General features: G+C 39.8%; 1 protein-coding gene across 3 annotated transcripts; it reads left to right on the top strand.

Moving 5' to 3' along the window:
* Nucleotides 1-54,823: 54,823 nt before the first annotated feature.
* On the top strand, nucleotides 54,824-57,857 carry LOC147624315 (uncharacterized). Of its 3 annotated transcripts, none has more exons than XM_086819304.1 (4): nucleotides 54,824-55,057; nucleotides 55,244-55,362; nucleotides 55,479-55,915; nucleotides 57,011-57,857. In XM_086819304.1, exons 3-4 carry the CDS (start codon nucleotides 55,621-55,623, stop codon nucleotides 57,424-57,426), a joined length of 711 nt encoding a protein of 236 aa, XP_086675430.1. In that variant the 5' UTR covers nucleotides 54,824-55,057; nucleotides 55,244-55,362; nucleotides 55,479-55,620; the 3' UTR covers nucleotides 57,427-57,857. The 3 variants fall into 3 exon arrangements, with proteins under 3 accessions (XP_086675430.1, XP_086675428.1, XP_086675429.1); XM_086819302.1 differs by having other exon boundaries at nucleotides 55,175-55,362; XM_086819303.1 differs by having other exon boundaries at nucleotides 55,244-55,915.
* The last annotated feature ends 14,232 nt before the right edge of the window (nucleotides 57,858-72,089 follow it).

Genomic DNA, 72,089 nt, shown 5'->3' with positions numbered 1-72,089 from the left:
ATTGTCCATGGAATAATGGCCATTCTTGTAATCACAATGTGCTTGAAAGAATGGGTGTATAGCCATTCTAAAGTACACAATTCATGGTGTGCTTGGTAGAATGTACCTAGGCCCAATCTACCATCCATGGTGTGCTTTAGAATGGCGCTAGGGCCATTCTCTCAAGCTAGTTGTGCTTACAAGAATGGCCCTAGGGCCAGTCTTCCTCCATGGACAATCTTGTGGTATTTTGCATACATGGTGTGCTTGAAAGAATAGTTCTTCCATTCATGGTGTGCTTTAAAATGGCTTTGCCATTCTCCACTCCCTTGTGTAAACACCTCCCTAGGGCCATTCTACTTGTATGATGTGCTTGAAAGAAAGGCACTTGGGCCATTATACACTCCCTTGTGTCGATTCCCTAGGGCCAATATCTACACATGCATGTAAAATAAATCAAGATTGTCCATGGAATAATGACCCAATGGCCATTATTGTAAACACAATGATGTCTTAGGGCCATTCTAGCACATCATGGAGTGTAGAATGGCCCTAGGGCCAAACTCTTCATGTGCATGCATAAAATATCAAAACTGCACTTTAGAGTGGCTTGAATGGTTAGACCTAGGTTCATTCTACCATGCATGATGTTCTTTCAAGCACATTATGCATGCTGGAATGGCCTTAGGGCCATTCCAAAGCACATTCTGATTGCAAGAATAGTCGTAGGCCCATTCTGCACTCCCTTTTGTCAACTCCCTAGGGCAAATCTCTACATATGCATGCAATATACATCTAGATTGTCAATGGAAGAATGGTCCTAAGGCCATTCTTATAAGTAAAGTGTGCTTGAAATAATTTCCCTAGGGCCATTCTAAAGCACGCCATCCACTGTGTTCTTAAAAGAATGACCCTAGGACCATTCTTCCATCCATGATGTGCTTTGAATAGGCAACCTCTACACATGCATGTAAAGTACATCAACATTGTCCATGGAAGAATAGACCTAGGACCATTATTGTAAACAAATAATGCTTGAAATATTGGCTCTATGGCCATTCTAAAGCATACCATCCATGGTGTGCTTGGTAGAATGGCTTAGGGCCAATCTACCAACATTCTCTAAAATCAGATTGTGCATGTGGTAGAATGGCCATAGTAGATTGGCCCTATGGCCCCATCAAGATTTTCCATGAAAGAATGGCCCTCGGGCCATTCTTGTAAACAAATGTTTCTTGAAAGAATGGCCCTTTGGCAATTCTAAAGCACACCATCCATGGTGTGCTTGGTAGAATGGACTAGGGTGATTCTATCATCCGTGGTGTGTTTTAGAATGGACTTAGGGACATTATTTCAAATCACATTGTCCATGGTAGACTGGCGTCTTTTCCATTCTCTCTACGCATACATGCAAAATACATTAAGATTATCCATGGAAGAATGGCCCTAGGGCCATTCTAGTAATCACAAACCATGCTTGAAAGAATGGCCCTAGGGCCATTCTCTCAAATTACATTGTGCATGGTAGAATGCCCTCTAGTCACTCTTTCTACACATGCATGCAAAATACATCAAGATTTTCCATGGAATAATGGCCCTAGGGCCATTCTTGTAATCATAAATTGTGCTTAGAAGAATGGCCCTAGGGCCATTCTCTCAAATCACATTATGCATGGTAGAATAGCCTTCTGGCCATTCTCTACACATGCATAAAAAATACATCAAGATTGTACATGGAAGAATGGCACTAGGGCCATTCTTGTGATCATAATGTGCTTGAAAGAATGGTGCTTTGGCCATTCTAAAGCACATTATCCATGGTGTTCTTGGTAGAATGTCCCTTGGCCAATCTACCATGCATGGTGTGCTTTAGGATTACCCTAGGGCCAATATTTTAAGCTCATTGTTCTTACATGAATTTTCGTAGGGACATTCTTATTATATTTTGCATCCACAGTGTGCTTAAAAGGATGGCCCTAGGGCCATTCTACTATTCATGGTGTACTTTAGAATGGTTCTGCCATTCTCTACTCCCTTGTGTCAACTCTGTAGGACCATTCTACTTGCACAATATGCTTGAAATAATGGCCATTCTACATTCCCTTGTGTCAACTCCCTAGGGCCATTCTCTACATATACATACAAAATACATAATCAAGATTGTCCATTATAGAAGAATGGCCCAATGGCCATTATTGTAAAGCACAATGATGTTTTTGGGCCATTGTAGCACATGGAGTGTAGAATGGCCTAAGGGCCAAACTTCTTAAACTGGGCTTGAGAGTGGCTTGAATGATTAGGACCTAGGTCCATTCTACCATCTACGATGTTCTTTAGAATGCCTTTAGGACCATTCTTTCAAGCACATTGTGCATGGTGGAATGGCGTGAGGGCCATTCCAAAGCACATTGTGCTTGCAAGAATGGTCTTAGGGCCATTCTCCACTCCATTGTGTCAACTGCCTCAGAATAGCAAGTCATGAAAAACGACAACAAAATCATGCAAACGACAACTCAAGTCCATTTTGCCAAAAACAAAACGTCATAATTGTTTTTTAAATATTGCTATCCTTTTAGACATTTTAGAATGCATTTGATCACTTAAATCAAGAGAACTCTCAAAAAAAGACTTGATTTGGGCTAAACCAAAACCTTGACATTCCATGAAAATTTGAGAACAAAAAACATTACAATAATTGCAAAAAGTAAATACTCTCCTTAATAATAACTAAGAGAGATCTTTGACCTTTTGCTTCAATATATCTATGGTTGTCTTGTGCAAAAGCCCATATATTTTTAAATCAAACCTATACACAATGATTTATACATCCTCTAGGTTGATCATGTCCACCACAATAACTTCTTGCTTTCTTCCCCTTTTTGCTTTGTTTCAACATCTCAGGATCGTACTTGCCTTTCAATAGATCTTCTCTAGTTGCTCAACACCAATGCAGTTCAACAACATTCAATACATCCTTCTCTTTGAACACCTTTGTGACTTTTGCAAGCCAAAATGGATTATCATTTTCTTCATTGGTAGCAAGAACCGCGATCATTGTGCCCTCACTTAGCGCATTTATATTTCCTTCCCACATTTCTTTCTCTTTTTGTCGACGCTTTGTGCTCTTCCTGGGACCAACATACATTTCCCTTATTTCTCCATGAACAAGAGATAATAACTCCACCAAAATTGGCACATCGCTGACACCAACAACTACAACATTGTCACTCCTTTCACTAAGGCCACTCTCGTGCCACATAAATGCATAGCTGAAATGTGTCATCCTTGAACTCTTCAACCAGCTTCTCTTGCTTTACAAAAAAACTCTCCCACCATGCTAGAGAGCTCATTGGAAATACACATGTGCAACATGTATTGTCTCCTTGATCTTGTTCAAGCATTGCATAGAAAATCAACTCTTTCTCAGCTTTTTGTGTCTCGCGCATTTATAGAGAGAAGCATGTACTTTGCTCGTTTAATTTCATGACAAGGAGAAAACATTAAGAACAACCAATCTTCAGAGTTTGATTATTTTTTGCACCTGAGAGTATGTTCCTCCCCTTGTTTGAGTCTAAATTGATGCTGAAAACTATGATCATTGAGTTGTGCAAATGATGGCATGTTAGTGGCCTCACTGGTTGCAAAGCATCTAAAATCATATGTTTCTTCCATGATTTTGATGTCTAGGGCTTGGGAACATATGCATCCTCTAACAATGTGTATATCTGTGGAAGGTCAAATGCAGTTTTCTTTGCCAATTTGATTGAGAACCTACTAAACATCTGGTCAATCTGGTCATGTGTGTGTTCCACCAACAAAAACCCAAGCTTGAATTTCTTGAATATCTTCTTCTGTACTAGCATATTCAAGTACGTTGTTAAGTGGATTTTTGAGAACCCAAAATGGATAAAATAATACTCGTACTTAATGTAAATAGTTTTAGATTATAGTTAATGTCATGTGATTTTTATATAGGCAGCTAGTTACTATGAAGTTCTTATCTTGGATGCATTCTTTCACTATGTTGTCATCATCTTTGTACATATAGCATGGTGTGCCTGCATCATTAGGGACATGAAATAAAACATAGGATGGTATTTTGTAAATGTTATCTCTTGGAGAGTTTGGTATTGGCAGAAGATTTCTTCATCATTAAGACTCGAGGATGGGTTATTGGCTAAAAGGCTTGCAATAGTGCAATTAACACTAGTGGCATAATCGTGATTGCTACAATGGGAATATGTTAATGCTAGTAGGGGGGGATAATGTGTTAGCGGCGCTAATGTGTTAAGAATTTCTATTGTGAGGTACTTACATCATCAAGACAAGATGCCCAAACCATTGATAGCCATTTCTCTACATATATTGACGATGTGAACTAAGGCGCCTAATTATATGGGCGGTGTGAATACTCGCCACTATTTTTCAAAGGCTAGGAGATAAAGGATAGAGACTGATAGGGACAAGCTGGCCTGCGATGAATCAAAGGGCTGCCAAAATCCTCTCGTTGTGAGGGAGATTTCAGTTGTTGTTGTTGAGAGAATCTCTCTCATCTATATTCTCACGCTTCTTGAAAGAGATGAATCACAGGGCTGCCAGAATCCTCTCATGTGTGTTGTGAGGTATGGGCTATTGCTGCTCCTTTTTTTACCATTGAAATTCTAAGATTTGTTTATGAAGGAAGCCACTAAGTGTGCCGGGCCAATTCAAAGATTGCAGCTATTATTGGAGAGTCTCTCTATTACCTTTGATATACTCTTACATACTTTGAAGGTGGCTGTGCAATCAATGCATAACCATTTGCCACCAGGAGGATTTCCAAGCTATTTGAATTGTGTCATTCAACAGCATCTCTGTGTAGTTGACATCCCCTGTTTGCTCCCTTGTGTGCTGTGATTGCATCATGATTTTATCCTTAGTGTTTGGTCTTAAAATCACACAAGTCATATGTATTGGTTTCCCATTCTTGGTGGTGTTCTCATATCATACTAAATATGAGTGGTTTATCTTATTGCGTGTGCCTGATATCATACTAAATATGAGTGGTTTATCTTATTGCGTGTGCCTGATATAGTGCAATTCATCCAAATCGATACCAACTTACCCGAGGTCATTTGCCAGACAGAAATTTGTGATGAGGAGGATACCATCTGAATCCCTTTCTATTGTAATAATGTGATCTCGTAATCCATCTTTGTAATAAAATTGTCCCTTTAAAATCACTCCAATATTGTAGTTTTTTGTGCATGTGTTGTATTCAATACAATTAGGGTCTGGTTGAATCAAGTGGCTAGTGTCTTCAATCTTTTGGATTCACTCTTGAGAGAGGAGAGGCACGCTATAGAGAATCTTAGTGTTATCTCAATTTTTACAATATCTGTTTTGGTGCCCCCACTAAGGATTCTCCTTGGGAATTCCGGTGAGACTAGGGAAAGGTACTCAAGTCAAGTGTGCAATCATAATTATCCAATAAATGGCTCAAGATTTCCCAAAATTTGTTGGGTTGCCAAATGAAGATGCATCCCGGTTGGTTGAGGAGTTAGAATTTTCAGCTCTAATAAAGGACAGAGACACCCCATAAGTTTTGTTGAGGAGTTGGAATTTACAGCTCTAATAAAGGATAGAGACACCCCATAAGTTTTGTTGCAAATCTTGGCCTATTGTCTCAAAGGAGAGGCTAAGACATGGATGTAGGTATTTGTTCAAAATTTCTTAACTACTCATATTCCTCCTTGTGAGCCTAAATACAAGGATCTGCAGGCTTTTTTTTAAGCTCAGTATGCCATGGGAGAGATCCCAACGGGATTTGGAGGGATCTTTGTAACTATCAGCAAGCACCTAATCAAGAAGTAGATCAATATCTGATTCATTTTGCTGAATTGTGGAACAATTGGAGAGTTGCTTTGCATCCTGAAGTTCCATCAGAGATGATTAAGAAGGAGAGGTTTGTGGCCAGACTTAAGCTAGATCTCAGACTGAAAGTGGAGCTATAGAATCCTCTCCACTTTGATGAAGCTGTCCGATTTGCTTGAGAGAAAGAGTGGAAAATGAAGAGACTAGAGGAGTTAGGGTTCCCAAAGAATCCAAAGAAGAGGCCTGTCATCAATGAAGTTAATCCTATCCCCAAAGAAGAATCAGCTCCTCCTTAGTAAAAAGGGGATAGATGATTCCTTGAAAGAGGAATTACATGAAGTTGTTAAATTAATGAAAAGCATGAGTCTCAATATGGTTGGTGGTGTAGGTAGAGGATGAGGAAGGGGACCATTTGGTGGAAAAGGAGTTGGAGCTACATCCAATCAAAATGTGCAATCATTTTGGAGGTCATTCATAGGGCCTTGTAAGAAAATGGTCGATTCTTATTTTCTCTCTCTAGAAAAAATCTTGAAATATTAAAATAAAGAGAATGTAAAAGTCATAAAAGTGTAATCTCTGAGCTAGAGAGGTAAATTTTCTCCCAGGTGGCCGTCTTAAAGTTTGTTGGAACCTTCTTTGAGATGATACATTCAAAACTGCAAGAATAAGGTTAGTTCAAGAGGATATTATTGCACGGAAGATAGTTTGGAGGGAATTAGAACCTTCATCTCTAATTTCAAAAGACAAATACAAGCCTTCTCTCACCATAACTAGTCCTATTCTTTCACTCTGCATCATATAGTATACTTACTCATTCCTAGAGGACTCCAATAGACAGAAACCATGTACACACTCATGCTATTGAAGAGTCCAATCATGAAAGCATTAAGAAAAAGTACCATCTACACATTGATCTAGCCCATTCAAAAACACAGAAGTGGACAACTATTCCTCTCATTAGATGTTAAAGATCATATGAGGTTGTCAGGAAGCAACACATAGATCTTTGATGTGATGGCTCCATCTATCCTATTGACCCCTATACTGCTTCACATCCTCCCTTTTCAAATCCTATTGACCCCTATATATTGACCCCTATACTGCTTCACATCTATCCTATTGACCCCTATATATCGACCCCTATACTGCTTCACATCCTCCCTTTTCAAATCCCACAACTCTCTTACGTTTTGCAGGTGATGGCGCCACAGGCTTACTAGGATATTGTAAGTCAATTTCTTACATACAAAAAAGAGAAAGGAAATATTCACAATACTTAGCAAATAAGCTTCTTGGCTTGTCTGGTGAATGCAAGACATAGAAAGTTAGATTGGAAGAACAAGAATGTCAAATCAATAAACTAAGAAGTGACCTCTGCAAATATAGAGAAAAAGACACAATCATTGGACGGCGCATACGGAAAAGAAAGCTCAAAAACATCGAGAACTTGTGACTCGGTTCTGGAGGCTTGAAAAAGAGAATCCAAGACATAAGGTAAGATTGCACTGAATGCATTCCCATTCACATGTATTTTGTGTTAGCAATTAATATTATTTTATTTGCTGGTCTTCTTTGGGATTTACATGTTCTCTACATTAGTAATGAGTAGTGTTGTATTTGTAGGGTTGTCATACATCCTGACAAAGAGAATATTAATCCCAATCTCAATCTAGCAAAGCAACTAAAACCATTTGTGACATCAAGAATGGCAAGAGAAATGATAAAAGAGAAGAAGTTCAAGGTAGTTCAAGGTGGTTCAATGAGATATAGTTGATGAATTTGTAACCAACAATACAGTTTCAGATGCGGATATTCAATACGCCATGGATTCAAGTGGAGTCAATCATAAGGGTTATAGTGCCATCCAGAAGTTAGTGTCATCCCTCCTTGAGGCCAAAGGCATTAAAGCAAAGCTACTTCCAACACCTACAAAAGTTTGGAGACATATTAAACACAGAACAGCTTCACTATGTTGGTCACTCATACCACATTGTAGGAGAGTTTAAGGGAGAAGGTGGCAGCATATACTATAATGAACACAACAATATATTCATGGACTTGGAGCTCTTGCAAAAGAGAATGGTGGAGTTCTATGATATTACATTTGAGGAGGTAGGAGGTGTACTTCAGTTTGTCATAAAGCTTAATGAGTGCGAGATTGTCAAGGAGAAAAAGACGGAAAGGGTCACAATAACACTTATGAATAGGGCTCTTTGTAATTGCAGTAGGGATGATTCAAAGTATTTTAGTGTGCAATTCGAGACGAGCATCTGGTGGCTAGGTTCATTTGAGGTCAAGAAAGAGGACCATGAATCCTTGTTTTGGGTATTTCATCAGACACATATCCCCAATCTCATCAAAGAATAGATGAATGCAAACAGGATACTCCATGTAGAGAAAAGGGGGGAATTTTAAGTCCAATGATATCTTGCGGGTGATTTGAAGACTCTCAAGTGATTTAATTGCAGCAAAGGGGCCAATGCAAAGTCTCCATGCCTTTATTGCATGGACTCCGCAAGGGTGATGGACTCTAAGTGGTGGAGATGACCACCCAATAGACAAATTTTGGATAAGAACTTTAAACCAGTGTTTGAGATTCCTCTTTCCAATGTGCATATATGCACGCTTCATGCTTTGTGTCGTATCATAGAGAAATTGGTATATCTCCACATTGGTTTTGCTTGGAAGATAAAGAATGTAGCAAAGAGGAAAGAAGCCATCAGTGCATTGGAGAAGGTGCTATCAAAAATTGGACTACATGGAGGTAATGTCTAGATTCTGAAGGACACTAAAAGTCTTCAAATGAAAAGGAAATTCCAATGAAGCCCTCCACTGGAGGTGTTAAGGCAAGAAGATTTCTTTCCAAGCCAATGAATAATCAGCAACACAAACTTACAAAGTTAGGAAAGCAATATACAACAACCTACACAAGTCAAATCAAATACCAACAATGGAAAAAGCTTCATAATATAGTGAAAGACCATGAAGGTGCTTCAAGGAATGTCAAAGCAGATGTTTGGCGTTCAATTGATACTCTATTCCAAATGTGTGAGAAAGTCAACTACTCCCAGCAAGACAAAAAGAGCTTTTAAGACAACTTACAAGCGTTCAAAAAAGCATTTAGAGCTGCTTGGACTGACACCAACATTACACACTACATGGTATGTTTCTAGCTTACTCTTGTTTCCCAGCCATTGATACTAACTTGCATTGTATGTTTTCTTATGTAGCATATTCTCTACAACCACATGCCTTACTTACTTTATCAACAGGTACAGATATCCTAGCATTTGGAACACACAAGGACTCAAGAAATCACACTATATGGCCCAAAATGCATATTTCAGGCACACACAACATGGTGGTGGAAAAAGTAAGGCAAACAGCCTACAAGAAGTGTTCCAATGATTCTATAGAATGATACTCAACAACTACATAAAAAAGAAACCTTGAGGTCATCCAAACTGATGTAGACAATCATACATATGGAAAGGAAGAGATTGAAGCGTTCCAAATTATTTAAAAACTCAGATGCCATAGAAGCACAAAACAAATGGAGAGAACAAAAGATTTTTATTAATCATCGTTGGACTGATAGATATAACACATAACTCTTCTACAATGTATCTTTCCATTCTAATGACTTTGGCAATTCCAGTGAATTTGGCTTTCATTTATACCTTAGCAAAATGGTGTTTTCCATACTCTTCTAGTTCCTCTGGGTTCTCTATGCCTAGAGACAATGCTATTGTAGAGCATATGTATGAAAGTAACCCCTTCGGTTCCGGCATAACGACCAGGGTAGCATTCAAAAATTTCTAAGGCAGTAGACTTCTCCATCAAAATAATCTTCTTATAACTCTTAGGAATAATCATTGCATCTAGGAACAGTGACAATGTCTTGAATACAAACTTTGCAACTTTTCCTTCCTAGCTCATGGCATTGTGGTAGACTATAATCTTTGCCTTAGACAATCTGCTTAGATAGTGAGAGAGCTACGTCTCGGCCATAATACTCCCTTTTATGCCGCTGCAAGAATTTGTCTTTGACTTCAAATGTACTCTGCAAAACAAAATAATTAAGGAAACATAAGTCTACATATCAAATTCACACACACACGTACACACACACACACACGTACACACACACACACACGTACAACACACACACACGCACAAACAACACACATACATAAAGAGAGAGAGAGAGAGAGAGAGAGAGAGAGAGAGAGAGAGAGAGAGAACCTGAGTCTCATTTGTCACGAATAGTTGGTCTTGCCAAAGGTTAATAGAACTTTTAGTATCTTCTCCTACTTTGTTCATAAACTCCTTTGTGGAGTCATTCAACTTATCAAAGCCATATTTGGCCTGTAGCTCCATGAAGGTTTTATCATTTGGCACAAATCCATCATCTTTGAATTTGTGTGCTTTGCCCAAACAAATACTGAGACACTCTTTACTATTATAATTTTCCTCCAATGCTAAGTCATCTGCATCATCTTTTTCGAGACAAAACCACTACCCTCTTCTAGAAAATTGGCAATAGCAGATAAAGAAAAATATTCCCTCAGGCTGAAAATATTCTGAATGTCAGCCAATAGTACATAATGATTGTTATCAATAACGAATTCTAGCAGCACTAGCAATACTAGACCACACTGCTCCACTTTGAAGAGATCTACATCCAGTGGTCTCTATATTGTTGACTTCTTTAGAGCAACAATATCCATCGACTTTGAATCCTCTTACTCCTTTACTAACTCAATATCTTCCTCAAGTTCTGCCTCCTCAGAGGGTAATCTATCTTCTGGTGGAATTTTATCTTGGATGGTACCTTCATACAGTAGTTCTTCACCCATTTCAGGAAGGTCTTTATAGAGGCACTGCACGTAGCAGAGGAATCCAAATGGCTCATATAACAGCTTACAACAACTTAAGTGCAAGGTACACCAAGAAGGCTCGTAGGAAGATGGTAGTTCCTGGTACTTCTTGTATAGAAAACTATTTGCCTTTCTGCTTAGTGCACAATCCAGCAAGTGCACGTAAGCCTAATTGTTTACCAGCATAGCCTTCCCTTGGATACTAATTTTTTGAAATCTTCCCTGTGTTTCGACACGTACTCTACATGCTGATGTAAAATGGACTCCACTTGCAAAGGCTTATTAAACATCTCTGCAATAATGTGAAAGTCTTCAGCAGCTCCCGTGTTACAGACAAAATCAAAGAGTTTCTCATCGATCAGAGCTAGATCATTTCTCTCAAAAAATTCTTCCTTCACGTCAGTGCTAAGACATTGCTCCTTCTTCTTCTGCTTTTCTTCCTCTTCGGCATCTCTTCAATAGCCTCCGTTTGAGAAAGCGAAATCCCTCTTTGCAGAGAGACTCTAGCAAGCAGGTCACTTAGAAAGGGAAACTAGACTAAGAACACCTACTTTCTCCTATTCATCTGTCTCCGCATCTTGGTCTTCTAAATGGGGTTCTTCATCACTATGACCTTTTACAAAGTAAGCGGGGTAACTTGATTCTCCCGGCTCCACAGTTGGAAACCCTTGATCTTCTGTCTATCCTCTCACAAGCTGTGGCTCATCTATCCTTGCCATAACTTCTACAAGGTCGTCAGTTGGTGAAGTCAATAGATCTTTTCTTTGTGCTCATTTGTAGCTTTGTAGACTTCATTCGTATGTCGCTCCTACCCGCAGCACTAAACTCAAGATCCAGCGCAGTGACTCCCCACTTAAGCTTTCTTTTTTCTGAGAGGTAAGACACTGGCATGAATTAGAAAAGGGGAGTCACCACTTATTGTATTTGTGCAATTTGGCACGATAAAGAAAATCCATTAGCCCTACAAGGGCTATATCACGCCAAACTTTACAAATTCTCTCTCTCTCTCTCTCTCTCTCTCTCTCTCTCTCTCTCTCTCTCTCTCTCTCTCTCTCTCTCTGTGGGTGTACTGTATGTGTGTGTGTGTGTGTGTGTGTGTGTGTGTGTGTGTGTGTGTGTGTGTGTGATATAAGTGTATATGTATGTGGATGTATGTGTGTGTAATTTGGCGCGATAAAGCACCTCCATTACCATTACAGGAGCCATATCGTGCCAAAATGCACAAATTGCATAGACTCTTTCACTAACTCTTTCTCTAACTCTTTCTAAATTACTTTCTCTAACACTTTATCTCTATCTCTCACTCTTTCTCTCTCTGACTAACTCCCTAAATCTTTATCTATCTCTCTCTAACTACCTCTCTCTCTCTCTCTCTCTCTCTCTCTCTCTCTCTCATTGTGGGTGTACTGTGTATGTGTGTGTCTGTGTTGTATATGGTTCTGTGTGTGTGTGTGTGTGTGGATGTGATATAAGTGTGTATGTATGTGTTTTTATGTGTGTGCAATTTGGCGCGATAAAGCACCTCCATTACCTTACAAGAGCCATATCATGCGCAACTGCACAAACTTCTCTCTCTCTCTCTCTCTCTCTCTCTCTCTCTCTCTCTCTCTCTCTCTCTCTCTCTCTCTCTTTGTGAGTGTACTGTATGTGTGTGTCTGTGTTGTATACGGTTCGCTCTATGTGTGTGTGTGTGTGTGAAAGATTGTGTCTATCTGTGCCTGCATGTCTGTGTGTCTACGTATCTGAGTGTGTGTGTGTGTGTGTGTGTGTGTGTGTGTGTGTGTGTGAGAGAGAGAGAGAGAGGAGCAAGCAAACTTATCTGTTGCCATTTGCTTTCTGGTTACGTGGGCATGCTGGACTCTCTTTCTGTCTGCTGTCGCTCGTTGGAATCTCTCTCTGTCTGTGGGTTCCTGAAAAATCGGGATGCTCTCTCTCTCTCTCTCTCTCTCTCTCTCTCTCTCAAATACGAGAACCGTTAATAGTGGTGTGAGGATTAAATAACTTTAAACGAGCCCACGTGTGTATTAATAATGGACACATGTGATGTTGACAATTGACACATGGGGTTTGTGAATATTAAAAATGATTCTTTTTTTATTCTATTTGTAACAGTGCGCCTGAGAGAGAGAGAGAGAGAGAGAGAGAGAGAGAGAGAGAGAGAGAGACAAATCCATCGAGCACGACAACGATCCATCGACCAACGACAACAATCCATCAAGCCAACGAGACAGCTTTGGTATGTGTTTCTTTTGCAAACCTCTTGCACGCACAAACACACACACACACACACACACACACACTCATGTAGGAACACACAAAGACACACACACACACACACTCATGTAGGAACACACAAAGACACACACACACACTCACGCATGCACACAATGGGACACACACACACACAAGGAGAAACACACACAACACATCCAATAATGCTAGAGAGAGAGAGAGAGAGAGAGAGAGAGAGAGAGGTATTTTGCGGTTTGGCGTGATATGGCGCTTGCATGTCTAACGCTTGTTTGATATAGCACCAAATCACACTGGACATACAGAAACACACACACACACACACACACACACACACAAAGAGAGAGAGAGAGAGAGAGAGAGAGAGAGAGAGAGGTATTTTGCGGTTTGGCGCGATATTGCGCTTGCACGTCTCACGCTTGTTTGATATCATGCCAAATCGCACTAGACATACAAAAACACACACACACACACACACACACACACACACACATGTAAACACTCACACACACTTACACAGAGAGAGAGAGAGAGAGAGAGAGAGAGAGAGAGAGAGAGAGAGAGAGAGAGAGAGAGAGAGAGAGAGATAGATATATATATATATATGTAGAGAGAGAGAGAGAGATATAGATAGATATATAGATAGATAGATAGATAGAGAGAGAGAGAGAGAGAGAGAGAGAGGTTAATTTATGTGTCTTTCTACCAGGCTAATTGGTAGATCATGGCGAGAACAAAGGTCACTGCTGCAAGGAGATAGGGTAAGGGGCCTGGATTGGAAGCAAAGGCTACCTCTCAAAAGAAGCCAAGGAAAGGAAAACCTATTCATATTCTGAAGCAGGCCAAAATAAGGAGATTCTCATAGAGCTTCTACATCTTGAAGGAGATCAGGAAGGCACAGAATTGTGTGGAGTTATGTGTAGCAGGTGTGTAGGTCTATATGTAAGAACTGGAGCCTATCCCTAAGGTGGAAGAGGACAGCCTTGCTCTATCTACAGGAGGCTACTGAAGACTTTCTCGTAGAGTACTTGAATGACCTCTGTGTTATGTGTGCCCATGCACATAGGATGACTATAAAGCCCAAGGATAGTGAGACATTGAAGAGGCTTAGGTGGAGGTATGAGAAGCTTCTACACCCTGCAGAGATTACCGACCCAAAAATGAAAAACATCCTCATGATTCCACCAGCAACTCCTCAAGATAAAATAAAAATTGTAGATATTACACATGATATTAACATAAGAGCCAGGGCAGAACAGGACGCGAGACGAGAGGAAGAGCAGAAGGCAAGAAAAGACAAGGATCAACAAGTAAAATCGAACCCAAAGAATCTCCACGAACATTACATCAAAGAAACGGAAGAGTTGGAGTTAGTCAACCTGGAGATACTAAGGAGCTTGCAGAGGGGCATTTTTGTCTTCGTGTGAATATGGAAGATGGTGAGCGACAGCTCTCCCTTGACATCATGGATGTCAGAACTTTGATGGAGAGGATATCACAGATCATAGGTACTATCCTATACTTATGTTTAAAGTAGGTATCCAAACTGCATTTTCTGATGATATGGTAGTTCTGTCTTTATTTCTTCCCTTTTTCCTCAATGATTTACCCTTGTTTTTGCAGTTTAAAAAAGTACAGGCTTCCATGTGAGAGCCACTTTTTTGAGGTGTTTATTCTCAACTCTCAGCTGGCACCACTGCTATACAAAGAAAGAGTACTTCCCAGAGCAAGAGATTCAAAACTGGGTCACTTGTTTGAACATGCTAGAGGTTATCGTATTAAATTTTCCATACGAATCAGGGTATGTTACTCCTCTATCTTATTAGTTATATACATCTAATAGATGGCCTAGATGCCTTAGTTTTAGATATTTCTGCTTTTGCAGGAACCATTGGAGCCTTGCCATTATAGAATTGGATAAGAGAATCATATGGACTCTTAATTCAGTGTACCAAGATCACATCTTGAGTTAGGCCTGTAAGTAAACATTCAAAGCACCTTTCTCTAGTATCTATGGCTCCTTGAAGTTGCCAATGTATCTTATTGTGAAAGCTTATTTATTATGCAGGTGTATAAGAAGGCTTCTTCATGTTCTTGGTTCCCTATATGGAGATAATGAACTAAACAAATCAGAGGTCAAGCCTATTCAAGTGCCCAAGCAAGGAGACTCACACTCCTGTGGATGGAGATCGATGATACATGTAGAATATATTCTCCAGAGTCTCTTTTCCTCCATGAATCCCTTCATGTCCAAGGTAAGTGGAAGAATCATTGGGTGGACATTGATTTACCTAGATTTGCGGTCTGACATTGTGAATTTTATTTTTTTAGACTGCATTACAGAATTATGATAGTAACTATGTGGAGCGGTACAGAGTGACCATGATATAATTAATACTAAATAATAGCACAAAGATGTCTGAGGAGAACCAACCAGAATTCCCCGATCCTGCAGACGTCGAGGTGCTCCTTCAAGTTGTAGGGGATGAGGCAAAACCCTCTGAGCACATAGAGGTAGAGCCAAGGTCCAATGTGGAGGTTAACATTGAACATCCCAAGGCTGATGAGGTAGAGCAAGCTGAAGAGACAGAGCCGAAGCTGAAGAGAAAACAGACAAGAAGAAAACTATAGAGGCTAAGGCGGGACCTAGTAAGGAGGCAAACAATGAAGAACCTAAGTCTGATGAGGATGCCAAGGCTAGTGAGGATTCCAAGCTTGATGATGATCCCAAGCCTAATTTACCTGATGTAATGTAACCAACTCAATTTTTAAGAATTGTTTCTATTAGCTTTTTTTGTCCCTTACCAATGATTATAAGCTTCAGTCATATTCAAACTGATTAGAATCATGTCAATAATGGTTCGAGACACCAAGGAGTCTTATTATCTTGGATGTTAATGGATTGCTGCTGCTCAAAAGACAGCCCAAGAGCTTTGGACCAAGTGCTACAGGAGGGAATTACAGAGTCGAAGAAATGCATGTCATGCTAAGGCCCAAAATGTATCACTTTATCAACTTTGTAACTAAGCACTTTAGATTGGCCATATGGTCCTCAATGATGGCGCATAATTTGAGGCCTCTTGTCATGCTAGTTTTGAGAGAATCTAAGATTGAGAAAATAGAATTGTATTTTGTATATGACCAAAGGTACTATTACATTGACCCATGTGTTTTTCATCCCAACAAACCTGGGGTGCCCTTACTTATGAAGTGCTATGTGGATATCCAACACCCATATAATCCCACAAATACATTATTAATTGATGATACCCCTAAGAAGGCTATGTACAATCCCATGGGAACATGGATATCACCCTTTTCTTTCGAAGGTAATGCAGATGATGTTTATCTGGAAGAACAATTGATTCCATATTTAGATGGATTGTACAAATCAAAAGACTCTATACAAGATTATATAATGAGAAATCCTTTTTGGTAATGTAATGTTTTCAACTGTTCTTTCTATTCTCACTCAAGTAATGTCTTGAAAAATAGTATACATTGTATTGTTTTTTGAAAGTATTGTATCGAACAAAAGGCTCTTGATTAATTATGTTAAAAAGAGTACATTGAAATTTGTAATGTCAAGTAGGAGTGTCATTAACAAGATAGATTTGAGTAATTATGTCAGAAGAGTACATTGGAGTGGGTATTGTCAAGTAGGAATGATCTTGACTGTGTTACCCAATTCTTCACATTGTATTAGTCGCTCCCTTCTAAGGAGGACCTTTCTTCCATTGTGAATGAAATTAAAGTGTGCCGGCATGTCTTGCAAGGATTCTTTGACAATATCGTTCTGTAGCTGTTGTAAATTATATTTTCCGTGTATAGAAATAATTGTCACCAGTGTTGAAGATTCATCAATCACTTCAATGTCTATGACTTTGTCATCCATTGCACTTGCGACTATCTGATCCATTGGTACCAACTCTCCATTGATGTAACGGGACCTGCTACACTAGAAGGACAAGATAAAAGTTTGAGTTACAATCATGTACTTCGCTACTGTCTCTAGTGCAATGTTACAATGGATATGGTCAAAAACTTTACTCGGTCATCCCTCATCAAGAAGTCTTGCTAAGAGGAATGTGTCCAAATCTTTGTAGACAAGCATGGTTCTTGCTATCTTCACCTGAAATAAGCTAAAAAGTTCCACAAACACAATAATTAGTAGGTAAACAATAATTTTTACTACACGAGTTGGAATGCTCCCTCATAGGGAGCATTGCACATCCTTGAAGAGCTTTCTCTTTGCTGACTCCTATATTGAGGGGTCTGGGATAGGCCAATCCATGTAGTTCCGCTCAGCTTGCAAAGGTAACTCTTCCAAGCAGCCACAATTGTGTTTTTTGTTTAGCAGATGGTAGAAATGATCATAGAAAAAGATTCATGTATCTACAAGGCTTTTGTTGCTCCTTCCCTCATACTGTAGCCAACCAATGTGTGCGTGAACCACATTCATAATTCCAATGATGCACTGAACTGGCTTCCACTCCTCATATGATGAGGGGTACACATCTGCGACCATAGACGTGGACAATTTACACAGTTCATTAGACCATTATGAGAAAATGAAAGATTGACAACAAGCGATAGATTTACTTAAAGTTTTGTCTATGCGAGGGCAATTTTATGTCATCTGGATTCTCAAGCACAAGCTCATTATGCATATATATATGCTGCACTAGGTCCTCCTTGATGGTTGTCCTTCCAGTCTCTATCTTGAAGTCTTTTACTCTTCCTTTCCATGACGCCCTAAATGTATTCTTGTTGCTTGTCTTTCTTTTCTTCCTTGACTGCATAAGGACCCATGTGCCCTTGGTGATTAGCACTTCAGTCCACTGATTTTGCGCATTGAGAGAGTTGGATACAAGTATAGCAAACACTGATGATCTTGGTCTCCTTGCCCTAGGAATTGAATAATCTATGATGGCATTAGTGGGGCAAAATCAGGATGATATAAAACGAGATTTGCTACCCATCTTTTCAAGAAGGAATGGAGTACAAAAGCCTGAAGCTTTAGAAAATGGAGTGCAACAGAAGGTAGAGGAAATGAAAAGAGCGTGAGATATTGTTTAAGGCCAAGAGGAAGTTTGAGAGGGGGGGATTTTCCCTCCTTTGCAAAAAGGTGTATTTAATACATGGATTCGAATAGAAGTTTCCCTTTCTACAAAAGTGTAGGTGTGTTTAATGCATTCAGGTGTGAAAAGTGACTATATCAAGTGTAAGTAGAGTACATTTTGATGTGAGAAAGAAGAGTTTTTGGATTTAGAAAAAAGAAATAACCTTATTTTTAACATAACGTTGCCTTCTTCCTGATTGGATGCGCTCGTTTTTCTCTCTCTACTAAAAGGCCCTACGAATGACCTCCAAAATGTCCTAATGAGGTTCCTTGCACTACAAGTAGTAGAGTTGGACAAGACACATGATTTGGAAAAGACTCAAGAGCAAAATCAACGGAGGGCCAATGAGAAAATCAAAGACAAAGGCAATGGTAAGGGTGATCTTATGCTTTAATATAATAGCAAACTGGATAACACTTTCCAAACTAAGTTCCAAATAAGATGGTAAGGTCCTTTTAAAGTACAACAACGATTCTCCAATGGCTCACACAAGCCTAAGGATTTGGATGGAACCTTGCACCAGAGAAGAGTAAATGGGTATCGACTAAAGAAGTATATAGCAAGGATGATGGTGATTACAATGAGTTAAGCAAACAAGGAGAAGGGTGGAGCAAGTTAATGTGAAGGAAACCAAGAAGAGGATGATTCCATGTATTCAATACATCAGCTATTTGAAGACTATAGGTGATGAATGTCTGCGAGCTAAGGGGTGGGAAAAATATGTTAGGTGGATTTTTGAGAACCCAAAATGGATAAAATAATTTTGGTACTTAATGTAAATAGTTTTAGAGTATAGTTAATGTCATGCATTTTTTATATAAGTAGCCAGTTTTACTTTGAGGTTCTTAGCTTGGATGCATTCTTTTGCTATGTTGTCATCATCTTTTTACATATAGCATGGTGTGACTGCATTATTAGGGACATGAAATAAAACACAGGATGGTACTTTTTGAATGGAATATCTTGGAGAGTTTGGTGCTAGCTCAAGATTTCTTTATCATTAAGACTCAAGGATGGGTTATTGCTAAAACGCTTGCAGTAGTCCAATTAACACTAGTGGCATAATAATGATTGATACAATGGGGCGATACGCTAATTCTAGTAGTGGCTAATGTGTTAAGAATTTCTACTGTGAGGCACTTACATTATCAAGACAAGATGCCCAAATCGTTGATAGCCATTTCTCTACATATATAGATGATGTGGACTAAGGCACCAAATTATATGGGCTATGTGAATACTCGCCACTATTTTTTCAAAGGCTTTAAGCTTTGGATTTAATTTTTAAAGTCAGGAGATAAGGATAGAGACCGATGGGTGGTGAAGTTGGCGTATGCAAAAAGTACATCACTAGATGGAGGAGATTGTTTAGAACTGTGTGGGTACTGCAAAGATTTAACAAGCTGTCGTCAATAGAAAGAAGTGGTAGGAAGGCGACTGCATGGTGATACATAGTGTTGGATGGAAAGAAGAGATTCAATTGTGGTAGGCGTGATCACGCCTACCACAAATGTGGTTGAATACCCGTAGAAGAAGGGAGAAGCTGGCATGCAGTGATAAAGTTGATGTTTGTGAGGCCACGAAGAGTCGACATACTAGGGAAAGAAGCGGTAAGAAACTAACGAGGACTGCAACCGATTAAAGCTATAAAAGGAGCTCTTGTGATAAGCCGTCTTGGAGCGTGTGTTGTGAAAATCTTCTTGTATATTTGTGAGTGAGGAACTGTGTATGTTGGGTCAATTCACAGTGTGGTTGAGAGAATCTATCTCTCTCAACCACAGAGAGAATCTATCTCTCTCATCTTTGAGAGATTCTCATTGTTGTTGAGGTTTATCACTACCCCAATCAACCTACTGAGTGTCTCTAGTTATGTGTGCAGCAATACACTAGTCTGATATGGGACATGCACAAGACAACACAAAAATAGCTTATCAGTTTCAAGCGATTACCCAAGCGGATACGGTTACTTAAGATTGGTCGTCTTGTGCGTATAATCCGAATTGTAACAGAAGATATAGAAGACTTAATAGACAGATTCATAGGAAATAATAGACAAGACAAATATACAGAAAAGACAAATAGACACGATGAATACTTAGAGATGATATAGAACGATCTCCTTTTATTTACAAAGAGAAATAATATAGTAATTAGCCTTGTACAGAGTTATGATTACATCTTTTATATTGTTTAACGTGCATTCTTAGAGTGGTACAAAGATACCCTCGTGCTCTAAGCATGACTGATTTATAGGACTAATGAACTAATTAACTAGTGTTAAGTGCACCAGCTCTCATGTCCCGGTGGAATTCTAGCTTGGCAGTTGTCCGATCTAGCGGTCATCTAGCCTACCGCCCAACACCCAGCATGCCTGGTGGAATTAGCTTGGCAGTTGTCCGACCTACCAGTCGTCTAGCCTACCGCCCAACACCCAGCATGCCCGATGGGTCAGATTCGCAATCAGACGACTCGAACCCTCCTTCTTCCAGTCTTCCTTGGTGTTATCAATCACCCAAACATAGGGACCATGTTAGATGCTCCTTAGCATCTGCCTTAGCTTGGGGGAGTTCTAATTGCAGACAGCATGAAACCTTAATGTGCAGACTCCTGAACCCAATGTGACAAGAACATTTGCGATAGTGACATAGGAGTACAGGTCCTTGTTGGCATCTTCCTCCATATTAATGTTTTATTTTTGTGAGGATAATCTGCTCCTAATCATCAAGCAAAGTCAAATCACTGACCATGCCCTTTATGGTAGAGGTAAACTGGCCTCCACATTGTTGTTATGGGTTGTAAGGTCCCCCCTTCCTAAATAGGGGAAACCTTCTAATAGTCTACTAAGTCTAACTTGGGATAATTTCATACTCGTCGACACCTTGACCATGTAAGATACAAGGATACGAGTAGTAGGTAAGACCTAGTTCTATCGCGCAACAAGGGGGAGTGTGGTCTTTCTAAAGGATTCCTAAAATCAAACCACTATAGAGTGATCAACCTTAACTTGGACAACCTCTATTCTTGACTTCTAGAAACAACGCTTTTTTCCTCATGGATGTAAGGCTTAGCTGTTGACCTAGTCCTCTAGAGTAGGGTTGCCCAAGGACCTATTTATCTAACATAGAAGCTTCAATTAATTTGTTGGAAATTTACCCGACGACTACTTCGGTCCACCTGTCCATAGAATGTTACCATCAGGGCATTCCATCCTCCCACTTTCTACCCAACTCATGCGTCAATTTATTTTCTAATTAATCCTACCACACTGTTTGACATAAATAAACAAGTTCCTTAATTAATGGCCTTACACATTGTTCATTTAAACAGTCTTATCAATGATATAACAATGCTTACAAACAAAGGATTTAAATAAAAAAATTAGATACAATGTTCAAAATTATTCATAGCCAAATCCAATCTCTTTATTCTACAATGATCTCGAATTCGACCTTCTAGCCTCTATAGTCTAGGCAATCCCTACGGGACCATACACCTCATCGTGGGCAACAGAGCTGGCGAGGACTTAAGCCAGCCTCTGGCCCTCTTAGGGTCCATCGCTTGATCCTTCTGCTCCTCAGAGGGATGTCTATGTGCTAGGGAGGGCTTATTCATCGGTATAAAGAAAATTGGCATCTTCTTTCTTATTTTCTTAAAGTTAACATTAAAGATTAATCAAAAACCTCTTTTTAAACGATGACCAAGCTAACCTGGCCATTAATTCCTTCTAGGACTCCCAAGGGGAGAGTTGGGATCGCATTTGGAGCAACCTCTCTAGGCTTGTTGTTGTACGCATCTCTCGAGGTGATATTTTGGCGCTTTTGTCATGGAGTCATTTTGTCTACCTTCTTGTAGCCCACATTTCCGGGGCGAATCCAACGCTTTAGTTGGATCATAAATCGGATCTCGTTTGCTGCTCAAGTTATAAGCAAAAACTCCTAGGTGTGAACCACCTCTAAGAGCCAAAGAGCCCTTACTAAGGTCACCCGCTATACCCACAAGGGTGAGATGAGGCAAAAAATAATAATCTACAAAGGGCTTACTTGGAGATAGGTGAAAAGGGCTTGCTGGAAGAGGGGTGCAGAGGGCTGTCGGGTACAGTCCCACACAGAGTGTCGGGTACGGACTGTCGGGTACAATCACTGTGCAGAATCACTATGCAGAGTGTCGGGCACGGGCAGAACAGGGTGTTGGGTGTCTCGACCACACGGGGTGCTGGGGGGGTTATATAGGTACAAGTGTAGGAAAAGGAAGAGCAACGTGTGGGTGCAAAGGACAATGTACGAGGAAAGTACATCGACCTCTAGCTTGCATGAGCCTGTGGAGAGGGATGGTGCCTATGGACGAGCAAAAGCTGAGGTACACATGTACCTTCCAGTTTAGTGGCAGCATGGCATCCACGTGGCGGTTTGTGTGGACCGTATGTTGGGCGGTCAATGTTTGGTCGTTGCACAGGTGTTGTACGGATGCTCGGGTGTGTGTACGACATCTTTTTAGGACGGGGATCCCTTATTTGGGATGATGACCTCAATATGCGTGTCGATGCGCCCAACGACGTGTTTTTTTTTATAGCAAAAATGTCCGGGGTGTCTCCCTGGTCGTAGGGATGCAGACCATCTGTCAATTGGGCACCCAATCATGCATTTATTAAGCTTTAGGTTTACCGTATTTTAATTGAAAATAACTAAAAATTTATGTATAGTCTCGATCCGTTGGATGCTGTAAAATCCTATATTATGGTAAAATTACATGCAGATTCTAAATTTGGACTCATAATTTTGAGATTCTAAGTGGAAACAGCTCATTTATTAAAATTGTTGATTTTTATACCACACGAGACCATAAATTCATCTATTAAATGGGCATATATTATTATTGAAGATGGGCATGTTACATCCTTCCCTCCTTAAATAAATCGAGATGTCCTCATCTCATCATGAATTTTGGGTAATCCTTTAAGAGTGTAGCCTCATCTTCCCAAGTTGCATCCTCTTTAGCGTAATCTTTCCACTATACTAAATGTTCTACAAGAGTTCTATTACGGAGTTGCCTTTCTCTAGAATCTATGATCCCACTAGGTTGCAACTCAAGGACTCCTTGAGTTGGGAGTACAACTTTCTCATCATCAAGAATATGATCGAGACTGGGTACATAAGGCTTTAACAAACTTACATGAAATACATTGTGAACTTTGATATGGGCTGGGAGGAGCTGGAGCTTATAGGCACTTCTACCCAAACACTTGATAACTGTATAGGGCCCACAATATCTTGGATTGAGTTTCTTATATTTTTCAAGTGACAAAGAGCTATGCTTGGGTCGCACACTCGTAGAAGAACTTTGCCTCCTTCCTTGAAGATCCTTTCAGACCTCCTTGTGTTAGGATAATGCTTTTGCCGATCTTGAGCAGCTTTAATATCTTTTTGGATCGCCTTGGTTTGTTCCTCCATCTCTTCCAGCATTTTTATGGATGCCTCAACTCTTATGGTTGGATCAATGAAATTTAGAGGAGATAAGAATTATTGCCCATAGAGTGCTTTGAATGGTGACAATCCTATGCTCTGATGATAAGATATATTATAAGCAAATTCTACTAGAGGAAAGTATTGAATCCATCTTCTTGGTTCCCGTCCACAATATGCTCTTAGAATGTCTTCAATTACTTGGTTGACTGTCTCAATCTAGCCATTGGTCTCTGGATGATAAGTTGTACTAAAGCAAAGTTGAGTTTTCAAGGCCTGAAATAAGGATTGCTAGAACTTTGAAGTGAAATCAAAACCCCGATCATGGACTCTCTCAATCTAGCCACCATCGGTCTCTGGATGATAAGCTGTACTAAAGAAAAGTTGAGTTCCCAAGGCCTGCATATTAGGGAAAATTTGGGCTCATTTTTGGGCCCTCTAAGGGATTTTTGGCACTCTTTGCCTTGAAAATGGAGGCCGGTGAACATTTCTTACCTTATTTTAAAACCCCATGATATGACATATCATTAGAAAGATCATGAAAAGTAGATCTTATAATTTCAAACTCCGAAACATTTGGAGTTGCTAAGCTCAAGATATACCATTTTCCTCAAAATCAAGTCTAAAGGCTAGTTAAACGGTCCACATCATCACTTTTGAACCTACTTTTTGTACATCTTCCATGGGTCTTGTCTAAACCCCATCATATTATATATCAATGGAAAGATCTTGAAGAGTAGATTCTATATATGCAACCTCCAAAAAAAATTGGAGTTGATTTACAAAAAAATTACCATGGCCCCATTTTGATGATGTGGCATTCCTTAGAGGGCCCAAAAATGAGACCAAATTTTCCCTAATGAAATAAGGATTTCCAAAACTTTGAAGTGAAATCAAAATCCCGATCACTGACTATCCTCTTCGGGAGACCATCATGAAGCTTGAAGACCTCCTTGATGAATAACCGAGAAACATTAGAAGCTTTCAAGGTTTTCTTTGCTAGTATAAGATGATGAGCTACTTTGGTAAGCAAGTCCACCACCACTAAAATGGAATCATATCCTCCTTGTACAGTGGGGAGACTTGTGACAAAATCCATACTAATGCATTCCCACTTCATTTGGGGGATATCCAAGGGTTGAAGCTTCCCAAGCATCTTGACTCTTTCAGCTTTGACCCTTTGACATGAGAGACATTGCTTCAAGTACCGAAGGACATCATTTTTCAAGCCCGCCCAATGATAGCTCCTCCTTATAGAATTCAATGCTTTTTCATAGCCTGGATGCCCTGCAAGCAGGGGTATCATGAGCTTCATGGATGATTAGCTTCTTTAGAGCAGGATCCTTAGAAATACATAGCCTGTGATTGAAGTAAAAGCTCCTATCATGGATGAAGTACCCCTTGATTAGATTTTTCTCTTTCTCTCAAGTTCCCCCTTCTTCTACTAACTTCACCATCCTCTGGTAATCATGATCATGAGTTGAGACTTCTTTGACCTTGTCCAGTCTGGGATCATTTGGCATCAAAATTGCACTAAAAAAGGATTTACAGTTGAGTGCATCCGATACCACATTATCCTTCCTAGGGCGGAATTTGATGTCAAGGTCATAGTCTTGTAGGATTTAAATCCATCTTCTCTGCCTCTCATGTTGAGATTAGGCTAGGTGAATATCCACTTTAGACTCTTGTGGTTAATTACAAGCTAGAATTTCCTTGTCAAGAGATAATGTCTCCATAATTTGAGGCAATGAACAACTGCTAAGAGCTCCAAATCATGGGTGGCATAATTTGCTTCATATTGCTTCAACTTGCAAGAAGTATAAGCCATTGGTCTTCCTTCTTTTCCTAAGACACCACAAAGTGCTAGAGTATTGGCATCAGTAACCACCTCAAATTCTCTGCTGAAATTAGGAAATTTTAGGATTGGTGCTGAGGTAATGATAGCTTTGAGCTGATCAAAGCTAACTTGATGGATTGGCAACCACACTATTTTGCAATCCTTCTTAAGAAGATTCATCAAGGGTGTAGCTACCAGGGCATAATCTTGATGAAAATCATGTACCATCTTGTGATTCCCAACAAAAATCCACGAACTTTGCAAACTGATTTAGGGGATGGCCATTCCAGTATATCCTTGACCTTGGTGGTGAGATCTACTAAGATACCATCTTGGGAGAAAATGAATCCAAGATACTCAATATAATGGGTAAAGAAGGTACATTTTCTCTTCTTGGCATAGAGTTTATGTATGTGTAGCAATCTGTTTCCTTACTAAGTTCAACAGCTTTGTTAAGCTTAACTAGGAAAACTTTTTTCCCTTACATGCTCCTTTGAGAAGATGCTTTGCCTTGACTAACCTAGACTTAGGTTTACCTATCTTCCCTTGAACTAATACTACTTGGCCATGCCCATTTTTAAAAGTGATACTCCCTTGGTTAGAGTGAATAATAGCATTGTTTGCAATTAACTAGTCCATCCCAAGGATCCCATCATAAATTCCTAATGGCAAGACTCTAAAATGGCCATGAGTTTTCTTACTACCAAATTCCAAATTAAGGTTTCCTACAGAATATTAAGACACTACTTTCTTCCCACTAGCTAGTTCTACAACCATTTTTCTAGCTGTTTTTTGACCCAAGTTTAATCTTTGTGGGAGAAAGAAATGAATGGGTACTCCCACAATCAATCAGAAGTTGGAATGTCTTACCGTGATGATGAGTGGCTGTCTGGGGTTTGAATAACACCAAATTGTTCGTATAAGAGCATCTTGCAATGTGCTTGGCCTCATTGCTTCGAGGCGGGAATCCAAGGGTTCATTCAAGCCCTGGAAGAAACAAGCCACTTGCTAGGAAGTAGTCATGGCTAGGGCATACTTCCGGAGAGTGATGAATAGTAGTCATGGCTAGGGCATACTTCCGGAGAGTGACAAGCCACTTGTTAGGAAGTAGTCATGGCTAGGGCATACTTCCGGAGAGTGATGAATTTAGAATAATATTTTTCCAAGATTAACTAAGCTTCTTAAGACTAAAAAATTAATTCAGCTTGATGGATTCATAAGGAGATGGCAAGAGATATTGTTCCTTCATAGCTTGCTTGATGTCCTCCCATGTTTGGGATTGTTCAGTGACTCCCTTGTCTCATGGCACCATTGCTTCCACCAGAGTTTAGTGTCTCCAGTGAGGCGAAATTGTGCAAGCATGGACTGATTTGCCACTCCAGTATCGAAAGCTAAGAAATAATCATCCATTACGTTGATTTAAACCTCGGCATCCTTCTCAATCTTTGATCCTTCTCCCTTAAAGGAGGAATGTTACATTTCTTTGAGTAGGAGCTTCTTCTCCTCAACATCTGTATATAGTGCATTGGGGAGTGGAGGCTGATCGTCCTGGGTGGCCATCATCGTAAGAGGATTACGAGATGCATACTTTAAATTACACTCATGCTTTTAAAATTAAAACTTTGAAATCATTTTATTTCTCAAATATTTACAAGGACAAGTTTTATTACAAATATTTTGAGACTAATATAATTAGTTTTATTCATCATAAAAGAAAATCCTAGTCTTAAATAAGATATGAGACTAGAGCGGTCCACATAGGTGAAATATGGGGGTTCCTCCATAGTTTCTAAGACATGGAAGACTGGTGGTAAGGGTGGTAGACTCTAGATTGGGTTGTGTCTCTATGGGTAAGACCTGCATTACTTGGTCATATACCCAGTGGTCCTATGGTATGCGATTCCCATCTATGGTCATGGAGTTGTCGGGTCTAAAATCAAACCACTCATAAAGTGATCAACCTTAACTCGAGCAACCTCTATTCCTTGACTTCTAAAAATAACTCTTATTTTCCTCGTCTATGCTCTAGTCCTCTAGAGTAGGATTTCCCATGGACCTATTTATCTAACGTAGAAGCTTCAGTTAATTTGTTGGAAAGCTACCTAACTAATCGGGTCCACCCATCCATAGGATGTTGCCATTAGGGCATTACATCCTCCCACTTTCCACCCAACTCACACGTCAAATTTATTTTCTAATTAATCCTACCACACAGTTTGCCATAAATAAACAAGTTTCTTAATTAATGGCCTTAAACATTGTTCGTTTAAACATTCTTTATCAATGATACAACAATGCTTACAAGTGTTTAATTAAAAAAATAGATACAATGTTTAAAATGATTCATAACCAAATCCAGTCTCTTTACTTTATTATGCCGATGATCTAGAATTTGGCCTTCCAGCCTCTATAGACTAGGCAATCTCCCTACGGGACCATACACCTCATCGTCGACACAGCTGGCGCGGACTCAAGCCGGCTTGTGGCCCTCTTAGGCTCCATCGGTTGATCCTCTCGCCCCTTAGAGGGATGTCTACACGCTAGGGAGGGCTTATTCACTGCACTAGCCTGGTCCCGCATAACTAGGCAGCATCACAATACTCGCCTCAATCGGTGAACCTCATTCTTTGAATGGTATGAGGGATACCTTGGGTCGACTCTCTCCGGGCCTTGCTAACATCGCCGCGCCTGGTTACACAAGCATGGAAATGGGGTTAGCATTGAGGTAGGGAGAAGATATATATGTTCTTCTTAACTTAATCAAGATAACAATTTCTAAACTAAACCATAGAATATGATAGATAACATCACTTTCTCAAGAAAATAATAATTTCATATAATTTTTGGTATAAAGGAAAGTGGCATCTTCTTTCTTAATTTCTTAATAAACTGGATTTTCAAGGAAGACGTTTCACCTAAAGGGAGAGAAGGGGGAGTCCTCCCTTAAGTCTATTCACATGGGGGGAGAGCAGCTATGGACACTTTACCCACAAGGGTGAGATGAGGCAGAAACAATTTGTGCAAAGGGCTTACTTGAAGATGGGCAAAAAGGACTTGCTGGAAGAGGGGTGTAGAGGGTTGTCAAGTACAGCCCCGCATAGAGTGTCGGGTACACTCACTGTGCAGAGAGTCGGGCATGGGCAAAACAGGGTGTTGGGTGTCTCGACCACGGGGTGCTCGGGGGTTTATATAGGTATGAGTATGGGTATGGGTGAAAGGAAAGCAAGAGTAAAGCGTCGGTGCAAAGACTGGTGTACGGGGAAAGTACACTGACATGTGGCTTGCATGAGCCTGTGGTGGAAAGGGATGGTTCCTGCACGAGCAAAAGTTGAGGTACCTTCCACTTCAATGGACAGCATGGGTGTCCACGTGGCAGTCTGTGGATCGTACACTAGGACGGTTGGCCTTTGGTCCTTGCGTGGATGTTGTATGGGTGCCTGGGTGTGTGTATAACATCTTTTTGGGGCGGGGACCCCTAATTTAGGACGTTGGCTCTCGATATGCACGTCAAGCGCCCGACGGTATGAATTTTGTTTATAGCGAAAATATCCGGGGTGTCTCTCTGGTCGTAGTGGTGTAAACCGTCCATCAATAGAGCACCCGGTTGTGCATTTATTAAGGTTTAAGTTTACCTTACTTTATCTGAAAATAAAATTCACATATAGGCTCAATCTGGTTTCCGTTTTGGATGATATAAAATACTATATTAGGGTAAAATTACACATAGACTCCAAATTTGGACTTAGAATTTTAAGATTCTAAGTGAAAACAGCTCATTTTTTAAAATTGTTGATTTTTATATCACAAAAGATCATAAATTTATCTATTAAATGGCCATATATTATTATTAAAGATGGGCATGCTACATGAGCAATCCCTAACTCACTTGGGCACATTCCTGATCCCTCAGGTCCAAAAGCTTCAGTCTTTGACTCTGCCCATCTCATCATCATTGTTTGCTAGCAAGTGGCTTTGGATTGTTTAGGTTGGGTGGAGTAGAGACGAGGTTGGGTAGGCACTACGGGTTGAGGGCATGCTGCTCTCACAAAGGTGTCCATCCTTCTCTAGGCTCGGGGTTCGGGTAGGTTGGCTACCACAATGGCCGCCTACGAGGATCTCCATGTAGTAACGGGCCTGGTGGATTATTTGGTTGGTCCAGTTGCCCTGTTGGATTGCTTCTCTTGCTACCGTGATGTGTGTTTGGGTAGAGGAAAGTTGAGCATAGAGGGTCACATTCTTCGATGCTAGTGATGGCCAACTGGATGTCTTCGTGGGTCTCGTTGGGATTCCTTCACCGAGTGATAGGCCTCTTCTCGGTGACTTTGGTTTTGAGTTCATCGATGTGAACTTGCATCTTCTCCCTGTCGTTTGTGTACCATTGGTGCTGGTCTTCGTAGGGCATCTTCATGGCAGCCATGTGGTCGTGCAACTCACCGGAAGTTCTTCTAGAGGGTGCCCTATTCTCTTCTAGCAGGTTCATGGAGGTCTCATGGGGATCTCACACTAGTATTAGATCAAGGTTCTTCCACATCTTCCGCTTTCTCTGTGAAATCTCATAGAAGGCGCGCGTAGCCAGCCATAATCGTGGAAGTCCATCTTCTCTCTCTTTGCATTTTCATCAGGAAGGAGGAGAGCAACTATTCTCTATTTTTTGCAACTATTCTTTGTTCTGTTAACTGTACGTGCTAGAGGGAGGAAGGAGCATCAAGACTTGCGGCGCACAGCAGCAGCCCACGCATAAGCCCCACATAACAACAACAGCGCTGCTTTCAGTCATTGAATTGCCGGCGCATAAGCCCCACGACTGGCGTGTAAAAAAGCCAACAACCGACATATAAGACACAGTCAACACCACCCACAAGGAGAGTATAGTCAAACGGGGGCCAAGATATATTTTAGAAAAAGCACTTATAGCCGGCCACGAAAGCAGCAACCGTGCTAAGTCTGCAGTAGTCGCCAGAGTAACATGTTGCGTCTGCCGGTTTTGTTTCACAGTTGCACCATTGTCGTGAATAAGCAGGCGTATAACAGCCCTATCAACAGCCGACAGGAACAAAAGGGCATACAATCACCATACATAGCAACAGCCGTGCTCACGTCAGCAGCCAGCCAAGATTTTTTTGGGAATATATATATATATATATATATATAACAAAAAAAAAACAAAGGACTGTTGTATCCAGCCATGGAGAAAAACAACAGAGAAGGAGCAAAAAAACTTAAACAAAGGACTGTTGTATCCAGCCATGGAGAAAAACAACAGAGAAGGAGCATATCTCTCTCTCTCTCTCTCTCTTATCGGAAGGAGAGAAGAAACACCTCTCTCTCTCTCTCTCATTGGTGGAAGGAGAGAAGCATATCTCTTGTATTGGCGGAAGGAGACAAGTAACATCACAACTCCAGCACCGAGGGGTGTCCACAAGAGCGACGAGCAATCAAGATCAAGTCAAGCTCGTTTTGGTCAGGTATTCATCTTCATCTTGCACTTGAATTTGATTTATTATCATGCCCTCAGAAGATTCCAGGCACTCCAAAGGGTCAGTAGCATGGCGGTCATCCATCTTTGGATACCAATATGGCTGATCTAGATGTGAGTGATCATGGATTTATGGATTTACATGCACATACTTTATTAAAATTACGAACACAGCGTATTAAGCAAAGTTTACTTGTTCTTTCTCAAAGTTTACAGTCCATGCAAAAGACTCTTAAGCAGTTGGTCACTATTTCAGGATTTTGGAGTGTCCCAGTTGATACTACAGGTGCAAGGGGGTCAACTCAAGACACCAAAATGCCCGGGAATTAGGAAGTGGTAGCTATGCTCAAGAGCATGAACCCTCTTGTGTTCCATGGGGAAGAGAAGGAGCATAATCCTCAAGCTTGAAGGTTTGGATGATTTCCAGAAAGTACAAGGTTTTCTACGTGGTCTATATAATGAATATAAAACTAAGGTTAAAACTCAAAATCCTAAAACTTTGAAAGAGGCCATAAAAAGTGCGTAGATCTTCGATGATATTATTGAGAAGAAACACACGACCAAGACACCTTGGTTGGGGCATCCGACTTCCGTAGTTCTAATGGGAATAAATGAAAGGAGACCAAACAAGGTAATGATGCAGTTAAGAAGGCCAAGGAGCCAAGGGGTACCTTGTCACACCGCAAGATTATGAGCAAGCTAAAAAGGAAAAAACTATGTTTTATTTGCATGGATGGTGATCATGATAGATAGAATTGTCCAAAGAATTATGGCAAAGATGTCGATAAGTGCGGTAGTAAGGTAGTGCGCATGGTGGAAGTCTTGCCACTTGAAGCTTCTCAAAAGTTTTCTAAAGTTCAAGTATGCCATAATGATGCCACGCATGAGTGTTGTGTAACCTCTATGATGTGGGTACCCTCTTTTAGGACTTATGATTTGGTTTGGATCCATGGACACATCAACAGACGAAGAGTTCATGTCATGATTGACGATGGGGCTACACATAACTTTTTGAATTATCATTTGGCAAAAAAATTAAAAATTACCACAAAGCCCTAGTGATCATAAATACATGGTATCTCTTGCGAATGGGCATAATAAGCAAGTATAGGACACAGTGACTAAGCAAGGACCACTCAGTATTCAGGGACATGAAATGCACTTAGATTTTTAGGTTATGCATATTACAAGAGCTAATGTTATTTTGGGTCGTGAATGGTTGTTTCATTTAGGACCTTCTTTTTCATATTTATCTAGATAATACTTTTGATTTTGAGGTCAATGGTAAACAAGTTTATTTGCAAGGTGAATGTGATGTACCACCATCTCCACTCATTTGCTATGCTGAAGTGGGACCGCCTTGTATATGCTCATGAAATAGAAAATCTCTTTTTGTGTTGCATGTCTCCTTTAGTTTTGTCTCATGATGATGCTAGTGGTGGTGATTTTAATTCTAGTTTGAGTGTTGAATCTCTCAATTCTGTCATATGTGAACAACATGTTAGTGCTATGCATAATAATGAACAAACTAAACTTTTTCTCCTGAGCTCACTCAACAAGTTTCTAATTCTTTGCAAAGTCTTTTGCATGAATTTCATGATGTATTTCGAAGCAACTTGCCATCTAGTTTGCCTCCTAAGTGCAATGTCCAGCATGCCATTAAAGTGCTCCAGGATTCAAAGCCAGTCTGCAATCCTCGGTATAGGCTTAGCGCTAGTGAATCTAGTGAGGTAGAGCGTCAGCTTGCTGACTACCTTGCCAGGGGCTTCATTAGGCTTAGCAATTTTCCATGGGCATCCCTAAATTTTTTTTGAACAAGAAATATGGGTCTATGCGCTTATGCGTGGACTATTATGGTTTGAATGCAATCATGATAAAGAATAAGTATTTGTTTGCGAGTTGATAAGCTTTTTGATCAACTACAACGTGTGCGATACTTTAGTAAAATTGACTTAAGGTCAGGATATCATCAAGTTTGCATCCACATAGAGGATGTGCCTAAGATAGCTTTTCATACCAAATTTGGACATTATGAGTTTTTAGTTATGCTGTTCGGTCTAACTAATGCTCCAGCTACGTTTATGACGCCTATGGATAGTGTGTTATGCCCATATCTTGGTCGTTTTATTGTAGTATTTCTTGATAGTATTTCTTGATGATATTTTGATCTTTAGTCGCACGGAGTAAGAGAATTTGCAATACTTAATATTAGTGTTCGAATTACTAAGGAAAAATGCATTTTATGCTAAAGAAAGCAAGTGTGAGTTTTTTTCCTTAGAGATCCATTATTTGGGTCACATAATTTCGGTAGAGGAAATTCAGATGGATCTTGTGAAAGCAGAGGCAATCCTGAAGTGGCCTTATCTAACCAATTTGGAGGAATTACAAATATTCCATGGGTTGGCAGGGTTCTATCATGAATTCATCCAAGATTATGCGGATGGACCAACTAAAGGCTAAAGGTTACAACTTTGTTTGGGGTGCTGACTAACAACAAAGTTTCTATTTTCTTAAGGTTGCCATAGCTATTGCACCTATGTTGGCAATAGTAGATCCAAATCAACCGTTTTTGGTTGAAACAGATTCTAGTGACCATGTAGTTGGTGATGTGCTTCTTTAGGGAGGAAGACCAGTAACTTTTGAAAGCAAGAAGTTGGATAGAGCTCAGTGGAATTATTCTGCGTATGAGTGTGAGCTTTATGCCATCATTCATGCTCTAGGAAAGTGGAGACATTATCTCTACGGTGCTAAGTTTTATATTTTCTTTGATCATGAGAGTTTCAAATGGTTGACAACTTGAAAGGTTGTAAAGCTCGAGTAGCTTATTGTATCAAGTCATGTAACACCATTTTGAGCAGTGTTCATGATCGAGAGACAAAGTATGTAATGGATGTTTACTTGTCAAGAAACACAAAGATGCTTGAGGGAGATTTGTATATATACATAAGGACTATACTTCCGTCATGATTATCTATAATTGTGTGCTCATTTTAGGCCATGTATATCTTTGGACATATTCTAACATTTTGGGTGAGTGATGATCATATTCGACATGTCTTGTTTGCTAGCATTATAGAATGGTCCTAGGGCACTTCAACACACCTTGTGCTTCACTAGAACATAGTGCCCATGGTAGAATGGCCCTATGGCCATTCTATAATCCCTTGCACTTTAAAGAAAAATAATGTGTATGGTAGAGTGGCCCTAGGGCCATTTTTCTACATTGGATATAGAATGGCCATAGATCCATTCCATGTCCTCTTTATGCTACATTCAAGAAAGAGTGTGCATGATAGAATGGAATGGCCATAGAGCTATTCCATGTCCTCTTTATGCTACATTCAAGAAAGAGTGTGCATGATAGAATGTCCCTAGGGTTATTCAATAATCTGGCAATGCATGGTAGATGTAGAATGGCCCTAGTAGCCCTAGTAGAGATACTATTAACATCCTATTATTATAATTATGTCGACAATCTTTGATTTTTTAAGTGCTTGTCCCCTTACTAGCCTAAGAGACAAGTTCTATAAAAATATTTTTGTTTTGAACATTTTTTTATTACATGATTCTATAGATTGAGCGGCCTTATTTCCAATTTCTTATTGGAAAAGAAGAAAAACCTTTAAAAACTCAAAATATGGGTCAATCTAGGAATGAGTTTTTTCCCATTTTATCTAATATGGAGTTTTTTGCAAGGACCTTTAATTCACAAAATTGTGCATGCTTCCACAATCAAAAATCACATGTGCCACTCTTCCATCAATGCTTCTCTTGAGATGCATAGTTTTATCAATGTTGCATCTCGTAATTGCTTTCATAGGACAAGGCACATAACTTGGCAGCTTCATTTGACCCTAGTACTTCTAAATTGGTAACCACAATTTACGCACTTAGGTGATATACAAATTTTGTTAAGTGATAGAAAGAAAAGGCTGCAATGGGCATCATAGCCATTTTGGCCTTCAGGTGAAGGCTACCACTAAAAAGAAGCCTCGGGGGGTGCACCTCAAAATATGTAAGTCTACCACGTGCGATCATTAGGTGGAGTTTTTTTAATCCAAAATATTGGATAAATTTACAGAAATACAATTACAAGTGGGTCATTTTAATTGTACTTTGGAAAAAAACCGTAAGTTTATAAAGAAAAAGGGGTAGTTTTATTAGCTCAAAATTCACAGATAAGGGGATTTTTAAATACCGCTTGAACGCACGTCGTAGGAGGGGCTTCCATATAGTGGACCCCCAAGAAAGAAGCTTGGAAAATAAGGGCCATAAAAGCAAATTTTCCTTAATTATATAGGGTTTCAAATGAAGGCCAAGATAACACCTAGGCCTTCATATTTTGAAGTTTAGGGCAGGGTTGCGCCTGGGTATTATTATATGGCCTTACATTTCAGCTCTGCACGAGTGGATGGTGAACCGTGAAGGTTATATAAACAGGCGCACACTCATGAAATCTTTATATATATCGTTTGAAGCAAGTTGTGTGCGTATGGTACCACACTCAAGACTTGTGATTAAGGAGACACGCAAACAATCTTGTGCATGGGAATAAGGAAGGACATTTAAGATGATGATGATCACGGTAGAGCCTCTGGGATGATGACCTCCTCCTTATATGAAATCAATGACAAATAAGTAATGGTGGTGTGCACTGTGTGTAATGGAGGTGAGGACGCCTATCATAAAGAAGCTGGCACGGACTCCGATGAGAGATTACACTATCCTCCCTTCACCTTAGGTTTTCCTTGTTTTAATTGCATTTAAAGCGCAGCTGCGTCCTTGCTCCCATGAGGTCTAAACGTGCTTCTTCTTGTGGGGGGACAATACCTGTGGCTTGCACAAATTGGCTATGGCAAGCAGGCAGCTGAGAATGATCCCCTAATCCTGATGCGTAATTAGGAATAACCCTTCATTTAATCTTTGCTTCTATGTCAAAAAGAAAACATTCTGAGGCTTAATTGCCACTTGCCTCCCATATATTTTAACAAACTTTTCGCACCGTCCATTAACTTGGGCATAATTAAATCAAAATCTTTAGTCAATCCCTGGAGTATATATGGTAAATCATGATGTGGATGTTTTGAACCTTCAAAATGAATCGGGGGGCAAAACATTCAAGGTAATTGATCTCTAATTTGATGTTGCTCATTTGTACAATTAACTTGGCATTGATGCTTAGCAAGCGATTAACTAAGATAGAAAAGGGATAATCAGCTTATATTGCTAGGGGTTGAAGAACATGTTCCCACATGTGCATTTCCAATCTTCAGGCTTGTAGTTGGAGTTGGGCTGAGCTGTGAGGTTGGCTAGTTTGGAGTAATTAGGGCCAACGGGGACTTTGCCTTGGGGTGTGGTTGGCATCTGAACAGCTTCACAAGGCTTGCATTTGTTGCACTTGCTATCGCATATGGGTGGCCTTGATCCCATCTGTGCGTCTTCTTCTCCTCCTCCATTGATCAACAACCTTGATTCCTGCAGCAAACAGAATGGCATGCATATTATTAATTCATCAACAAGTAATTATGTAAAGAAGCATGCACGATTATAGTTATAAAGTAAAGAAGCTATTGCACAGCAATAGACTGGATTATGATCTAGATACAGTGCTTAAATTAATCATCATGTCATAATACAGTTTAACAATCCAAATTATTAATTGCATCTTATGCTACCTGATCCATCATGTTTTCATCGTTCTCATGAGCTGGTACTGCATGGTGGGCAACACCACTATCACTCCAGCTATGTCTGCGTTTGCCTGGAATCAAAAGCATGCATGTTAGATGGAGATAACGTTGCTTCGAGGCAATCAGGCTGACAGGCGGTAGGGTTAAGGGAAGGTACCGGATCTAGCTTGGAGAGAAGGTGATAAGAGCTGAAGCAAGAGAAAGGCAGTGAATAGTAAGCTGAAGGAGCAACCGTTCATTCTTTTCAAAATTTGCGATGCCGGTGGTTAAAGCTTACTGCAGCAGTGAAAAGAAAGAAAGAAGAGACCCGGCTAATAGAATACAGGCGCAGCGTACTAAAAGAAAGAGAGAGATTGTAGGTTGGCGTGTAAATAATCATCAAATACGGCAAAGATACAAGGAGAGAGAATCTGGGTCACTTGCTTAAAGGTGCTTTGTCAACCGCAAGATCGTACGTACTTGTATGGTGTTATATATGCTACGTTGCGTATTGTCGCATGTCTTCCGTAGGCTTGTGATCCCGCATTGGGTTTAGCCCTTATTTCTACGTCTTTGATCAGCTTGCTTGCCGTGAGGTTTCTTGTAATATAACTTGCCTGCGCGCGCGTGCGGTTGTTTGGTGTTTCCAGCGCGTGTGTGAGCACTCAGCACACCTTAGAAAACAAAACTAGAATGCTCTGTACAAGTGTGCTCGAACAAACATGAAGTTGAATTCATACTATTAGCAGCCGATGAATGTAATCTGGAAGTACTGACACTATACTTTCTTGCTTAGTCAGATTCTTTTTGTAGTTGTAGCAAGCACACTTTTTCTCGAGATGTTGTTCTTGGAGTGCACTGATTATAAGATATGTACAATATCACCAAGTGTGGTGCTTTGGCGAGAGCACTACTCTTGGCATATATATCAAGCATAGTCTTTCCAAGCACCATATCCTTTCCAAACAACCCTTGTTTTGTTTCTCTTTGTGAGCTGCCCTTATGCTACCACAAGCTTTCTTGATGCAAGCAAAGGTCATTTCATCCAGAGAGAGTGGCCCTCATGGCGTGCACCAACTTTTTTCACCATGTTGTGCGCTTGCACTTTTTTCTACCTTCACAGCTTCACTGTTTAATAAAGCATGCTCTTTATTTTTTGCTATATTTAGTGCCATGGGGCTTATATATATGAGCCTTGGTAGCCTAGCATGTGGCATGCTGTAGTCACTTGCTTTTCTGCAAGTAGCTTAGGCTACCCAAAGTAACAATTTGACCTCCAAACAAATGAATGTCAACTATAGAGGAAGTGGAGCTCATGAGAGAAGACTCGGAAAGGATCAGCAATCTTGACAAGGGAGACAAGGAGGTAACCTCGGGCTCCTCAAGATTTGCCAATGCCACCCATGGCCACCTCGATCATGTTGGAGACTTGGACTTGGCCCTAGATCTAAATGGTGCCATTGTAGAGGCTGTCGTACTCGATGAAGGCCACCTCTAGCCCATGTGTCTCTGTAGCAACATAGCCGAACTTTATGGTGAAGCCCCTTGTGAACCCAACTTGAAGGTTCTTGGAGGTGTGAGAAGTCCCCTGGCCTACTGGTCACATTGAATGCGAAGAGCATCCCGGCTCTGAAGTTGCCACCAAATCTAATGTTGGGGGTGGCAACCAAGTCTAGACACCTAGCTCTAGCTACACATAGAGCCCCAAGTGCATGAAGAGAGAATTTTGATGCCCAAGTGTCATAGGGTGAAGAAACATGCCTCCTAAATTAACACACAATCATGGGAATCAAACCAACCCCGGCCCAAAAGAAATCAAGGCGTTGAGCACTCTTCTCACCCGTGCAGCCACCACATCCATGTGTTGGCACCTGTATTGGCTATCACAGTTCCTTCCTCTGGTGGTTCCCATGGTGGCGCTAAGCCTTCTTCCCTAACAAAGTGAGCAGCTTCATCAAATGTAGTACGGTAATGTCTCAGGTTATCATCATGATCGGTAGCAAGGGTAAGAGCAGCACAAGAGCACCGGGGTAGGGTATGATGATATCAAGGCAATTGTTGAACTTGAGGCGGAACTGGTTAGCAGTGTTCACGATGACCCATGGATGTTGCGAGATTTTCTTTAGGGTGAGCCTCCGCACAGGGTCCTTGCAGATCATACCTGCTGTGAGGATGTTATAGGCTCCGGGAGAGAGGATGAATTAAGTCGAGGTGGAGGTCATTATGGAGGATGGCCTTGAAGACGTCGGCTTTCGTGGCAGTTTTGTCCAACATGTGGCACGAAGGGTAGCAAGCCGGTGAGAAGGGCCGCACCGAGGCTCCAGATGTTGCCACGTTGTGGTTGTAGTGACCGAGGATGACCTTGGGGGCCTTGTAGTAGGGGTCACTGCCTGGAAGGATGTACGCGGCCTCGCCTTGCCCACCCACACCAAGCTCTCTCACTGTTTCATAGCTCTCCTCCATCACACTGTAGCAGTAGTCCGAGCCCCTTCTTTTCTTCTCCCAGAAGGTGTATTCCTCTCTCTCACCTTCCCCACCTTTCAAATTTGCGTTGGGAACGACAAGGACAAGAGGGGAAGCCTCGTCTGTCTTTTTTATACTTAACACTTTTTTACCAAGCGTCCGTTTTTTTCCCATGCCACGTGCTCTTCTCTCAATGCTTGCTTTTGTGCAAGCGTCTTAGGCTACCCAAGATAAACACAAGCCTTTACTAGGAAATGACAAATAGTGAAATTTCATCATAGTGGAACATAAAGAGTAGTGCATGAATGTTTGGCACTTAGGGTAAAAAAACTTTTCACGTGTCTTATATGAAGAGAGCTCAATGTTATTGAGATGATGCAAGACATAAAAATTGAGAAGAAATCATTAACCACATCGTGTTCGGTTATGTAGTCTTCGATCAAATAAAGAATAACGAGTTGTTTTTAACATGACTTCTACATCCCAACTTCAAAGAGCATCATCTAGGTACTCAAATCATTTGAAACAATTTTGATCTATAACCTAGCATGGTTATAGGAGTTTAAAAAGCTGGTAAGTTCAATTGTCCGCAAGCTCTAGGCTTCATTGAAATAACCACAACCCTTCCCAATTCTATCTAAAGCAGAGGCCCACAAGATAAAAGCCTAACCTAAGGAGGTGAAGCCAAAGCTCAAACCAAGGTGGAACAACATAAGAAACATAAAAACAATGAGGGACACTCCAATCCTGTGGCTACCTCCACTTTTCTACTAGTATGCAAAAGTACATTTTGCAAGTATTGGTACCAAAAGTCTAACTTATTATTCTAGATACCGTACCCTATAATTATCCTAAAACCCACATTAAAAGACCAAAAGAGGCATGGATCCCAATAGCCAATATACCAAGCTTATAGAAATTGCATGTATGGATCCCAAAGAGAGAGAAACACCAACATGAGGAATGATCCAACCCCACATATAACTATAGAAATCTCCTTAAAATCCCAAGGACACTACCAAGAACAAAGGTTAATTTGGGTGCCAAAGATAAATCCAAGTGCAAAGTTACCACTAATAACAAAGAATGGAAACTAAAGCACATCTAAAATCATCATCGTGATCAAAGAAAATACATCAACTAGCTAATCCAAAGCCAGTATGGGTACCTAAACACACTAACAAAGGCAAGGCCAAGGTAAAGGAGATATGGACCAAGGGAGAAAGGGAATACATCTAAAGATAAATTAAAGGCCTCCCTTTTAGCCCCCATCTTGAAGATGATCCCTCACATCCCCGCAAAAGTGCTGGTAAACAAACCTCACCTTTGAGTGGCCCTAAGGCACTTGAGTCTTTAATTATTACATGGGAGGAAACCTTGTTTATGAAAAGGATGTTGTCAAATACATGCCAAATCATAGTCCACAGAAGACGTTGTTGCTAACCCAATAGCAACACAAAGTAGAAAGAAAAGACTGAGGGATAACTCGTTGAAATGTCAAGTTATCAGAGGCCAAAACATGCCAGTGGAATAAGAGGGGTTGCAAAAGGCCAAAACTTTTCCATCCTAAGCACATAGCATGATATGTCATTCACAATATCTTTGTAGTGATCACAAGTCTCTTGTGTTAGAGAGGCAAGCATAATTGTCAAGTCGAGTTGCTTATGCAAGAAATGGTAGGCATAAAAGTTAAGTCCAAGTTAGGATTGCAGAAGTGGTGAAGATGGTCCACTCATGCACTAATCACAGAGACAACACTTAAGTAATACCCTTGACCCAAGAGCAACTCATGTATATTCCTAGATGAGGGGGAACTCTATTAAGAGGATGGAAGGGAAACCTTTCTCTAGATGGCCTAGTGTATGACCCATCACCTTTCCTTGATAAAATCCTTTCTTCCACCTTAGTGGAGTTCCTAGAATAAATTTCTTACCATCAAACAACCCTTAGACCCTCATTGAGCGTTCTTTCACTGTATGTTTTATGCATCCCTAGTTGTGCCTATATCATACAAACTCATGCATTAGGCACCTTAGAATTATTGAGACCCTTGCACGAACACCATAACTAGGGCTTTAAAAAAACCAAAAAGGAAAACCTGTTATGGGAATATATTTTAAGTCCTCTTAAAAATATTATTCTACTCTCTTAGATAATTTGGGGATGCTTGGATTATCTTTGTGTCATGCTAAATTATGTTAATATCATGGGTGATACCATTATAAATATTAATATGTTTGGTGGATATTGACGTATGCTTGGGATCTCCAATGTTTGTTTCAGTTGGTTCGTATGTAGGGGTGATTCCCGGGCTACTTACGCCTGGCAAACATGTGTGTGATGATGGTTTGTATGCTTATGGAATATTTATTTCACCAATTTATTTTTGGTTATTTTATAGGTGAAGAGGATTCCGAGGACTGAGGAGAAGTCGCATCAATTTATTACTTGGCACACCATTTTTGTAAACAAGCTTGTAAATGCACATTTTGATTTATTTTGTAAAAGCCATAGTTTATCAAGCATAGACTTGATCTTTAATATTTGGTAAAGCATAATATGCTTTAAACCCAAGCCTCAATTTATGGGCACTCTATTTTTGAAGATAAGAGAGTGGTGTGCAAGAAAATCACCCCTTTTTGTATTTTTGGAGGCTATGGCCTAATTTGGAAAAAAATATCTTGTAAATACTCATGTGTGTGGGAGAATAGGCCATACACACATGAGGAGGGATGATTACACCCAATCTTGGAGTCGCATCTTTGTGAGCTAAGGACTTATTTTCAATTGTTTTTGAATATTTTAATCATGGTCATGTGATGTTTGATGAATTCTTGAATTTAAATCAATTTCTTGCAAATTATTTGATTTCTATCTCCTTAGAAATTTAGATCCCGTGACAAAACCAGTGGTGACATGTTTGAATCAATGATCCAAATCCATACCAATGATCCCAAATTTCGGATCATCATCAACTTCTAGATTGTCGATCTTAATTTTGAGTGATTCGAATTTTTAGATCATTCGATGCTCAGGTTGCCATGGCAACTCCGATTTGCCGATCACAAACTTTACCACTTGAATCAACAAGCACAAGCAATTGTAATTCGACTATCATAATCCACAGCAGCACTCTACATCTAGCTTGGAGTGCTAATCGAAATTGCAATCATTGTGTGCTTGGATTTTAAATCGTTTGAGAGTTATTTCACATTTTTCTTTTCAAAGTTCCTACTTTGGCATGCCTCCCAGGAATAGCATGATTAAAGATTTTTGCGATAGGCCTAGGTCTTGTGTGTAGGCCTTCGTTGCTCCTTGTAGGGTTGAAAAGGGGTAAGCCATGTAACCAAAACTCTGCCAAAATTTGGGTAGAAGACCTACCGCAAAAACCAAAGGAAAGGTCTACCTGTTGCATTTCCAAGCCTTTTTTGAGTGCAATGATTGTCACGGCACATCATCACACCATGCATTGCAAGAAATTGGCACAATGCCAAACATGATTGCTGCATAGTAGGGTCGTGCATGATTGCAAAGGTAGTAACACTCAAGAAGAGAATTCCTCCTTATATACCATACAAAGTCACAGAACTGAGAGTTGTCTACTTCTGTTCCTTGAGGAGTTAGAAAGCGTTGGAGGATACATGTTTTTCATATCAAAGATGGGCATACATGCAAAGCGTATTATGCCATGGTCTCGAGTGTAGTAGACTCATTTTGGAGGATATAGACACTAGCTAGCTCCCAAGAAAGTAGGGATTCTAAATTTCTTCAGACTGTCGGCTACTATTGGGCATGGATTACTTGAGATTTTTCCAAGAAATGAGATCTTATGACCGCACCACCAAATTAAGTAGATCCAATCTAGGGCCAGGGAGGGTAGATGGTCATTCTTATATTAACCATGGAGGTAACCATGGAGATAGTGCAAAACTCCCTGGCCCTAGATCCAATCTAGGGCCAGGGAGGGTAGATGGTCATTCTTATATTAACCATGGAGGTAACCATGGAGATAGTGCAAAACTCCCTAAGACTACCTAGAGTCGGTAGCCCACCATGGGTGAAGCCATGTTTGGCCAAACAAAGATCACAAAGCCCAATCATGATAAACTGCAAGCAAGAGTGGAATATGGATGGATCAAATGCAAGAATCAACATGTTATAGCAAGTGATTAGATGATGATTAAGATGATATTAGTGAACAATTAATATAATAGGATAATGTACGCATGGATACTCAAAAACCAGCAATTTCTCGTTAGGCCAATGCCTGAATTTATAGGTTATACATCCACAAGATGCCAAGCATCTAATCCCATTGATTTCTCCTTGATTTGTGCCACCTCCTCTACATCTAGTGGCACCTTTTACTAGAATATTTCCACACCCCTATGTTCACTCATGCTACCCTTGATTCTCTCATCAATAGAGATACCTCACACCTTTTCACTGCTACCCACTCAATTACAGACTCCCTTTTATAGTCTCTTGCTAAGGGCTTGTTCTTGCACACACCCATTCACTTACATATTTCAACACCTCCCCTCAAGTGAATAACTCTAGCATACCTGGGCCCTATACCAAGTTTCCCTCTTGGTAGCTCGCGGGACCAATGCCTCAAGTCCCTAACTCATAGTCCTTGCAACTCTCTCTCTACGTGTCCAAGGCTACTACAAGTGCCTGTGACCTTGACTAAAGTGCTCACACATACATCTACCACATGGCCTACATCATCGGTGGCTCAGAGGTGGTTTTACTCTATTGGGGTAGGTTACATTAGGTTGTGGGTTTCTCTCTATTTCTCTCTCAGAAAAGATGTCATGACTCCCCTTCCTTAGGAGTCTCCATGAAGTTTGCCGATGTCAATCCTTCTTCATTGGGTTTGTTGCAGTAGTCTCTAGCCATATATCCTGGCTTCCCATAGTTGTGGCAAGTGAAGGTCCTTCCTCCTCCCCTGCCTCTTCCTCGTCCTCGTCCTCGTGAGCATCCTCCTCAGGTGTAGAATGCTCTTTCCTCTCCAGTTGTTGGGTCCAACCCTTTCTTCTCTTTGACCTTGCTCTCTTGCTCTAGTAGAGCTCCTTCTATCTCATGCAGCTTCAATTCTAGTACATTCGTTAAGGTTTCCACAATGTTCTCATATTCTTCTTTGTCCACACTCTTCACATCAGAAGCACTGCTAGTCCCTCATCATCCGCTATCTTCTTCCTCCCAATGGCTGCTAGTTATTGCTTACTGCTTTTGTATTTGTTCAAGTGTGTGGTTAGAGGTTCACTTTCCTTCATGTCAAGTTTGTAGAATTGCATTAGCAGATTTATCTTTGGAGTTTTTGCTTGAGTGCCAAATAATTTATTAAGTTCATCCCATGCATCTTTAGCCCATTGTATCCCTGCAATGTGGTGAATGATTTCATCATTTAAGCTGAGTGTACTAAGTCCTAATGCTTTCTCATTCCTATTCTTCCACTTATTCTCCCCATGATCCTTTGGACATTCATCTCTTCCCTCAACTAGCCCCCACATATTTTTCCTCATGAGCAAATACATGGTCTTTGTTTGCCATGTATGGAACTACTCCCCATTAAATTTAGCTATTTCTTGTGCATTTCTCATGATGATGTGAAGGGGGTCTTACCTCTTGATCCAATTCAAGATTCAAGGGTAGTGTCTACCCTTTTACAACTCAAATCTGATGTTTAATGATGATTACAACAAGTTTATCAGCATGAATTCACCAAAAATTACATGTGCCTTAGAGTTCAAATGAGCTCAGATCCTTTCAAGAGAATCAATAGCAGTTAGTCTAGTAGAGGATCAAGCCAAGAAACAAAAGATTTGACCAAACATTGAATGCTTAATCTTTGTTTTACCAAAGTCACTTGCAGATTTGATGCAGATCTTGATGCCACTTCTCCTTGAGGAATTTCTCAAATCTAAGATCACCAGCATGTAGATCACCCTTGAAAAAGCATGGGGCTGAGAGGAATTAGACCAATTTGAAGTGAGCTTGTTGTATGCAGCTGTTTCCCCAAATCTGTTGGCGCCTGATAAACACGCTGTTGTTGTTGCCGCCGACTAGCACTAAAAAATGTTGCCGCCGACTAGCACTAAAAAGATGTTGATTCCTTTGGGCTGCATGGAGAGCCCTAAGTCTAGTTGCCGCCGACTAGCACTAAAAAATGTTGATTCCTTTGGGCTGCGTGGAGAGCCCTAAGTCTAGTTTATGACTCTAAAAGGGTTTCGGCAATGGGTGTGTGTGAAGGGAGAGGGGACTCCTCCACTAGCTGGGGGTACAGCTTGGCTTTGGAGAGGAGAGAAGATTAGTGCTTAGATGAGGTTGTCTGGCATATCCTATCACCAACATAGCCTACCATTCACACAACTTCCAAGGACAACAAAAAGTCTAGGCAGGGGGTCATTCATGCATTCCATACATCTCAACTTCGTTTTTCAAGTATCCTAGTGCTTGAGAGGCCCTAGAAAATCCTACTCGTCCCCATTCCTTCATACCTAAACATCATCTGATGGTGACCAAACTTTTCAAGCATGTGGGCCCCCCCTCCACGTGCTTTCAAAGTTTGGTCACTATCCAAGGATGTTTAATATGTCAAGTTGTGCATTTTTCAAGTCTCCTAATTCTCGAGAGGCCTAGGAAAATACCGCTCTTCCCCATGCCATCATACCCTTGGAAACATCCTCCAATGGTGGGGGGACCCCCCCCCCCCCGATATGCTTGAAAAGTTTGGTCACTACTAGATGATGTTTTATATATCAAGTAGTGCCCACTATGCATTTTTCAAGTCTCTTAGTGCTCAAGATGCCCTAAAAAATCATGCTCTTCCCCATGCCATCATACCCAAACATCATCTAATGGGGTGACCAGACTTTTACAAGCCTGTGGAGAGGGTTCTCCCCCACATGCTTGCAAATTTTGGTCACTATTGGATGATGTTTGATATGTCAAGCAGTGTGCCTAGTGTGCATTTTTCAAGCCTCCCAGCACTCAAGAGGCCCTGGAAAATGCTACTCTTTCCCATGCCATCGTACCCAAACATAGTCCGCTGATGGTAACCAAACTTTTACAATAGGAGCATGCAAAGCAAGTGCTACAGATTCAGGTGCTGTTGTTGCTGCTGCAGATTCAGGCATTGTTGTAGATTCAGGAGGCGAAATCAAATTCAGGAGGCGAAATCAGATTCAAGAGGCAAAATCTGATTCAGACATAATCAGGCTGTGCAGAAGATTGAAGAAGAATCAGTTTGTCTATTTTTAAAAAAATGATGTAATTCAAATGACGCTGCTTATGAAGGGTATTCAAGGTCGAGTTTGCTTTCTTCTGTAAGGGGATGAGTGCCAAGAAGATGCCGAGCAGCAGTTATGGTGGCGATTACAATGGAAGTTAGGGTTCTTGGAAGTTAGGGTTCTTGGAAGTTAGGGTTCTTGGAAGTCAGATGTTGAATGACTGCTCTGATCTTGCAGCAGACTACTCAAAACCTACAAGTGGAACAGAATCATAATCTACAAGTGTAGCAGAATCAGAATCTGTACATGCAGCACAATCAGAATCTGCATATCCTTGGATGGGATGGTGGAATTCCTCATTCAAAGTGCTACTTCACATTGGAGGTTGACGTGTTCCAAGTAAGCCATCATTCAGATTTTGCATAATAAACACCTCAAATTCTGATTTTAAAATTTTTTTAACAATGTTTGAGCACCTATTTGTCATGAGTGGGGTGGATCTCGGTATAGCACCGTAGCTCTCCATTCCAAGCATACATATGGGCTCTATTTGGTGTGGTGCATTGAATATGAGAGCTCACATAACTATCTAATTTCTAACTTCAAGTATGGGTAAAAAGAAGAAAAAGAAGTGTTTGATTTGCATGATTCATAACCATGCAACAAATGAATGCTCATACATGTGTGAGCCATATTCAAAAGGACATCAATGCATGAAATTTTGCATGGTTGGTTTGAGCGCCAAACTTCACGAAATCATTTCAAAGTTCAAATATGCATCCAAAACTGGCTCTTGTGAGAAGATGGAGAGAGCTAGAGAGAAGCTAGAAGCCTTTGAAGAGGTTCTTGATGATGCATATGTATATCACTGTTTCTTCTCCTATTAGTAGGTTTGCAACTTCTTCTCCTTCCATAGGTAGCAACAATAAGTCTGAGAAGGCTCTTGATAAAGGCAAGAAAAAGACCAGGTGCAACTATTGTAAGGCAAATGATCATGTCATTAAGAATTGCCCTAAGCTAAAGGCTAAAGAGGCAAAGAAGAAAGAGTCAAATGCAGCCACAATAGCGGATGCTTCTACAAATGCAGATTCTGCAAATGTTGTGCAGGATACAGAATGGGTGTTTAGCGTGTTTTGCCAGTATGACCCATCTGTACATGATGCATGTTTGGGAGTTTCTGTTGACTCTCATGTATGGTATTTTGACAGTGGTGCTACAAAGCACATTACCTCGCATCGTGATATGTTCACTTCTCTTGAGGCTGTCCCTAATGGGAATACTGTCACATGTGCCAATAATGCTTCTTACCCAGTGAAGGGCGTTGGTAAAATTATGCTTACGATTGCAAATGGCAGCGCTTTCACACTTTCAGATGCTTTGTATGTGCCAGGGATAAAGAAAAATCTATTGTCTGTCTCTGCGCTTGCTAGACTTGGACTTGTAGTCAAATTTGTGGATGACAGATGTACTGTTCATGATTTGACTTCTGGTGATACGATTATTGTATTTGGCACCTTTTTTCGTGGGCTGTATAGGCTCAATTCTTATGACAAGTGTGTGGAAGATTCAGCAAATGCAATTTCTGCTGAAAAGGCAGTCTCAGATGCAAAACTATGGCATGCTCGTTTTGGTCATCTGAACTTTGCTAGTTTGCTGCGTTTGCAGAAATTTGATATTGTTGCTTCATTGCCCCCTCTTGAGGCACCATTGAAACATGTTTGTGAAGGTTGTATTTTGGGCAAAATGCAGCGTTCTGTGTTTCCAAAGGATGGTTCTGTGCGGGCCACTCGCAAATTGCAACTTGTACATAGTGATGTATGTGGGCCTATGCAAACTCCGTCATTTGGTAAACACTTGTACTTCGTGACTTTCATTGATGATTACTCAAGGCATGCATGGGTATATCCACTCTAAAGGCAAAGTCCGAAGTGTTTTTGTGCTTCAAACAGTTTTTTCTTATGGTTGAAAATGTATCCAATTGTACTGTGAACACCCTCCGCCAATGTACAGTGCCGTATACCCCTGAGCAAAATGGTGTTGCTGAGAGGAAAAACAGGTCACTTATGGAGATGGCATGATGTATGGTCAAGAGCCAAGCTTTGCCACATGTGTTTTGGCTTGAGGCTGTCATGTGTGCTGCATATGTACTCAACAGGTGTCCCACTAAGGCCTTGCAGTAGTCTATTACTCCATATGAAGCTTGGCATGGCAGGAAACCTTCTATTGGTCACTTGCGTGTCTTTGGTTACTTGGCCTATGCTTTAGTGTCTGTGCAACAACGCAGAAAATTGGATGATAAGGCTGTCAAATGCATTTTTGTTGGTTACAGTGCTGAAAGCAAGGGTTACAGATTGTATCATCCGCAGTCAAAGCGTATCTTGATTAGTCGAGATGTTGTTTTTGTGGAAGATGCTGTGTAGACCTTGTTATCATGTACCAAAGAGACAGGTGTGAGCTCACGGGATGTATTTGATACGTTGTTGCCTCTCTTTACAGGTGGGAATTCAAATATAAGTCCTAATGAGGCAAATATTCAGCCTATGCAGATTTCAAACGACATCATAGATCAGCCTATTTCTGATGCAGATTTACAGGATGTAATTCATGAGGATAGGGCTGAAAATGAGCAGGCTAGAGGTATGCCTAAATGGCTGGTGCAAACCTTGCACGATAGTAAGATTGATGCACCTATGACTAGTCGTACTCGTTCAGGTTTTCAGCATGCCTCTTATACATCAGATTGTTATGCTTTGGCTGTGTCTAGTATGTGTGAAGAGGAAGAACCTCTTTCATTTGATGAGGCACAAAATTCAAAAAATTGGTTGGCTGCAATGCAAAGTGAATATGATGCTATAATGAAGAATGGTACATGGTCTTTGTGTGATTTTCCTATTAGTAAAAAGGCCATTGGATGTAAGTGGGTTTTTAAGTTGAAACGAAAGCCAGATGGCAGTATTGATCGCTATAAGGCTAGGCTTGTTGCAAAGGGTTATGCTCAAGAAAAGGGCATTGATTTTGATGAGACCTTTACTCCCACTTGTCGTATGACTACCATTCGTAGCATTTGTGCATTGGCAGCTCATAATGGTTGGAATGTACATCAGTTGGATATAAAGACTGCGTTCTTGAATGGAGATTTGCATGAGGAGGTGTATGTATCGCAGCCTCGTGGTTTTGTTCAAAGAGGGCAGGAAAACAAAGTGTGCAGGTTGAAAAAGGCTTTATATGGTTTAAAGCAAGCTCCACGAGCTTGGTATGAAAAGACACATGCATATTTGACTGCACATGGTTTTCACAATAGTCCAACAGAAAGTACTTTGTATGTTAAACGTGTGGATGATGTACATCTAATCATTGCTCTCTATGTCGATGACATGCTGCTCACAGGACCAAATGAGAGTCATATTGCTGATTTTAAGGCTGATTTTTGAGATGTTAGATTTGGGGCATTTGCATCATTATTTGGGGATACAATTTAAGCAGTGCGATGGAGGTGCTCACCTCAATCGGAGAACATGAGTCGGAGGGTGCTAGCGGCATAGCCTTGGGAGCCGATGCCTGCTCTGATACCAATTGTTGGAATTAGGGTTGCAGAAAAGCACACAAAGCTTGGAGAAGAAGAAGCAAGAATGCACACAACACACAGTGTATTAGATTGTGTCCATGTACAAAGATAAGTTAGCCCTAGAATAATGGGCATATATACAAGCCGGGGAAAAAAACCTCCTAAAGAGGAAAAAACTGCCCCGACGGTCCTAAATGTGTTCACACACATCACTGCCTATATATATGGCAACAGGCATTCCATATATGCCTATAGCTAGCAAATATGAAGTGATGATGAATGTGGCTAAGTATACAAAGCTATCAAATCCACACTTGGTTGATCTACTTGAAATTAGAATTGTGGTCTCTATCAATGACTACTGCTCCAAAGAGATGGCTGGTAAAATTCCTCGTAGAACAAAGAGGTGGGCATGAGGAAATAGAGCCCAAGGTTAATGGAACATTCACGGGACTGACTGTTATGGCATCCAGCTAACCTGGACATCACACTTCCTAGAGGTATCAGAATTGGCATTTACAGAATGGAACCAAAAGTACACAAAATGGACCCTCTGTACATGCCAATAAAGAGAAGATTAACTGAAGTAGAGCTTAAAACATAAGAAGAAAGAGACTTCCATTATTGTTTTAATTTTTCCTTCTTTGAGCATAATACTTTTGCTACCATAAACCAGCAAAACGGAAGTACATGCTTGCTATCGTCAAATCTTGGTGAAGCAAAAGTACATGCTTACTATCGTTAAACCTTGGTTAAGTGAAAGTACATGCTTACTACCTTCAAATCTTGGTGAAGCATTCTAGATCCATCAATTATCTACCATGCTCAAATTTTTCAAATTACTCAATTTTTTGATTGAGCAACAAGTTGAGTATGTGTACTTGTTGACTGACCAACAAGTTGAGTATGTGTACTCATTCAATAGGGACATATTAAATTTTAATCTAAACAAGGGCCCAAAGGAGGATGTCATCATGTTCTACTACCATAAAGTTTGATGCATGCCCTCATACATGCATACTACTTTTCGACACAGGGTTTTGGATGCCTTTCTATTACCTACGGCACAACGTACAATGACTACAAACCCTATATATAAGATCTACCTTGGATCCGATGTATTTATAAAAAAAAGATTATGTGGACGTAATCTATAACAGGTAGGGGGAGATGTGAACCCCATTTTGGGTTAGCGAACCATCTCTTCTCTACACATGAGAGATGGCTAGTAATAATAAGTGTCATGATCGGTACTATAAAATGTTGTATTATGAGAAAATCTGGTTAAAATGACCAAGTTTTTATCATAATAAGCTCGTAAAATAAATGTTATGAACGGTACTATAAAATGTTGTATTATGAGAGAACTTGGTCAATGACCAAGCTCACTACAAGAATTTGGGTCCCCAAGTGTGAATAGGGGCCAGATGTATATAAGTAACTTTTTCTCAAAATCAAGGGACAATCCTCCTTTGTGCTAATTGAGTCTTATTGTCTACTTGCTTTCTTGTACTCTAGTCTTGTAGAGGAGGGAGAGAGTTGAGAGTAGTATGCATGATTCTTTGTGCATGTGCCTCTTTTCCTTTATGTGAGAGTGAGCAAGAGTGAGAGGAGTTAGAGATCTTGGAGGTATTAGTCATAACCTTTATGGGGATGCCCATAATTTTATTTCGGGATATTTTTTTTATCTTTTATTTATATCAGTTACTACGATTAATGAGTTTAATCAGGGATGTAGGCAGATTATGTGTTAATCGTGGGTGGAACATGTGTTGGGGACCACTTGGAAAACATGTGAATACACCTTTTATGGTATCATATTTAGGCATTAATATTTTTGTAAGGCTAAGACCTCATACCAAATAGTATTTTATACTTTTGGTAGGCCCAAGATTTTTAATTGTATCTTGCTATATTTTGTAGAGCTTTTACACTTAAAAACTCAAAAGCGCTTGTGCTTTGTTTTTGGAAGTTATCTTTTTGAAAAGAAAGATTTTTCTAATACATATAAATATGGGTGAGTGGTACAAGGGCCATGCTCATCTCAAAGGAGATTCAACCCAATCTTGTGTTGACGGTGACCTCTACTATATTCTTTAACTTTATTTGTTTTTCTAATTTTGTTTATTAAGGGTTATGCTTTTGATTTGTGCAAAGTATATTTATGCTCTAATTTTTGTGATTGAGAATTATAGTTTTTTATCTAAGTGTCATAAAGGTCCTGATAGGAGGTGTGTGCGGAGCTCCTTAACGGTGACAATGAGGACTGAGATTCAGAGGAAAAAAAGCTATCACCAACTAGTGGAGCTTGCAGCCTTCCCGAGGTACAAGATTGAGAATCGACAAGTCCCCATGATAGGTTAAGGTAAGAATGAATTGTTTTTTGAGCAATCTCACAAAGAGTGGTGCAAGCCATAACACCCATGACCTAGCCAAGTTGAGTCTAAGATGTAGGCTCTAGGAGATGGTGTTTAGGAATGCATCCCTAATGAGGAGGCCTTGAAATATTGGGTATGCATGGATAATTTTGAAAGTGAATGGAGGTAGGTTGTTGAAAGTGAATGGAGGTAGGTTGTTCTCCCATATTTGTTTATTAAGGGGAATCACGGCTTCTCCCAAATGTATGCTTCTATAAAGGTCCAAAAGGCCTAAGCTTATTTTGTATTTGGTGAATGTAGGTTGATGAGGAGAAGGTGAAAATGTATTTCATAGGTCGTGAATGGCATGGGGTTACATAAGAAGTGCTAGTCACATGAGTTGGGCTAGTCACCTCGAGACTCTGCAATTAAAACTCATTCAACTTTAAAATGATGTACTTGGGCTTTCATATCATGAGAGAGAATTTGAGTTAATTTGTGAGTTTATTTTTTTGCAAAGCAGGAGAGAGAATTGATATAATTTGTGAGCTTATTATCTTTCATAGCAAGAGAGAGAATTTGATGTAATTTGTGAGCCTATTATCTTGCAAAGTCTCTTTTTTATTTAATTTACTATCTTAATTATCCAAACTTGAGATTGAATATTTGTCTTAATCTCCCAATTCCAACTGTTGCTCAAGCTCTTTATTAGGTTTGTTTTCTTAAGATTAAGCACTAAACTTTTCTTATTATGAAACTATCACAATGTTATGAATTGATACATGCCCCATCTTACTTGTGACACCATGAATCAACAAATCAATCATCCATTATTAAATAATACTTTCAATAGTAATTGGGTTTTGCATGCCTTGAAAATGTGACATGACCGTGCACAAGACCTCCTATTATGATAAACAAAGATCCTAAATGTATTTTGCATTCCTTGGTTATGTGATTTCTTTTTTGTTGCAATTATTTTGATGTGATTTTATGATTTCTTATGACAATTTATCCACCTCATTTTATATATTTGGTATATTCCATACTCACTTTAAATATATGAGCTACCATTGTTGGCAAAAAATGTGTGTGTGTGTGTGTGAGAGAGAGAGAGAGAGAGAGAGAGAGAGAGAGAGAGAGATGTGATAACATCGATGAGTTACCTAGTGCTATTTTATAAGATGTTCGAGGCTTCCTATAATAAGATGAACTTTTGGAACAAAGTTTTGGTACCAATTATTGTTTGTAAGTATGATTTTACCAAGCATATGCAAATATCATTTTCTTTACACTGTGGGCTTTCTTCTATACACAGTGTGAGACTCAAGGGTGGCACATTTGTAATGGGCTTTCGATTCTTAATGGTATTGTAGCATTGTTACTCGATAGGGTCATAGGGTGCTCCTCATGTGATGGATTGTGCATTTCTAAACCATCTTATCCCTAGAAGTGGTGTTGTTTAAATCCTTTTATAATAATATAAAAGCATTTTCTTGGCACTAGACCTCATGGTACTTTAGAATTGGTCTCTTCTAATGGGCTTTATGGCACTTTAGAATTCGACTTTTGTGGTGGGCCTTATGGTACTTTAGAATTGGTCTCTTGTAGTGGGCTTTATGGTACTTTAAATGGCATGCATGGGCCAAGGTGGAAGCTTATGGTACCCTTCGAAGGAGGAGCCAGGAGGGTGAACAAGTATCTTTCGAAAAGAAAGGGTAAACTATTGAAAATCCTATGTACTACCCTTAAAATATGTGAGCATTGATGAATTCTCAAAAAATCAGACATTTGGTGTAGTTTTTTTTCTAGTTAGAATCGAGAAATCTTGTTTCGACTTTGATCTTATCTTCATTTTTGAGGGATATACTTTTGTGGAATTTAGTTATATAGTAAAAACCGCTTCACGTGAGGGCATAAACTCTGTTATTTCTAATACAACTCTTAACGCTTTTCTCAACAAAAGAAAAAACCCTCTTCACTTGGGGTAGTCTTTTTTTAAAAGGTGTTTTAAGTTATTAATCATGCTTGAGTCACAACTCCAATTCAATTGCAATAATAGGAGTAAGAAACATAAGTACATTGCTTTTGTCCTTGGGTGGCGTTCAAAAGGTGATTGTTAATAATGAGCTTGCATGTGGTGACTGGTCCATCGAATTGACCGTAATGGGGTAATGATATATCATCCAAAATATAAATTGAAGGACACCAAGGCCAGTCGTCCTTTAGTGTAATTTTCACGGCTCAAATTGAGAAAAACCAGTTATAATTTTGTGTAGCCTTGAATTCAAAGATTCAAAACTTTGAAGTTTTAGTTATAAAACCGATTAATCTATGCATTTTTTCAATAAAAACCAGATGGGTTTGAAGGTAGTGTTTTTTTCACTGGTTAGAAAAAAAGCTTATTTCTGACAATGACCAAGGGTATAGGCATCACCTTGCTTTGAAGGTGTTCTACATACATACGAAGTGTCTCTATAGAGCTTTTGAGGTGGTACATCTTAAACTTGAGCCGTGGATATTCGAGGAATATATTTTTGGGATCACTGAAAAATGATTTGAAAATTCATCAAAAGGAATAGATTTTTTTTTAAAAAGTGTGTTGCTTATTTTCTTTTATATGTGTGTGTATATATATAAATATATATATATATATTATTCTGTCTGAAAGGTCCGTTGGGTTTATCAATATTGCCGAGCTTTCTGGGTGTTTTGAGACATTTAAGTAGCTCGTGAAGATGGTGCATGTATACCTGCTTTTTTTTCTTTCTTTCTTTTTCCAGTGGAGAAACAATTCGTGGCGAAATTATGAGAACATTTTCCATGATCTAGAAGCAGCTGTTTTCAGCGGGTGTTTATCGAAGCTGAAAATTTTCATTTTCGTAGAAAAATGTTTCTTCTGCTGATCTGGGTATCTCTCTTTCCATGATAATTTTTTCCGAATCAAAGCAAAAAGAAAATAGGGACCTTTTAGAAACCCAATTTGGGGTTTACTAATTTCGGGTCTTTTTTTTTTTGGGATCGACAGGGAAAAATCCCCTTGCCAAAATCTGTCAAACATTTGATCCAAATAGGGAATTTTTGGGTTATTTTGCAGCGTAATTTTCCTATGAATCACATTAAGCAAAGTTGTAATCATCAGAGCAAGCTCTGCAGGTTAAACAATCAAAGCTATGGAGGGCAACAGGACGTGGGCTGCTTTTCCTTGTGTTGACGGTAAGGGCTTTGCTCCTTTGGAGCAGCAAAAAGCAGAAAGCAGGATCTTTTTTTGGGGGGGTTGTAAAGGGAAAGATGATGCATGCGTGTGTAAAAGCTTAGTTCGATCTATCTAGGGGCAGAGTCAAATGGGAAGCAGCATGTGGGCTCTATTTCCTTGTGTTGGTGGTGAGGGTTTTGCTGCTTTGCAGCAGCAAGAAGGAAAGCACTGAAATAGAAAAGTAAAAAGCAAGGGTGTGTAAAAGCTTAGCCGGATCCATGGGGGCAGAAACATATGGGAGGCTGTTGAGCTCATCTCAAGCAGTGGGGTTGTTGGCAGTTCTTGCAGTTACAGGCAGTGTCGCCCTTCTCACCCTTAGAAAGCAAAAACTATGGCATCATGTCTTCTACACAAATGATAACTCCTTAGATTGCAGTGATTGCAACACTCCCGACCCCCTTGCGGAGACGACACTTGAATCATCTCAACAACTCGCTTGCAGCCCTCGAAAACTCGACGACGGAACTCCAATGCCTCCCCAAGTGTTACAAAGCCCCATGGTTCCTTGCCCAGGTTTTAATTTTCATCCCATCATGCATGCTTTTTCCAATGAACTTATAGATTTTTTGGGTTCTACAATGTGTCTTTAAAGATGCCCATGGTCCGATAAAGATCAAATGATTTTAATGTTTTATTTTATTGGTTTTTTTTTTGGGGGGGGGGTTCTAGAATGTTCAAATACCAAAGTGAAGTGCCTTGATAAATATCGCTCAATGAAAAGTTTGTGTGCATCCCTTTTGGGTTTTAATTTGGACCATTTTGTTAACGTGTGTCCTAGAACTGCCCATGCTGCCTTGCCCAAGTGAGGAATATCAAAACACCTTTCAATGGAAACTCAATGTTCTATCATGAACATGTTTTTTTAATGTAAGCCATACACACAGGAGTACCACGAGGAGGCACCACCCAGAGTATTTGCTAGAGTCAAGGCAAGCCATTTGGTGGGGACCGTCGGACCACCCGCCAAAAGTGTATGATGTACGGGTGTGGTGATCATTATGGCCACCTGCATGATATATGCAACAAGCCATGTGATTTCCCAAGAAAGAGGAAGGGGTGTCCCCGAGATTTGAACCAATGGCTCAAACCGCTAGGCTAATGCCTTGGGAACTATCATGAACTTGTATTTTCGGTTATAATCTCTGTTGCCTACTAGTAACCCCCATATTTCTTGTGGCTTGCTTAGGTACCAGTATTGTTTTCAAATTTAACACTGAGATAAGTTAATGCACTTTAATGAGTTTCATTTATGGACTAAATAAGTGATTAACACTTTGAAGTGTTTCCAAATTCAACACTGGGATGAGTCATTGCACTTTAACCAGTTTGATTTATGCACTTAGTAACGCTTTCCAAATTCAACACTGGGATGAGTCATTGCACTTTAACCAGTTTGATTTATGCACTTTAACCAGTTTGACTTAGTAACGCTTTGAAAACTTGAAGAGCTCCTTTGTGTAAACTTGGTGAATTGTCCTGACAAATGTTTCAAAAATGCAATGCATCAAGCATGCAATATGAGCAGGCGTTTGAGCAGCTTTTTTTCCTTGCTCATATTTTTCTGTGGGATTCAATTCGCCTTAGTTAAACAACTTTAATTTGTCACAGATGAGAAGGCACGGCCAGTCATCTCGAAAAAAGTTCGCTTTGCACCAGACGTGGTCGAGCCTGTGGGAGACGGCCGGGCATATCGTTGGAAGAATAAGGCGATTCATAAGATAAGCAGCAAGAAGGCTTGTGTATACAAGCAGGAACATCATGAGAGGTTGTGCAAGAATAACGCTTTGACCTCAAATGCAGGACCAAATTCTTCTATCAAAGCTTACAAGCAAGAACATCATGAGAGGTTATGCAAGAATAATGCTTTGACCTCAAATGCAGGACCAAATTCTCCTATCAATGCTGGCTGCCAAGTTCACAAAGCTCAAACTTTAGCAAAGCCAGATCTCCCGGCCAATAGGTTGGTGTTATACAGTGGGATGCAGCGCTACAGATCACTGATGACACTTGATTGTAGGTCCTAGGCATCATTCTTTGGTGAAAAAGGGGAAGACTCCATGTGAAGCCCCACTCATCGTTTGATTTATTATGCAAAGGATGGTGTATAAACTCTATTCGTGCATTTTCACTCAGAAGGAACCAGTAGGACATCTGATGGTCTTTATTTGCAGTTGTGTCAGGCTTGAAGTAAACCAGGAGGGGTAGAATGACTCAATGACCCTTGTAGGGAAAAATAAGATGGCTTTCCTCTTTATCAAGGAATGCGCCTTGATGAATTTGGCTTTTCTAGCAACTTGCGTCACTTCAACGTCAAGAATCCCTAAGACTGTGTACAGCTTTTCTGCTCTTGAATATGATTTTAGGATGGGCACATGCCAGTCTTCGTGCTGTCTACTATTCATGTAAGCATACATGCACAATGCAAAGGTTGAAATCCCTAGGATTGGGAAGTTTTGATGTTTGCCTGTGTTATGTTGAAAAAAATACTAATCATGTGGGCCTCCAAGGTACTTGTGGGCTTCCCGTGTGATCTTGTACCAAATCCCAATGTGACGGATGCTTGTGTAGGATACAAAATCTTCTGAATCAAGCTAGGAAGTCCTAGTTTTACATGTAGCATGTGCCACTTCTTCACTCGAGTTGCAAACGTCACTTTCATTGTGATGACGGTGCTGGCTTTGATTTATCCAGGTGAGTATGTTAGTTTTCAGAGGCCATTGAATTGATTTTATTGTATATGTCAACCATTGAAGAAGCTTGAGACAACTGCAAGATCGAATTATGATGAAGGGGTAGGATACTAACCCAAAGAGGCTCAATAAATGGTGTATCGCTTTTGTCAGACGATCGTGGATGACTAATTCCACCACTTCAACGCAACTATTGTATCCCTTTCCAAAATTAAGGTCATCTTCACTTGATCCAAAGCATAAGAGTATTAATCATAAGAGTATCTTCACTTGATCCAAAGCATAAGAGTATTAATCATCATCATGAGGTATGGAAATGAAATCTTGCATTGTGAACTGAAGTCCTCGACTTGGCAACATGATGTCAAAAATCAAACACATCAACGGAGTACAAGGAAAATGGCAATTGCCTGTTTTGAGAGGGGGGGGGGATGTGGGAGGGTCCTTAGTGGCATTAATGATATAGACCTAATGGCAAATGCTCTTTGCTGGAGGTCTACTTTTAGCCTGAATGCCCTACAAATGCTTGTTGATACTTCAATGTAAGCCTACCCTCTAAGGATAATTTTCCTCTCCCCCTTCTTTGGAAAAATGACATTCATCGGTGAGCCGGGCTTGCATGTCCAGACTGCGTCATGAGTGAGCAAAAGCTTGTATTCGTATGTATCTCCTCTATCTATGTGCAGGAGGTGAAACAGGAAATTAGCTTTGGTGCACTTTGTTGTCTTTGCATTGGAATCTGGTTTATCCAACAGATATCAAAATGCACATGGTTGGGATCATTATTGCAACAGATAATAGGGTTTGCAACCCCCAGTCTTGCTTGGCAATGTCAGCTCGATATTTTAGGTCACCTCTAGTGTGAATTTCATTTTAGGTAATGTTAACCCTGCTGGTTAACATACTCTTCTTCTTCCTCGCTTGGATTCCGTCCTCCAAATCGATTAAGAGCCCTTGTTGAAGTGGTTGAAGCATGAGGTACGCCGGAGTAAGAGGTTTTGTGGCTCCCTTTTAAAGTAATGAATCGGCACCCATAAATGTATCTCGAACATGTCTTCAAACCTTATAAGAGCATGTCTGGGAAAATAAGAGAGCACTTGTGGCAAGGTGGGGGGCGATGTGGGAGGGTCACTTAGTGGCATTAATGATATAGACCTAATGGCAAATGCTCTTTGCTGGAGGTCTACTTTTAGCCTTAATGCCCTACAAATGTTTGATACTTCAATGTAAGCCTACCCTCTAAGGATAATTTTCCTCTCCCCCTTCTTTGGAAGAATGACATTCGTCGGTGAGCCGGGCTTGCATGTCCAGACTGTGTCATGAGTGAGCAAAAGCTTGTGTTATGTATCTCCTCTATCTATGTGCAGACGTCAACAAGTGTGTTGTTCTATCACAATGCAGTCAATGGAATAAGAGGGAAGTGGACAACAAATGCAAGAGGAGGTGAAACAGGAAATTAGCTTTGGTGCACTTTGTTGTCTTTGCATTGGAATCTGGTTTATCCAACAGATATCAAAATGCACATGGTTGGGATCATTATTGCAACAGATAATAGGGTTTGCAACCCATAGTCTTGCTTGGCAATGTCAGCTCGATATTTTAGGTCACCTCTAGTGTGAATTTCATTTTAGGTAATGTTAACCCTGCTGGTTTAATGTTAACCCTGCTGGTTAACATACTCTTCTTCTTCCTTGCTTGGATTCCGTCCTCCAAATCGATTAAGAGCCCTTGTTGAAGTGGTTGAAGCATGAGGTACGCCGGAGTAAGAAATGTGTGGCTCCCTTTTAAAGTAATGAATCGGCACCCATAAATGTATCTCGAACATGTCTTCAAACCTTATAAGAGCATGTCTGGGAAAATAAGAGAGCACTTGTGGCAAGGTGGGCCCTCGTGTTGAGGTCGAAGGCCATGCAGTTGGGTGCCAGTTTCTTTGCTACAGTGTTAGGGACTGTTCGGAACAGGCTGCAAATCAACTTGGAGAATCGCATTGTAGCTTGTATTGTATTATTGGATCTAGCACGAGCTTGTAGTCGTCGATGAAGTTCGACATCCTCTCGATCATCTTGTGCCCGCCCCTTGATTTCTCATGGGTTCAAAAAGTATAGAAAGTTGAACACCATGCTTGGCTCTCGCATCATGGTGGATTTGCCTTGATCTTGGGGGAGTTTGTGAGCTGATCCCACGGCATTTGCATCCTTGCCCTGGCCTTCTTCTTTGGCCATCATCTGCCTTGTCTTCTTCTCTATCTTCATCCTCACTATTTCTCTTTCGTTGGCTCTAATTGATAGAAAAGATTGAGTGCATATTGCATTTCATCCTCTTCAGAATCATTGTCTGGGTATGCTACATGGCAATCATAGAACTCTTAATGCAAGTACACAGGTTGTTTGCGTAAGGTTCCAACCCACTCTAAGCCCTTTTGCAGGACTTCTTTAGAGACTATGTGTCTAGCTCCCAGGGCTTCTTGAGCATGATAAAATCTTCATCAGTGTTATGCCGCTTTGCATATTGTAGTACCTTGAGCCATCCTTCGAAATTGTGCACTATTGGATGCATTGGCAATGTGTAGGCTGCAGCTCCAGCTAGCCATCAAAGTACAACATGCTTAAGGTTGGCTGAGACTCATCCGTGACCTCGTTGAGAGCATGTTGCTGAAGATCAAGGCATTCATGGGCTCTCATCCAAGATTATGTCAAAGTGAAGCATGTACAACCTGAGCATCTTTGGGTGCATAGGGAATGTATGGGATAGGCTGCATTTCTACTAGTTCGGCTGCTGCTGCATTACTTGGGAGGGGGGGAGGCCGGTTAGCCTGGCCACTTTGGCGTCAGTGATTTGCATTCTTTTGGCATCCAGCTGCTGATACACCATTAAGTCCTTATGCAACTGTCTATCTTCCATGGCTTCTTGTAGTTTGGCACCTGCATCTCGGGCAGCCCTTCAATTGGCCTTCTAGCCGTTTGATTCTCCAACTCCGTAGTTATTTGCTGTGTAAGCATCTTTTGCGCTTCAACTCCTGTCTGTACATCACCTTTTGCTTCTTCTACTAGCACTTGCATCAGAGCATATCTGGCTTCTGCTCATGCAACGTGGCCACTTGCTTCCTTCTTCTTTCAAAGGCATCACTGGTGGCTCGAGCCATCCAGTGATATAGTTGTTCTAGCTGCTACTCAGCACCTTCGAGCTTGGCATCCTCCGCGATCTTTAACACCGCCTCTAGCTCCTCCTGCTTTCTTGCTCTTCCCCTGTCTAGGTGGATTGTAAAGGTGTCTTGCACATCCTCAATAAGGTACCCTTAGTTATTTTACCAATTACCTAGTAAGGCGAGGCGGATTAGTTTTTGAGGGCATACCTTACACAAGTTTTTTTTGTTTTACAAAAGAAGTTTTGTTCTTTCAAAATGTAAGGTGACCCTTACCCTCCTCTCTACTTCTTTGGCAGCATAAACTCTTAAGTGATATGAGTTAAGAATTATCTGTAAAAGTAAATGTTTATTACTCATAAACTCTTAAGTGATGTGAGTTAAGTATTATGTAAATGTAAATTCTTATTAGGCATCTAGTTCAAGATAAAATTTGGTTTTGTGTGACACTCGAGAGAAACTAACCTTGTGGTTCTAACTTCGTCATTGATTGCCGTGGCGAGGCTCATTCTTATATAAATTGATAGTGTCAGTGTGTGAATTAATAAGTGGGACCGACAAAAATCTAGAATTTCGCTTTTGTGTTAGAGCTTATGGTTTAAAAAACCCCTTGTCAGAGATTTTTATTAGACCTACCTTGGTTGGTTTGTTTGTCTGATAACTAAGTTAACTTGTTAAGGCCATTAGCAAGGGTTAAATCTTAAATTTAAAAAAACAACTTTTTTTTAGAGATCTTGTGGACCCTCTAAATTTAAAAGAAGTGTTTTACAAGGTTGATTAAGGTGGAAAGTTGCAAGTGATCTGTGTAAATGCCCCCTTCACTAGAAACGAGTCCCCATGCCCATTGCAAGGAGAAATTGCTTGACAATTTGGTGACCCCCATGACCTAAGTAATAACCAAAACATCCTTAGAATCACCATGGCATTAAGCCCTTTGAAAAATAGAAGAGTGAAACTATCATTAAGGTTTTATTTCTATTTATTCTATGTAACTTTGAGCCATAGTCCTATGATAGGGCTCCCACTCTTGCTAATGATAATTAGGAAATGATGTTGAATAGAGGTAACTCCAAGCAAATCCAAGCTAGCTTCAAACCCTAACAACAATCATCCACCACCCAACAATCATCCACCGCCCAACAATCATCATCTTAGGGGAGGAAGGGAGCTTAGAATAGCAAGAACAATAAGAAAGAATCTCAGAGTACATCAAGAGGCAAGAAGGATATAAACTTCATTCATGCCTAAGAAAATACTTGGGGAAAAGGCTAAGGAGGGCATCACTGGTCGATATCTCCAACCAGAAGAGCAAATGTGGTATAAGGCATTAGGAGATTTGGGAGGTCACTTTTGGGTTGTTTTATTCTAGAGAGAGAAAGGTCCTAGACCAATAAGAGAAAGGCATCCATAACAAAAGTTTCTTATTTATCGCTTATTGTTGAGATATAGAAATAAAAGTATAATATATAAATATCATAAAATATCTCAATATCTCAATAGTACTTTTGAATATGACAGTAATTGTACTTAAAATATTTATTGAAACTCATTAATTATATATAACATCTCGTAAAAGATATACTATTAATTGAAAACAAGCACATTTAGTACCATCTTATTCTTTGCCTTTTATTACCTTTCTTCCTTATCTTCTTTTATCTGTGTATCTCTTATTTGTATGTATATCATTTTCTAATACAATATTACAAATAATGTTATTATCATCCTTCTTCGTCGATTACTTCAATTTCTATATCAAATACACTAGATGGAGATAACAATTGGATAACCACAATGATTGGAAAAGAAAGTTGGGTTCTTCAACAAAAAACATGCATTTATCTCATCATGGAAGGGAAGGATAAAAGATTTTAGAATTGGAAAAAATAAAAAGTCTATCAAAGAAGTTCTTGTACAGTATGTGTACATGCACAAAGATCTTTGCTTGCCAAAAACTTCAAATTGTAAGAATATCTTTACTTTTTAATATATTTTGCATAGGTATATCTTTTATTACTTACATGAATCTTTTTTTAAATTTTTACAGATGTGTATCCTTCAACCCATGGAGTCTATTATAGGAATATTTGATGTTATTCATGCATTTATTGGAGAGCTATAATACATAGGAAGAAGTCCAAGATCACTTGCACAAAGTGGTATATTCTTCTATAACTCTTTTTATAATGCACTACATCGTAATGACCGATTTGGGTCACTCCAAAGCTTGACTTTGCCTGACTTTAAAAGTGAGGAGTGGTTACGTCCAAGCCCTTGCACTAGTGAGAGCTTTAGATGCAAGGTTTTCCAATAAATTCAAACGTCAATGAAACCACGTATAGCTCTACCAAGGCAAATAAAAATAAAGGTAAACAGGCTTGTGAATATCTTTGTCGACTTATTCTCACATTCAAATATTCGGATTACAAGGATAATGCTTATATGTAAGTCTCTAGATTTGGAATTCTTAGATCAAGGATGGAATAAGAGAACAGAAAACAGTGTGAAATGTTAAGTTCTATCAGATTAATTGCCATGTAAATACATGATAGGGAGTCAAATTTTTTTGCTATCTTTATACTATAGTCGTTGGCACACTGTGGCTAGATGACTTGTTCCTTTGGATCAAAACTTGAATGACTTTTATGATAATCCACTCATGGATATTGACATTTTTATCAATGGAAACAATATTAATGTTGTTCTTGTTGTTGCTCTTACCCTTGCTCCTGCTACTCCTCTTGCTCCCCTTGCTGCTCTTGCTCTTTTATGGTGATGCGTGGCAAGGTCTTTAACCCTACACCTGGGTGGTTGGGAATCTCCATGTGTGCTTATGTAGGCTCCCCACAATCGGTGTTTGTTACGCTGCTATCTTCCATGCCATAATCCACTAACTCTACCTGTTTGCTTGGCCAGGATTAGCTAGTTTGCTCTGTCAATTTTTTCAAGATTGCGGTTGTAACGCTCCAAATTCTTATTTGCGCTGTCCTTCAATCGGGCGTGTTGTTCTTCGGTCATCTTCTTCACTGTTTGCTTTGTACGCGCCATGGTGAGGAGAGATGAGGGTAAGGATGGGAAGGTTCTCGTTGGCAAGGAATGGGAAAAAATAGAGGTTAACCTTTATTTATACAAGAAAATGCCATCATTGCAATAACCCTAAAAAAACCCTAATTTTAAGAGGCCACTCACGCGTGCAAACAAATCGTACGCATGCTAAATGCATGGGCCTCCTCATTCTCTACAAAGGAAGGTGTAATTTTACTTGGCATCCGAGCAGGATAATTGTTTTGACCTCCTCTTTAGTAGGTTTTCTCGATGGTGTAGCTCTTTTATGATGTTCTAGCATACTTTCACACCTATGTTTTACTACAGTGGAGCCCATTCCCTTCTTCATGGCCCCTTCCTTTCAAAATTCAAACGCAATTGTTTAACAAACAGACCCAATGGGCCTACGAAAAGGTTGAAAAGAATAAGCATTACATGTAATAATTAGTTCAAGGGGAGTGCTCTCATGCAAAAGTGACATATCACACATGTTTTAAAAATATCCTCCCAAAACCTACAATAAATGTACCTTGGAATATTCTACTAATAGATCCTACTTTTGTATGCTTATAAATATCAAAAGTGTATCACGTTAACGTAGTAATACCCTTAAATCTATTGCTATTTAAACTTTTAAAATGATCATAGAATCAAGAGATAGAATTGTAGATAAGAACTTTTGATAAAATAGGCTTGTAGAAATAGAGTTGGTGATGGAATCTATCCTTGCCTTGAGATCTTGAGAAGGGATGTCCACCACTTCAGAAGTCCACCAATAAAGCTTTGTAATCCTTCAAATACTCCCTAATTTGTGTTAGCAGCTCTCCATGCCCATATTACTTTATGATCTCTTCAAATTCCACTAATAGGGATCACTCTACGTAAATTGACCAAGGTAATTAAAGGAGGCAATTCACTAGTTTTCTACAAATTTATAGGCTAATTAGGAGGCTCTTTAATCACTCAAATTGGGGCCCTAAAGAAAAGGAAAAATTTTCTTATTGGAGAAAAGCAAGTAGCTAATCAAATGCTTGAATGAGGCACCCTTGAAAGGGGGGGGGGGGGTGGGGGGGGGATTCTCTAGTTTTTTATAGAATTTGGACCTAGTTTGGAGCACTTAACCCACACAATTGATGGGATTGATAGCAATGAGATTTTAGCTTGATTAGGAAAGACTAGAAGCTAATCGAACACTTAAAGCAAAAGGGAGAAGGAGAGGGATAGTTAGTGTTCACTCCAAAATAGCAAGATTATGGCATGGGAAAGCTTGACTACACACTATGGGTAAGGGTAGTGACGAATGTCACCATTATAACAAGCGTGCTAAATTTGAATTTTCTCTAATTTTTTATATTTTTTATATTGCCCAACAACCATAGTGTAGGCATAAAACCTTAATTATAATTTCACCCTTCTATTTTTCCAAGGGCTTAATGCCATGGTGATTCTAAGAATATCACTAAGGTCATGGGGGTCACCAAATTGTCAGCAATTGCTCCTTGCAGTGGACATGGGCATGGGCATGGCAAGGGACTAGTTTCTAGTGAAAGGGGAATTTCACTGGTAGCTTCCCAACCTTGTAAAGCACTTCTTTTAAACTCGACAGACTTACATGATTTAAACCTTGCTAACAGGTTAACTTCGTTAGCTAAAACACACCAACCAAGTTAGATCTGATACTAAATATCCAACAAGGGGTTTTTCAACCATAAGCTCTAACACACAAGAGAAATTCTAGATTTTTACCAAGTCCACTTCTCACTGAACATGTCCATTTACACAAGAACAAGCCCTTCCATGGCAATTAGTGTAGTGAAGTTAGGCCCACAAGGTTCAATTCTTCTTCACTCAACCTAGGTCACACAAAACCAAATCAATTTCACATTTTACCATGAACTAGATGTTCACAAAGTTTTATATTTACATGATAGTTAACTCACATCACTTATGTTTTATACTGCCAAAGAACTAAGGAGCATAAGGATCACCTTACAAGCTCCCCTAGGATCACTGAAAGAAATTGAGTTATCCTCAACTCGCAAAGGAATGGAAGTTTTGACAGATCTCGTCAAGTTGCTCCCAAGTAGCATCTTCTACTGGGTAGAACTTCCACTGAATAAGAGCTTCATGGGGATAACTCTATTTCTTAAGGACTTCTCCCAAAATATCCAAGATTTTCTCTAGCTCATTGGAGATTTATGTCTAAGTACTAAGACTTTGTCAAGTCATCTAAGATATGAGCCTCATCCGGAACATACTTCTTCAGAGTAAGCCACCATGAAACAAGAGAGAAGAGAAAGAGAGAGGGAGAAGATAAATAGTCGACACAATATTGGGTCCCATTTACCCACTGAGAAGGTCCCCCTCAAGCAAGAGTATTTGCTTATATTTATTTGAAAAACTTTGTACAATGAATATGAATGATGAGTGAAGACTGTCGAATGCAAGGACGAGGTAGACCGGTCAAATGCAAGGACGAAGTAGACCCAACGTAGGCTAAACCATATGATGTCCAAGCTCGTTTGAATAACTCTTTGATGACCACCACTAGGCAAGCTCAAAAGTGAGGGATGCACGTATGTTGTGGCTCAATGCTGAGGAATGCTCTTTTTGCAGAGGCCTTGGGCCTGTAGCACACACTAAGGTGCTAAATGTTGAATGTATGCGCAAGAGGGTGGAGGCTCTAGGCACACATAAGAGCTTCAGAACTATTGAATACTAATTTAATTGATGATGATTTAGGCTGAGAACTAAGCACACACTAAGCCGTTATAAATGCTGAATGTATGCGCAAGAAGGCGGAGGCTCAAGGCCCTAGGCACACATAAGAGCTTCAGAACTCTTGAATGCTGATTTAATTGATGATGATTTAGGCTGAGAACTAAGCACACACTAAGGTGCTAAATGTTAAATGTATGCGCAAGAAGGCGGAGGCTCTAGGCACACATAAGAGCTTCAGAACTGTTGAATACTGATTTAATTGATGATGATTTAGGCTAAGAACTAAGCGCTAGTATTTATAAGAACTAAGCGCTAGTATTTATATGGAGTTTTGTTGGTCGGCCAGTAGAGATGTTGTTGGCCTATTTGTATGGAAAAAAAAATGCCCATTTTGTAGCATTAAATATTGTGCATGTTTATGATGTTGCCCACATGATGCTAGCCGACTGCACTCTCCAGGACCTACTGCCTTAGATATCTCTAATGCTGGTCAACTACAATGCGGAAGTTTCCCATGCTATCGGTTGGCTCCTATGTACTGTTGAGGGCTATAAACAACCCCAAAACAGGCTGCTAGGTTGGCCCCTATGTACTCTTAAGGGCTATAAACAACCCCAAAACAGGCTACTTACTAGATCCTATGACCATGGCTGTGGCTAGCGCATAGGCATGCTTTACATGTTGTAGCCTCTATATGCTTGCTAATGCACTACCTAAGCTATGGTTAACTTCTACATGACTTTATCTGATGAATTCTCCAAGTGGGTATGAGGACTTACACATGTAGACTCTCTCTGGATGTGGAGACTGACACATGCACTCTCTATGGTTGTAGTGGAGACTAACGTACGTAGTTAGTTCCTAACATGTCCTAGACTGGGGCTCACGGCTTACAACAAATATTCTTAAAAAAGGTAATCCTAATGTCTCTCTATGGTTGTGTGGTGTGAATGACACTGTCTATGGTTGTGGAGGCAGACCTATGTAGCTCGCGCCTAACATGTCCCAGATTGGGGGTCATAATGGGGTCACGGCATACGACAAATATTCCTAAAAAGGTAATCCTACTGTAGGAATATTGCATTGATGTAGAGCCAGTGTGTCATATAGCACTCCAATGCAGAGGGTGCATGTGACATTCCCTCCTGCTTAGCTTGGTGGCAAGTTCATCGCTTCCAAGTAGTCCACCACCAGAGTTGGGGGTACTCTGGAAAAAACTCTTCGTCAAGCTAGACTGCTTCATGGGTACCTCGGTCCTTGAACTTCATGTAGAATTGTTTTTGCCTTCAACTATATCGATGCTTCTATCTATGGAGGAGAATCTCTTCAGGCTCAATACCTTTCGATTATCAACATAGAATATTCACATTGCAATATTACAAAGATTAAACCACTTATAATTCCAGAATTCCATGGTATCCTGTGGACCGAATTGACACAGTAGTAATTTAAGGCGTTCAAATCAATAATTACCAAGCTCCAATGTGAGCTACAGGAAGCTGTTAGACAACAGTGTGATTTCTTAACTTATGACCACGAGTATATGAAAAAATTTAACTTACGTTTCGGTATTGGCAAAGACAAAAAATCCTATTATGTCAAATCCACTCTTGAAAACCAATTTAGGATATCTAGGAAGCTCCTATCAGGATGGTGCAAAAACATTGGACATAATAGGGTCAATAATATAGATCTTCGGTTGCATATCTTCTAGAAGTCCACTCACAACCACTCACGATCATATTGAACACCATATACACATATAAGTCACAAGGAAATACAAAATATAAGTCACAAATATCTTCTGGAAGTCCACTCACAATCATACTGAACACCATAAAGTCACAAGGAAACACAAAATATATTAATATACATATAACATAACACTCAAGTAAGAATGCAAAGCCAAAGATCTCTTTCCAATGAAGAGATCTCATATGCCTGAGTGATGTTTCCAACACGACATGGGATGTAAAAAAGAAGTATATCCTATCGCATAATTATGTATACAATGTGTACTATATTCTTCTCCACCCTTAAACAAGAGAATTACTTTTTACTTGCGTGTCTAGCTTCCTATTGTGCTCAAGAGTGTGTAGCTGAAATAATGCGTACAATAACATTGTTGATGTCTTGGCATTCATACCATCCTTCTTTCCTTTTCGGTAACTGTTATTAAAAAAGTCATAAAAGTGAGTGAAATGCATATAAAAACTTGTTATATTTATGTAATGTATTATAATGTGTTGATGAGTCAAATTATACCTTTCAATTATTTACTGGGTTTTTCTTTTATTCTTCAATTTATCTCCTCCCTACACTTGGATTGATCCTATTGGCCCATAGGAACCTTAATTGGACCATAATCCAATTTTTTTTAAAAATCTAGATCCTTAGGCTGCTAAGGTCCTTTATACCTATTTTCCATTAATTCCAATTACACATTGGAAAGTTCTTTTTGAATTTTTGTTTCAGGGGAAACCATTTTAGACACTAGGAGGATTTTTATATAAAAAAATATCTCAATTTTTAATTACCTCCCTCTAGACATTTTCTCTCTACAGGCCAAAACATTTTCTCTCTATAGACCAAAACATTATTTCTTTTATTTCAGAGAGGGAAATAATTATAAGATCAGAAGGGGAGGTTCTTACACCTGCACACCTCAAAAGCTGGAGGGAGAAATCTGATAGATCTAGACTAATTATTGGGAGGTTTTTCTTTTATTCTTCAATTTATCTCCTCCCTACACTTGGATTGATCCTATTGGCCCATAGGAACCTTAATTGGACCATAATCCAAAAATTTCTGAAAATCTAGACCCTTAGGCTAAGGTCCTTTGTACCTATTTTTAATTAATTCCAATTGCACATTGGAAAGTTCTTTTTGAATTTTTGTTTCAGGGGAAACCATTTTAGACACTAGGAGGATTTTATATCAAAAAATATCTTAATTTTTAATTACCTCCCTCTAGACATTTTCTCTCTGGCAGGCCAAAATAGGGTAAAACATGATCTTTCTTTTTATTTTAGAGAGGGGAATAATTATAAGATCAGAAGGGGAGGTTCTTACACCTGCCCACCTCAAAAGCTGGAGAGAGGAATATGATAGATCTAGACTAATTATTGGAAACAACAATATAATCAATTATTATAAATAACAATATAATCAATTATTATAAATAACAATATAGGCAATTATAGAAAGAAAAAAAGTCTGAAATTATTCTCAAACATGATCCATAAGCATTGAGGACTTTTGATGTGAATATGATCTAGACTAATTATTAGAAATGATAATATAACTAATTGCAGCATATCAAACTACACCTTCTCAAACCCACTAAGTCTTCAGTATTAGCAAATGTCCAGCACTCCCCAATGAAGGTTAGAATTATTTAGATCCACATCCAACAAGGATATTTGGGAAGAAATGAGCCACTAAAACAGAGACGAGAGTGGAGGAATAATTGAAAGCTTGGGAACATAGACATGAGTGGAGAAACAATGGACCACCTGGAAACAAGGGTAGTCCTTTAAAAACCACATGAGCCCATTATTATAGAAGTGCATTTACCACAAAATCAAGTTTTTTATTCTTCTCCATTTGGATGAGGAAATAGAAATACGGGCAAAGGAGGGTAAAGAGCACATGCCAGGGACTAGTAGCTCCTCATATAAAGGGCCACTTGGTTTACCCATTACCTTTGAGTTATCTTACTTGGGCCATATGCCATCTTGCTGGGATTATCCTTTGATCCATTTGCAAGGGGGTTTGCATTGTCATGTGCCTTAGACCAAAACATAAAATTCATTTTGGAGGACTCAAGATTTCACTCTTAGCAAGGTCTATCATTAGATTTATTACTTTTAGAGAAAGTACGAAGGCTTGGTCTCATCTCATAATAGTCTTTGCACCTTGTGGGTGTCATTTACATGGTATGCTCCTTTATCAATAGAGTACCTAAGTCATTTACATGGTATGATCCTTTATCAATAGAGTACCTAAGTCCGTTTATTTTAGGGAAACAAAACTTCTCTTTATATAATGGAGAAATCTAGCTACAAAAGCTTAGATTTCCTATTGTTGAAAGAAATATTAGTCTCAAAAGTAATTTACAAGATATGGATCCATCCTATCCCTCCCCCCATGCTTGGGAAGAGGATCCTTGGTTAATTAGGGTAATCTTTCCTTAGGTTTCCTATTTTGTCGACACTTGGAGCACATGGAAAAAAATGGTTGCATTATTTCATAGGCTTATCCTTGATGGATACTTAAGGGAGAGCTCTTCTTTTTTATCCTTGATGGGTACTTAAGGGAGAGCTCTTCTTTTTTATCCTATTATTTGGAAGATTGGTCTTCCTTCTAATTTAGCTAGGGATGATCCTAGTTGGAAGGGAAAATTTTTCCTCATTTGATGACCTTGTCATCTAAAACATCTTATTTCTTGAAAAGTCTGAATACACCATTTAGGAGTACAAGTTAAAAGTAACTCCCGAATACACCATTTAGGAGTACAAGTTAAAAGTAACTCCAGGGAATCCACGAGTTGTAGAAGAAGAAAAGAAAATTTATGATGGCCACACATGGTGACTTTTGTACCCAAAATCTAGGAGAAAACGAGGGAGTTGATTAAGGAATCTTGTGAACTCATCTCAATGATGTTGTTTTTTATACTTATACTTAGCTTACATAAGAGGCATCTTATAATGAACAAGATTAACACTTTTTTCCTCATCTTTAGTAAAAGGCCTACCTTGCCAAATTAAAAAGAAGTTGATGAAAAATATGAAGAGAAAGGAGGAGGTTTCACCCCTGCCTACCGAGGCCAACTGCATTAAGGACAACTAGGCTTTCTAAGTGTAATAGAACCAACCCACTTGGAAGTCTACCCTCTATCCTAAACTTGATGTAGGAGTACTGAGGTAAGACCTCATTAGGACATTTTGGAGGTCATTTGGAGGGCCTTGTAAGAAATTCACTTTTTTCTACTTTCTCTCACTAGAAAAAACTTTTAAAAAGCATCAAAACATATGACTTTCAAAATATATATCTTTTTCCAAATTAATATTCTTGTATTTAAGAAAGG

Source organism: Cibotium barometz, chromosome 25 (assembly GCF_041138505.1).
Source record: "Cibotium barometz isolate CiBa-2024 chromosome 25, ASM4113850v1, whole genome shotgun sequence".
Classification (NCBI taxonomy): Eukaryota; Viridiplantae; Streptophyta; class Polypodiopsida; order Cyatheales; family Cibotiaceae; genus Cibotium; species Cibotium barometz.
The sequence above is the reverse complement of the archived record's forward strand: the minus strand, read 5'-3'. Positions and strand labels throughout refer to the sequence as shown.

Bases quoted from the DNA above. Each gene is read 5' to 3' on its own strand.
- LOC147624315 (XM_086819304.1), top strand. From the start codon at position 55,621: ATGGGGGCAGAAACATATGGGAGGCTGTTGAGCTCATCTCAAGCAGTG. The intron at 55,916-57,010 runs GTTTTAATTTTC...AATTTGTCACAG, and splicing joins CCCCATGGTTCCTTGCCCAG to ATGAGAAGGCACGGCCAGTC.